The 71886-nt window shown below is 42.2% G+C and overlaps 4 protein-coding genes, 1 long non-coding RNA gene and 1 pseudogene across 11 annotated transcripts in view; 2 read left to right on the top strand and 4 right to left on the bottom strand.

Moving 5' to 3' along the window:
* Positions 1-2408: 2408 nt before the first annotated feature.
* LOC123088659 (uncharacterized) lies at positions 2409-5422 on the bottom strand. 5 transcript variants are annotated; one of them, XR_006442003.1, is made up of 3 exons: positions 5005-5415; positions 3506-4924; positions 2409-3431 (listed from the first exon to the last, which is right to left on the bottom strand). It is a non-coding gene; the product is annotated as an uncharacterized lncRNA (long non-coding RNA). The 5 variants fall into 5 exon arrangements; XR_006442000.1 differs by having other exon boundaries at positions 2611-3939; positions 4078-4924; positions 5005-5414; XR_006442001.1 differs by having other exon boundaries at positions 2611-3994; positions 4078-4924; positions 5005-5414.
* A 5158-nt stretch (positions 5423-10580) lies between these two features.
* On the top strand, positions 10581-15418 carry LOC123084634 (LEAF RUST 10 DISEASE-RESISTANCE LOCUS RECEPTOR-LIKE PROTEIN KINASE-like 2.4; annotated as a pseudogene).
* Positions 15419-40073: 24655 nt separating this feature from the next.
* Positions 40074-42132, bottom strand: LOC123084635 (achilleol B synthase-like). Its single transcript, XM_044506125.1, has 4 exons — positions 42001-42132; positions 40635-40712; positions 40464-40547; positions 40074-40187 (listed from the first exon to the last, which is right to left on the bottom strand). The coding sequence occupies exons 1-4, from the start codon at positions 42130-42132 to the stop codon at positions 40074-40076; spliced, it is 408 nt and encodes a 135-aa protein (XP_044362060.1).
* Positions 42133-43764: 1632 nt separating this feature from the next.
* LOC123088661 (uncharacterized) lies at positions 43765-47470 on the bottom strand. Of its 3 annotated transcripts, XM_044510893.1 has the most exons (4): positions 45184-47470; positions 44809-45070; positions 44347-44680; positions 43765-44222 (listed from the first exon to the last, which is right to left on the bottom strand). In XM_044510893.1, exons 2-4 carry the CDS (start codon positions 45022-45024, stop codon positions 44203-44205), a joined length of 570 nt encoding a protein of 189 aa, XP_044366828.1. In that variant the 5' UTR covers positions 45025-45070; positions 45184-47470; the 3' UTR covers positions 43765-44202. The 3 variants fall into 3 exon arrangements, with proteins under 3 accessions (XP_044366828.1, XP_044366829.1, XP_044366827.1); XM_044510894.1 differs by having other exon boundaries at positions 44347-44677; positions 44809-47470; XM_044510892.1 differs by having other exon boundaries at positions 44809-47470.
* Positions 47471-47758: 288 nt separating this feature from the next.
* On the bottom strand, positions 47759-50112 carry LOC123088660 (U-box domain-containing protein 12). Its single transcript, XM_044510891.1, has 4 exons — positions 49839-50112; positions 49619-49738; positions 49129-49542; positions 47759-49042 (listed from the first exon to the last, which is right to left on the bottom strand). The coding sequence occupies exons 1-4, from the start codon at positions 50049-50051 to the stop codon at positions 47981-47983; spliced, it is 1809 nt and encodes a 602-aa protein (XP_044366826.1). The 5' UTR covers positions 50052-50112; the 3' UTR covers positions 47759-47980.
* Positions 50113-71705: 21593 nt separating this feature from the next.
* Positions 71706-71886, top strand: part of LOC123088663 (uncharacterized) — a 6488-nt gene continuing 6307 nt past the window's right edge. The window contains exon 1 of the mRNA XM_044510895.1: positions 71706-71886. This exon is cut by the window's right edge and continues 1558 nt beyond it. Coding sequence (XP_044366830.1) covers positions 71822-71886 — 65 coding nt within the window. The 5' untranslated portion in view covers positions 71706-71821.

The following is a 71886-nucleotide window of genomic DNA, read 5'->3' on the forward strand; positions in this document are numbered from 1 at the left end:
CAAGTGTTGGTCAATGCCTCAAGACTCTGGATGGCAATGAGTACTCATTACCCACGTACCCGTCGGGTAAAAACCTTATTAGGGCAAGGATATGGGTTAAAAAACACCCACAATACATAAATAGGAAAATTCATATCCATCGGGTATAATGGGTACGGGTATGGTATAGTATAATCCATACCCGTGTACCCATGTACCCGCATATAATCTGACAAATAGGCCTTAAACTGTTGAGCATCTGTTATTTATCAACATATTAAACGTATTATATTTACATAAATCCGGCAGCCCTAAAAAGACTTCACCATGCACATGCATTCATGCTAGGCTGCCGCACCACAATAGCTAGCCCACCAACGAAGCCACCAGCCCACTCCAGAATCCCATACATGATATGTATCCCTATATGAGTAGGCACGGAAAACTCTATTCGCCGCTTACTGCATAAAACTGTCGACTCAATGCACAGGCAACAAGCCCGCAACACTAGAAATGGGCCGGCCCAGTTTACCACTGCTAACCAGCCGGTTTTGCGAACTTTCTAGAAGGTTCCCGGACTGGTTTTTTAATCCTTTACCGGGTTTTCTGTTTTCTGTTTGGTTTTCATGTTTTTTCCGATTTTTTTTCGTTTTTGTGCTTCTTGTTTCTTTTTTTCTTTTCGTTTTTTATTTTTTAAAAGGTTCACCTTTCGAAAAAAATTATAATTTTAGAAAAATGTTCGTGATTTGAAAAAACATTCAAAATGCAAAAACTTTCCATGATTTCAGAAATTGTTCACAATTTCAAAAATGTTTGTATTTAGAAAAATGTTCAGGAATTTAAAAAATGTTCTTGTTTTTCAGCTCGGAATGTTTTATTCAAAATTTCCATAACTTTTAGAAATATATTGGGATTTCAAAATATGTTTCTGTTTCAAAGAATGTTCATAAATTCCAAAAAGTCCCCGTTTTCATTTTTTTAGACGTTTCAAAAAATGTTCTAGTTTCACAAATTATTCATACATTCAAAAAATGTTCACGTTTTCAATTTTTGTTCTAAAACTTAAAAAAATGTTCCCGCTTCAAAAAAGTTGTTCACGATTTTCAACAAATGTGCTGATTTTGAAATTTTCCAGTTTTTTTCAAATGTGTTCGCAAATTTGGACTGTGTTTACATTTAAAAAAATGTTCAGGAGTTTCAAATAATGATCTGACCGTCTCACTAAGTTCACTTTACCAAGCTATTTACCTTTACATTCTTTTTTTGCGAAAAATATTTACCTTTACATTCGTCCCAACTTACCAACCTGCTGCTACTAGCTACCATATGAATTTGCTGCTGCGCATTTCTTTTCTTTTTTTTTGAGCATCAGTACAGACACAAGCGCTCATATACATGCGCATACACTCACCCCTATGAACGCACACACGCACACCGTGCCCCTATGAACAGCTCCGAGAGACTGAGCCGACATATCATCTTGAGATTTACGAAGCCACCGTAGGCGCCTCGTCGTCGATGGGAACGTCTCCTCCCACTGAAAGCGCATCGCCGGAAATCCTGAAATAAATCCAGGAATAATGCGAGCATCAGGATTTGAACCCTGGTGGATTGGGGATACCACTGTCCACCTAACCATCTCAACCACATGTTGGTTCGCGCTGCTGTGCATTTCTGATCTGTAAGCTCATTAGCTGGTGCAGAATCTTCCATATATTATCATGTCCATGGCTCCAAGATCCCCATTACATACTGTTTTTTTCTACCACTCACACTTTGCACACCACGGCATTAACTGCTCTTAGCTACTAAGTACGGCTCTATATTATTGTTACTGCTTAAGTAATACTACTACTATATGACTCTGCATGCACTTGTGCTTCTTTTTTTTTTGAAACGAGGGAAAAGACTTGCTATTTTTATTGATTAAGAAGAAGGGAATTACCCGATTAATTAACGAAAAATCAGGCTAAAATCGATACAATCCAACCCATATGACATGGATACCTCCGGCCAACCTGGCCATCGACATAGAACACGAAGGTGCAAAGAAGAAAGACATCCGCCGTGGAATCGCCAAGAACTAACCACATGCATTGTGCATCTTGACGTCCTCGGGCTCTGGCCGTGTCTCCCACCGGCGCCGGGCCGTCCAGCTGGAAGCAGTGGGCGTGGCTGGAGGTGTGGCGCTCATTCAGATGCGGCGGAGAAGGGGCGGATGTGAGGAAGGGACGCCAGATGGGAGGAGAGGGATATAGATCGGACGATGCTGGGATCGTTGGTGTGCCAGTTACATAAAGCGTTTTCTAGAAAAGAAGTCTGTGTGTAATGTGTTGTTTCTTAAAGAACAATTGGTATAAGAAATTAATTATTACAACTCCGTCTGCATTAGAATGCGTTTTATTCAAGAAATAATTTTGGTAGACTGATGGAGCTCCAATACTTTGGCATGTAACAAATAGATCATCACAACAATCCCTCCTACAATCACCGTAGCAATTCACGGTGCAGCAAACCGCGCATATCCATCTAGTTTAGGGTTGAAGGACAGTTTTACTAGCGGGTAGTGCGCGCACGCCGCGCTCTATGGATTGGTAAGTTATTTGATTTTTTGTAATGTTTGGTGAGTCGTCCCAAGACTTGATTAGTTGCAAAGTACAGTAGTTCATACAATAAAAAGGTACACCTAGTTGGTACGTGCATAAAGTGATCTACAATAGGTTGGTAATGGCTACTGCAGTTGGATATACAGAACCGCAAAGGACCTGAGATGTTGACCGCCTAGTTGGGTTTGTCTCTGTGGCAACTATATATGGACGCCTCGCTAGGTAGGAGAAACTTCCCAACTATTTATTTATAGACTGATTGTCTTGCATAATTTTAGACATTGATGAAACGGTGACCAGATACTATCATTACACTGTAGTCAGATTTTCTTTCTGTGGAGTGCGGCATGGACCTGCCGGCAGGGTTGGCCTCGGCGATGAGGTGGTACAATGCGACAGCTACTCTTGTGCGTCTGTTGCCCGTGTAGATGATCTGTGTGTTGTTCCTAAAAAAGAAATGATGTACAATTAACAGGGAAAGGACATAACTTTCATGGATAAAAAACCTGCTCCCTGAATAGGGCAGCTACCTGTGAAGGAAAGGAAAAGAAAGGCAAAATAATGAAGAGAAGCATCAGTTAAAATTAAGTTCAATATGTCTATTTTCTACTTGGGAGTTCAACATTTGCAATTACATCCTTTGATTTAAAATCAAAAAAATTCAGAAGTACAAAACTGGGATAAAATGCATGCTCCTGAATGTAACACAATGCAGAGATTATGTTTCCTTTTGCAGGCATGCATGTATGTAGACATGGATGACAGAAAAGGTGTTTCTTCTTTCGATGAAGAAGAATCATAGATCTCCGACCGCAGCTTAAGTTTGGAATTTCTGTTGACCCCAGCCTGTTAAAATTTATACATGCATATCAACCAGTGGAACTCCTCACTTGGGGGAGCTGGGGCAGGCCGGTGGGTACCTCATGGGATGTGGGGCAGGCCGTCCCCACGCTCTCTCTCTGCTGTTTATGTAGCAATTCGCCTTGTAGTCTGAAGCATACGAACTTGTATCGCATCTATATGTTTATGTCCCTATCATCTTATATTTGGATAAAATTATTACTGGATAAAATAGCATCAAGAAAAAAACAAGAGGAACATATGATCAAAATGCGGTCTGTTAGTGTGCTAATATGCATCATTGGTGGTACTTTTGCTAAATACTGAGTGCCTAAATGAAACTAAGTGCAAACAGGAGAAAGTTCGACAACCATACACTGCCTAAAAACATAGTACAAACTTCACTGACCCTGCTGAAGACGAAAACAAGAGGCTGGATGAAGAAGCTGCTCCACAGTACTCAAGGATCGTGGCGAGAGACGAAAACTTAGAGCTTCATGGAGAAATTGCATGTCTGAAGGTTGTAGATAGGGCTAGTCAATCAGTTCAGGTACAAAAAGGGCCCCAGACTGCAGCAAAATGAACTGAAAGGATATCTTCTGAACTATAAAAGCTCCACTTCCTCTAGTAAGGGGAAAATTCAGAGTTATACCTATTGAGTAGATTTCCAGGCCCGACAGTATGCAGTGTGCATGCGAACTCGACCTCAAAGAGGTGGCCGCGCGACCAGTCTTGGTGTGCCAATACAAAAGAGTAAAAAACAATATCGCATAGGATATTTTAGAATCATAAATTGTAAATTTAGAAATAGAAGGCAAAACATCATATGCATGTACAGTATAAATCTGTTTTCACAAACAATTAGAAAACAACTACAAATATATTAAAAGAGGGAGGGAGCAACATACCTACAAATAAGCATATGCCCAAAAAGCAGAATGGACACAGCATAGCAATATCAACAAACACACATTTTTTTTATTAATATAGAAAAACATCAACAATCATCATTTACCAAAAACAGATGCATCATTTTGATCTCTGTTCCACTGACTAACAGGGCCATATTACAGTGTACAGGAACATGAAGTATGAGTGTTCCCACGGAAACCGAGGTATGCAATTATGATTGGGAACCAACCTTCTAGCCTTTTCTTTGCTTCCAGGCATCAGGGTCAACCGGTATACAACCCCTCCCCATTATGCAAAACAAACCAAGGCGTAATCGTTGTAATTAGAAAGAGGAAACCTCAACCTCTTATACTGACGATTGCATGCCACCTTGATACTTTTATGCAGAACCAAGGTCACTGCTTGTGAACATTGCATGATCGAACATAAAATGGAGCAGTTGAAAGAGGACCTCATCGGTCAGTTCAAGCAATACAAAACAAGTCTGATCTTTGGATGTACAATACCTCAGCCTTGATCTCATTCTCATTTGTTACCAGATCTTTCTCTATTTGGCTCGTCAATCCTTCACTACCCTGCAGCAAGACCTAGGAGAGCCAGAAGGGAGATTTAGAGTTGGAGGCGAGTCAAATCGAGAGTTCGACCACAAGAGAAAGAATATGGTTACCTGGCCGCTGAGTTGCCTCGCCGTTTCTCATCGATAGTTGCGCTCGCCAAACAAAACTCCGCGTCTATGCACTGCCCCGTGAGAGGAGAAACAGGAGACGTACTCCTCGTCGAGAGGCCCGCGTCCGAAGCTGAAGAACCCCTGCACCACACAGATGCGTTCGCCGTTGCGGGGACACCAGGAAGATGTCTTTGAGGGGCGAGCGTGTCCTTCCCACGACCGGGCCACCGGGGGTAGGACTCGGCGCTGCGAGCGCACGGGGAGCTGATGGAAGGTGGATTGGGGCGCCTCATCTCCGGCGATGGGGTGGGCTGCGATTCTACGATGTGGTGGTTGATGGTCGCCCCGGCGGCAGGGATCCGACGGCACAGTTGATAGTTGTTTGGTGGCCTCTATGGGAATGAGATGAGCCTTTTTATTTATATTTATATATACATATAGGCGGTGGAGCGCTTAGCGAGAAGGATCGAACCGTGCCCTCGATATGTCTGGAGCCTTCTGTAACGGGGCACGCGTAAGAAAGGTAGCAGCCTAGCAGGACAGGTGGAAGAGAGATATAGGAACTAAAGAAATATCTCAAGACTCTGGTCAAAGCGGCAACTTCCTAGGGAAAACACACACGTGATGGAAACCGATCAGATCAAAATTCACGCAAAAGATAACAACCAGTAAATACCTCATCACACGTGTCATTTTTAAAAAAATCAGAAAAATGAAACCCTTACGGGTCTAGTATTCTTAATATTTAGGTAAATACTACCCCACTATGCAGTCGTGTGTTGCTTCATCTTCTTTTCCAGCAAATACTCGGAAGCTCCCACAAGCTGGTCCACAACCTTTCCTTCCTTCATAAACAGGAAGGTCGGCATGGCCTCAACACCGAACTCCTCAGCAATTGACTGTTTGTCACATAGATATATTGTTAACTAGCGCAATAAATAAGACTCATTTGCAAAGACGGTATTCTGTAAACAGTGCCACATTTCTATGTTGACATGTTTCTTCTTGTAACAGGCGGTGATCTACTTCAGTGCAAAATGGAGCGCACCATCCCGCTCCATTTCTCCGGTCTTCGATGACCTTGCCTATTCTGTAAACTATTGTTTTCAAAAACAATAATTATTTAGAAAACAATAGTTATTTTGAATAATTAGTTTGACCATGGTTTGACCACAGTTTGACCACAGTTTGACCAGATTTTACCAAAATTCAAAATAACTGAACAAATTATTTAGTAACACTAATATTCTAGAATAATTAGTTTGACCATGGTTTGACCATTATTTGACCACAGTTTGAAATTTTTTCGATTTTTTCCACTCTAGATATTAAAAACCCCGTAACTTTTTTTCTGTTAGGTTTTTGAGGATTTTGAAAATGTTTAACGGGGTTAAATTTGGATGTAACTTTTCGAGTAGATGATTTTTCATATAAAAAACTTTTTCATCCGAGTTAGTATGCAAAAGTTATGCCCATATTTACAAATTCCAGAGAGATTTTGCAAATAAAGTCAAAATTCACATTTGCAAATTTTCCCAACAACTAGACCACATATCACATGGGAAATTTATTTTCTTTTATTTTTTTGACATTTCCATCATTTTCTTTTATTTTTTTTTTAAATTGATAAGGCGATCCAGTGGGGTAGAGTTTGAAAATGGGACCTTTAGTACCGGTTCGTGGCACGAACCGGGACTAAAGGTCTCAACCCCATTAGTCCCGGTTCGTGCCTCAAACCGGGACTAAAGGTCTAATCTTTAGTCCCGGTTTGAGGCATGAACCGGGACTAATGGGCATCACACCCTTTAGTCCCGGTTTGAGGCACAAACCGGGACTAAAGGGCACAGGTGAACCGGGACTAATGCCTTAGCCGCACGAACCGGGATAAATGCTCACATTAGTCCCGGTTCGTGATTGAACCGGGACTAATGTGAAATTTGACCCGGAACCATAGCCCTGTTTTCTACTAGTGTACCACCGTAGCCTAAACCACAACCCTGAACTACGAAACCGTCTAATTTACAACCCTCAACTTTCAAAACTGGGCAAAAAGCAACCTTGGAGTGGTTCTTGACTGTTTTGACCGGTTTATGGAAAGAGCAGAGCCTACATGCATGCGCGTAAGCGATATACTGCAAGGAAGTAGAGAAGGGAACACAAGAAATGGAGAAGAAAGAAACCAACAGATTCATACCAGGTTCTTGCTGCTGTTGGCCTCCGCCATGTGGGTGGTCCATGCCTCTAGGCTGCCGACCTCGACCAACTCCCCCATGTCTCTCTCTCTCTCTCTTCTTCTTCCTCGCGTCACGTTCCTTGTGTTCTAAGCTCCGTCTCTCGCGTTCCTTCCTTCCCACAGTCAATCGACGCATGCAGTTAAGCATACATAGTCACTCTCGATCGGGGTGGTTGGTGAGGCAGATCCATGGGGAAGACAACAGCTAATATATAATCGTCTGATCTGCAGATGATGCAGGGGGCAAAGTTTTTTTTAAACCTCACTCCGGCCGGAAATGTTGCACGTGTGGTGTGCTGTGGTGCGAGTGATTCGCCTGGTTTTGGAAATAAGTAAACTTAATGCAAGTGGTATATGTGTGCAGGTCCACAGGGAATACAACAACTTGTAATATATAATTGCCAGATCCGCACATGGTGCCGGGGCCAAAGTTTGGATAAAGATTATGGATTTTTCTAAACCTCACTCTGGAAATGTTGCAGGCAGCTTCACATGTGGTCTGATCGTGTGAGTGATTCGCCTGGATTTGGAAATGATAAGTAAATTAACACAAGTGGTATATATGTGGCTACACTGTACCCAGCGCCCACGCTGCAACACTCGATCGTCCATAGTGGGCTGCCCCATATAGTTTCATTTTACCGGTTTTTATGGAACCTTTTGTAGGCTGGTTATTTTCTGATTTTTTTGGGGGGTTTTGTTTTTCTTTTCTCTAATTCACGAACCATTTTTCAAACCCGTGAATTCTTTTTATCTGCAAAGTTTGTAAAAGAAATCAAATCCATGCCCGTTATTCAAATATGTCAACTTTTTTCATATCCATAAATCTTTTTTAAATCCGCAATTTTTTTTTCAAATCCATGAACATTTAAAAAATCCAGGAACTTATGAAAATTCATAAAAATTATTCAAATCCACAATTTAAAAAAACATGTGTATTTTTTTAAATACATGATCTTTTGAAATTTTCCAACTTCCTCCAAATGCATTGGTTTGTTTTCAAAATCAGCCCTATTTTTTGAAATGCACGATAATTTTTTTGTACAAATCCTCAAACTTTTTCGAATCTATGTTTTTCTGGAAAGTCTATGGTCAATGCTCGGATGATCAACTGTCAACCGGTCAACCATCAAAACAATCCAAGGAAGCGGATGGGATGCGAGCGAGTGAGCGAGCGGCTCATGTCTTGATATGGCCCATGCGAGAGACGCGCGTGAACTCCCGTTCGTTTAACTGGTGCACTGAACGTCGATTAGGAGCTCTTTTTGTTCCCCATCCCATGTTATTGCCGTACCAATATCCATATGCACCACGTATGCCATGAAGAGGTGTTAGAGCATATGATCATTACAAATGGAAGAAAATGCAAAGCTTTGGCTGCTTAGCATGCATAATTCATTATCGCATGCTGACCTCATGAAGGGTAATAGTCATCCCATGGGACATCTAGCACGCTCGCGGTAAAGCTATCTATGAGTCAGTCTTTCAATCTCCTCGGGTGTCACACCTGATTGTTAAGCATTTCATCTTGGAACTAGAGGTCATTGCAAAGGCCAAGCCTAGCATTGCAAGGAATATGGAGCAAGGTCCCCGACGCCAACCCTGGATCAACTTCCAGCTAGCATCATCAAACTGAACATTGACGAAACGATGTTCAAACAAGGAATCATAGGAGCTGTTGTGGTTGTTTGCTGTTACTGATGTTGGTACATTAGATGTCCCTATAGTTGAGGCGATGGCTTGCTGGGAAGCTCTTTCGTTAGCCGATGATCTCTTATCCATTCGCATTCTCATGTCTTTGCCCTAAAACGCTAACCAAGGGTCTTGCTTATAATAATCACGGCGCCATGGAGCGATTATTAGAGAATCTTCCTAGACCGGGCGTCATGGAGCGATCATCGGGGAATCTTCCTAGACCGGGTTTGAGAACCACACACACACTGCCTTCATCTGAGCGGTCCAAGCACAATCCATTTCCTGGTATTGGGAAGGTTTCTAGAATCTTCCCAAACCGGGTTTTTTTTAGTTTTTCCTTCCTTTTTTAATTATTTACTATTTTCTTATCCTTTTTTCTTTTTTTCTTTTTTTCTTTTTTACATTTTCCTTAATTTTCCGATTTGCCTTTTCAAATTCAAAAACATTTGTATCAAAAAGTGATCATTTTTGCTCATCAAATTCAATAATTGTCACCGAATGTCAAACGAATTCATTTTTTGTTCATTGAATCCACATATTAGTTAACAAATTCAAAACTTGTTCACCGAATATAAAAAGATGTTTATCAATTTTCAACAATGTCCATCACAATAAAATTTTGTCCATAAAATATTTATTTATTGAATAAAAAATGTTCATCAAGTTTTGAAATATCTTCATCCAATTAAAAATTAGTTCATCAACTTCAAAATTCGTCGAATTCAAAATTTGTTCATCAAACGCAAAAAATCTTCATTTTGAGAATTGCGTGAACATGTTTTGAATCAGCAGACATTTTCGTGAAATCTTTGAACATTTTTTTCATATTCATTAATTTTTTTTATTTATTAACTTTTTGAAAATGTCAAATTTTATTGATGCGAAAAAACAGAAATGAAATACAAAAGGGTGCCCAGGCAATCCACATGGGCTGTCCCAAGGGGGGGGGCGGTTGCTTCCGGTATTTTCTATTTTGATATATTAAAACTGAGCACTTTTCCAGCCCTCTCCGGCATCATCGCTCCCGGCCGTCTGATTGTCAGTTTGAAGCATTTTTGGCTGTTAGATGAGCTGTGAATCGCTCCGAATCCGGCTATGTTCGCTAATAACGATCGCTAACCATCCTGGGCCGCTGCTCCCATCGCTTTTTTGGGCGCTCCATATAAATTGGGCCTAATGGGCCTCTAACAACCTCCTTACAGACCTGCACTAAGCGAATTGACACGATGTGGAGAAAAGGAGTACGAGAGAAGGACGCCTAAAAAAAGAGTACGAGAGAAGGAGGCACGACGATGCAGGTCTCCTCTTCCCCAGGTACGCCGCCGCCGCCTCTGCTTATCTCCTACTCCCTATGGGCCGCTGCTACTCTTGCAGCCGTCGTTTCCACTCATCCCCAAACCCCATCCCTCCCGATCCCTTCCCTCTTATGACCGAGGGTGAATCATTGATGTGCTGCCAGCTTGAGCGAGATGCCGCCGATGCGTAAGGAACATGCGAAGTGGCAGCACTACACTCGCAACCCTATTGAGGCGGCGGCAGCGGCGGACAACCCTTGATGAAGACGTCCTTGAAGGTAACGGGCAGGCGACGACAACGGCGCGGTCAAGACCTCTCCCGTCCTGATTCCAGTTCAATGTCTCGGCTATCGATGCATTTGACAGCTGGCCGCAGGGAGAAGGTCAAGGCTAAGGTATATTGCGAAACTCTGCCCTACACATCTGATTCCATTTCACTTCATGACGATGCCGCTAACGCCCATTCTGAATTTAACAACAACCAGGCAGTAGAATTATCCCTCTGGTTCTATCAATTTTTGCAGTCATTGTCTTCGCCTTGTGTTCGTTGGCCGGTGACCAGTATGGTAAGCATCCATGTTTCCCTTTCCCTTTCATTTCATATGTATGTTTTTTTGGTACAAGGTACTGTGGTTGAACTCCTACTTCACAGTACTAATTTACACGCTAGTCATGTAACTATTTGTATATACTATGCAAATTCAGTTTCGCATATGGGGATTCTAATGTGGATATTTGATCTTCAGTTCAAGTAATTGGGTTCCTGGTTGTATTGCCATCTCTACACATATCCAATTTCTAAGCAGCAGAGGTACACAGTCCAGTCAACCAGAAGGCATAGATTTTCTGCCCGTTTGCATTAGTCTGTACTGTACTCATGTGCCTGTTTTCTCCCTGGCCGCCGTCTCCTCTGTGGTTTTCTGAATCCTGCTGGCATGTATATGCTTATTTGGCCTTCTTGAAGATGTCTCTTGATTCATGTAAGTATTTTTTGATCAAGCTTACCTGTTAAATTTTCAGATGGCCCTCGATTCATTTCAGATTACACACATGCTCTAGATACTCATTAGTCCAAGCTAATGGGTATTTCATATACTGATCCATGTTGAATGCGGCGTATAGATGAAACCAAACAAGAGGCTCAAAACTATATTCAATTTGTTACAAGATTTTTTATGTCTAATATATTCGCCAGCTTATGCAACTTTAGTTTTATGTTTCATAATTTTGAAAAATATTGCAGAAACTCGAGATGGTTGGTGTGGATTATGAGCACACACGCACACCTTGCCGCTGGTTCGTGTGGATTCGTGAGGCAGGTGGGAGAAAGATCCACAAAGTGGTGGTGTCCTGCGGCTGGGAGGACCACGGTGAGCACCCCCTGCCCCCTCCCACAATTTTTTTATGTGCCACAAATTTCTCATGGACGGCTGTGAGATTGTTAATTATGCTTAATTTTGGATTCACACGAATAATGCTCACGGAAAAACTTTGTTATTTCAGTTGATCACATGGCTAAAGAAAATAAATGTGAATATATTATTTTATTAATGTACGTACAAGATATGTTCGATTGTCTGAAGAAAATAACATGTGAAGACCTTTTTTTATTCATGTATAGTATATCTTGACTTTGAGAATTGTGCCTATCAAGTGTTAAGAGTTTATCCATTTTTCTTTTATGAAAGGAAGCTATTTTCTGTACTGTAGCAATATATTCCAAGGTTCTTCTATTCTTGTAATTGTACAGAATATGTCAACTTTGCTGATTTGTGCCTATCAAATGTTACTATTTCATTTATTTTTCTTTTAGGAAAGGACGTTATTTTCGGTACTGTTTACGCATACGGAAAGAATCTAAAATTCAATATCCCATGTAGAATGTATGACCATGCCAACTATGCCTATGCTTTGCATTGAAGGAATCAATATGGACAAATAATGTTGACAAGTGGAAGTTACAAGATTTACAGTTTTGAATATTCTTAGTAGTTGTATACGTAGTTGTATATTTTGCAAAAAATACATGTAGTCTGTATACTTTCATTCGTCATGATAATTGTGTGTGTGTGTGTGTGTGTGGGTGGGTGGGTGGGGGGGGGGGTGTTTGTGTGTCATCATATGCTTTTTCCATGCCAACTTATGATATTGCTATATGTCTTACCACTCGGCCTGTATACTGATATAGAGGTTACAATTATTAGTGGCATTGGGCTTAATTTAAATGTAGTTTGTGCATGCCAGGCCAATTTTTATGTATTTGAAGTATGAGTTTATAACTTGGTTTTCATGAGAAATATGATGTGATTGCAGTGGGGGAGCTGAAGTACTCCGAGGCAACCTTTCACGGGAGTTGATCTGGAGGTAGATGCTAGCCATGGAGGTCAGCGTAACGCTTACTACATAAGTTACTTTTCTTTGACTTGATTTAGCAAATTCCAAAAGTTTGTGCTAATTTCACATCATGATATATTCTTGACATCACCCAATCCTTAAACAATACAAATACCTTTTAGGTTGTTACCCACATTGTTTTAGAAGATTACCCTCACCAACATTGTGATGCCAATACGGCTACATGTAGGTGATGACTTTAGATATGAACTTGTCTCCTTGTACTTCAACAATAAGTTTTATTCTATTGCATTCTATTTTTGCTTCTGCAAGTTTTTCAGAGATGTTGATATATGTCAGTGCATGATATGATAATGCATTTCTTAGTAAGCATGCTTGTGTTTAACTATTTTCTGAAACATACATTAACTCTATGGCATACTTGTGGTTGTGTGGTCAAATTAAATGGTCAACTAAAATATTTCTAAGTGGGTTGCATTGAGCAATTTGTTTGGCATACTTGAACCATTTGGATAATGCAAAGCTTACCTTTATACACATGTAATATATATTTGCACAAAGAACCTATCATAGTATTGAACTTTAGACTCAATAAGCACGGAGGATTATAATTCAAGCCCTTTTTGCGAATGAATTCAGGCTCGATATCTGAATTCAGGCTACGTCCTCCTAGCCCATCACGACTTTCGGGACCCCACTGGAAATTCGGGACCCCACTGAAATTTATTTATTTCTTCCATACATATTTCATTCGCAAAATATTGAAGATTCGTATACTACGCCTATCTCTTTCTTTTGAAAAAAAACAACCAATGTACTCCCTCTGTTCCTAAATACAAGACATTTAGGCAGTTCAATTTCAACTGCCAAAACGTCTTATATTTAAGAACGGAGGGGGTACTATTATTGGACAACAGAGGTTTTACTCATAAATGTCATGTCATATTCCAGGTACCGGGAGGGCCGTCACAAAGATTATGATAATAGGTATGCTAAAACTTTCACCATATTTTCACACACAGAGGATTTAAATACCAGTAGTCCATGAATAGTGTTTTTCATGGTGAAATGGTAAATTCAAAATTTATCATGCCTATAATCATGAAAAAGTGAATCTAAAATTAAATTTAAGACAAGCAGCTCTCAATCTGTGAATAAGGGCTTCTCTAAAGAAAACCCTCAAAGTTCCGGTATATGTCGAGATTATAATGTCCGGGCAACTTTTGCCATCCAATGGGGACCCCTTGGTCCATGGAGCGATCCAAACGTCTATAACCAAAAGGAACTTGTGTGTGTGGTTGGGGGGGGGGGGCTGCTATGCGGTTGTCCGGACATCCATTGTACCAACAAAAAGGCAACCACGTGGGGACCTCCTCTCTTTTCTCTCTCTCCCCTCTCTCCTCCCAACCGAAAACCACACACACATAACCACTAAAAGGAACCACATGATTGGTCCCTCCTCACATCTCTCCTCACAGCCGGACAATTCAAACGGGGTTCTTTTGATTAAGGGTTGGATGGCTCCCTCCCACATCATTCTTCGTGGACTAGTCCCCAACGTTCAGCGGACGGATAGGGTGTACGATTTATGAGTCAGAGTTGGAGATGCCTAATGCAAGAATTTATGAAATTTAGCTTGTTAATACCTTTTTCCACCACACAATGTTGCATAAAGAAAAAATTAAACTACTGATGGTCTTGGAAATCATAATTACTGTACTATGGCCTCTAGTTTACAAAAGGAATTAACATATCCTTTCTTCTCAGTTTTGACATCAATTGTTGCAACCTTCTATTCTCGTGTATTTATGTGCTGGTATGGCATAGAAAAGGAAGAATACTATGGTTTCTCCTTTGCAAGAAGACTAGCGGAAACAATGAAAATAATTATGAGGCCATGATTGCATCGTATAGATCCCTAGCTCCAAAACGATACATGTACTCAGAGGTAATGAAGATAACATCCTCTTGCAGCAATGAGCTTGGGAAAGGTGGTTATGGTGTGGTATTCAAAGGAACGCTACTTGATGGCCGTCTAGTAGCAGTGAAAGTCTTGCATGAGTGCAAAGGAAACGGGGGCGAGTTTGTGAATGAGGTTATGAGCATTGGCAGGACTTCTCATGTCAATGTTGTTAGCTTGTTTGGGTTTTGTTTGGAGGGATCAAAACGAGCTCTTATATATGAGTACATGTCCAACAATTCCTTAGATAAGTTCATTTACTCAGAGGACCCCATGGAAATTTTAGGATGGGATAAGCTCTATGCAATAGCAATCGGGATTGCCCGTGGTCCCAAATACTTGCACCATAGTTGTAATACGCGCATTGTGCATTTCGACATAAAGCCTCAAAATATCCTTCTAGACAAGGATTTTAGCCCCCAAATTGCTGATTTTGGTCTAGCTAAATTGTGTCATACAAAAGAAAGCAAGGTTTCAATGACTGGTGCTAGAGGAACAATTAGATTCATCGCTCCAGAAGTTCACTCTCCAACCTTCGGAGTGGTTTCAACCAAGTCAGATGTTTATAGTTATGGAATGATGCTGTTGGAGATGGTCGGAGGAAGGAGAAACGTAAAATGATTTGTTGCAAAGTCCAACGAAAAGTATTTCACAAATTGGATTTATGACCATTTTACTCAGGATGAAGGTATGCAAGCATGTGATGTAACAAGTGAAACTGCGGAGATAGCAAGAAAAATGACCTTAGTGGGATTGTGGTGCATACAAGCATTACAAATATATCGCCCTACTATAACAAGAGTTCTTGAAATGTTTGAGAGAGGTTTAGATGAGCTGGACATGCCACCAAAGCAAAACTTCGGTGAACTAGTGTGAGATATTTCTCTCGTATTTTTGTTTTGTTGTCTTTATGTGAAATTATTATTAAGCACTAACTGGATCTACTCACTTATCTCTTATTCCAGTGAAATTTCAGCTCACAATATGGATGTACAAAAAGTGCCAGCTCCACCAGTAGAAGATCCAAAAGGACAAGCCCTGTGACGTCAAAAACCCTACAACGGCTGCAAAAAAAATACTACAATGGTTTCCAACTCTTTGAGAAGGTGACCTGTACATACTCCATATATTTAACACATGGTGATCACATACCATAGTGGGGCTAAATTTTCTCTATGGTTAATTACTTTTCCACGATTGGTAGTAGGTAAAACTATGGAAAATCATAGACGATGTATATGGTAATAAATTATTTTTGACTATCTATATGGTAATAGATTGTCCCATTTATCTTCAATATATATCAAAAGTTATGTAATATATCATATTATCTCAGGCTATCGAGCTAAAATCGAGTGAGCCATTGTTGACTCAAGATCAGCTCATTTCTCGATCGAGCTGCATAAAGCGTTCATACTCAGCTCATTTCTTTTCGTGTCGATCTCGAGTCGAGCAAAAATACGAGTCGATCTCGAGCGACTCATGAGCCTCGAGCTTTTCATGCAGCCCTACATGCCACGTGTTAACTAAAGGGGGCTCGACGTACTTGAAGCAGCTAGCCACCACCGGTTTTCTCCTTTTTTTATTTTTGTTTTCCTTTGTTTCTTTTCATTTTATTCCCCGGTTTTTTCAGTTTGTTTCTTCAGTTTTTTTGCATTTTCTTTTTTCTTTTCTTTATTTTGTTTATTTTTCGCTTTCCTTTTTTTGGTTTTATCTTTATTACCTTTTGGTTTTCATTATACATTTTTTATATGTGACCAACATTTTTTATATTACTTCTGCAAAAAAGCATTATTTCTATTATACATTTTTAATATTTTTCAAATGCTTGATAAACATTTTTTTAATACATGGTCAACATTTCTATATATTTTTTAAAATGCTTGATTAACAATTTTTGAAATATAAAGACTAATATTTTTCCAATATATGGTCAACATTTTTCCTATACACATTTAAATTTTTTGAAAGGCTTGATTAACATTTTTTCAAACACTTGTTCAACATTGTCTAAAGGATTGATTAAAAAAATTATATAGATGATTAAAACAATCAATATTTTTTTAATGCATGGTCAACACTTTTTATATACAAATTTTACATTTCTCAAATGCTTCATTAACATTTTTTCAAATACTTGTTCCACATTTTTTTTTCAAATGCCCGATCAACATTTTTTCAAATACTTGTCCAATATTTTGTTTTCAAATGCCCGATCAACATTTTTTCAAATACTTGTCCAATATTTTGTTTTCAAATGCCCGATCAACATTTTTTCAAATACCTGCGGCGACGATATGCCTCGGCTAAGGAGGTTGGGGGCTTGCTGGGACGACGGCCGGTCCCAGGTGCTCCATGGCAGCGCGTGGAGCCACGGCGCGCGGCGCCTGGGATGCAAGGCTCGACGACAGGTTGGGTTGCGGCTGTGCCCATCTCATTAGAGCCTCTGTGTGCTTTGGGGCTGAAACCCGACGGTGCTCCGTGAGAATCTAGTGGTGGTGTGCTTGGTACGTCATCCTTGGCATCCCTGGCATTCGCATCCGTGAGAATCTAGAGCTGCGACATGGAACCATTGTGGCTCGCGACCTCGGGTGGCATCCTTGTCGGCATGGTGCGGTGTTGGTGTTGTGTCTGGTGGCTCTGCTCTCGGTTGGCCTATGCATAATAAGGAAAATGTTTCACATATGCATACTGGCTTAGCTGTGGCATCACAAGCTACGTACTAGCTGTTGGTCCACAGATGCATAAAGAAGGGGATAAAGAAAATGTTTCTTTGCCACTGTTGTATTGGATTGCCCAAACAACTCTAGTTGTTGTTTGGCGCCATACTGTTTGAGGAGAGGATTACGATGTGTGCTTCTTTGGGTCACCCCTTCTATATATGGTAGACTCCGTCCTGTTTCATTATACCATTGTCTCTCTTACTATATATAAATAAACGGTGAGGTTGGGTCTTGGCGAATTTGTAATTGGGGTGCCATATGCCTTCACAATGGGTGGATCATGCAGTGCGTCGCTGGACCATGGTTGTGTTGCTGTTTACGACGTCTTTAAGCTCCATTTGCATCCATGGTCAGCTTGACAGTCACGGTAACTGACTAATAACATCCCTTCTCTCTTGACTAGCTTGCACCAATTATTTTGTCTACGTGGTAAATCTTCCCGTGACAGGAAGAATATTAGCAAGGAAATTCATGCTGCCAAAGGTTTCCTTTTCCTTTTCCTCCGCCGAGGAATAGGTTTGGTGTTATATGACTTTGCTTTTTGCCGACGTGTTTTATAGCTCTATGCATCCTAAATATGCAGAAGCCTAGGGTGACTCGTTGTATTTGCGTCCCCTTGATGCTTTATTTTAAATCAATAAATTCACCCATTATTACTGAAAAAAATGATACCCCACAAGCACGGGGAACAAGATTGAACTTGTTTACTCGGGGACCTTATATGCCATCTTTAGATGGGTTTTGGCAGTTGCCATGAACGGGATTAGTGATGTGAGACAGGAGGAGGTGATTGGGTGCAGCGAGACGACAAAGGGCAAGATTCGGAAAGGGTTTGTTGCTGCTGTGTTTGTAGTTTTCTTAAAGATCAAAACTATGTTTTCCATGAAAAAACCATGTTGTATCACTTTTTCAGGCTTGTCTGGTTGCTTGCAATTGTAGCACGGCAATGATCGTTGTTGACAGGGTCAGAAAATATGCATTTATTAGATCCTAACACCCATTCCATTTTCATATCCATTTGTCAGGTTTCATAAGCATCGACTGTGGATATACCACAGACCCGACTTACACAGATTCCAAGATAGGTATATCATATGTATGGGATGAGGGTTTCACTGATACAGGACTGATCCACAATGTTGACATGGAGAATTTGCAACCCGACCTTGCATACCGGTACCATAATCTTCGCTTCTTTCCAAGCGGAGAACGTAACTGCTATACACTGCGGTCCCTAAAACCGGGTGGCAAGTACCTTGTTAGGGCTGCATTTGGCTATGGTGACTATGACAAGCTAAATAGGCTTCCTACCTTTGATCTTTACTTCGGGGCCAACTACTGGACAACAGTGACCATTGTCAATTCTAGTACAGCGTATGTGTTTGAGATAATTGCTTTGTGCCCTGCCGACTTCCTGCAGATTTGCTTGGTGAATATAGGATCCGGAACACCTTTCATCTCAGGGCTTGATTTGAGGTCACTCAAAGAAAATCTTTATCCGCAGGCCAATGTGGGACAGGCCCTTGTTTTGCTTAGCTTTTTTCATGACACAGTTGGTTTTGGACCCAATCGCTACCACTTCGGAACAAACTATGGGCACATTAGGTGAGCAGATTGAGCAAAGTTATTACTTAGATAGGTTGATAGACTATGTAATTAATGTTTCTTCCTTTCTTCTTCTTATTACGTTAAATTGACCATGCTCAATGTTATTCCTTTTAATAATTACCCAAGGTTCCCAGATGACCCCTACGACCGTATGTGGCAAAGATACCAAGATGTTCCCAGCTGGACAGATGTAACCAACAAATCGGATGAGCCTGTCCAGAATTCTCCAAACAACAACTACGATGCACCATCGGCAGTGATGCGTAGTGCATCCACTCCAGTGAATGGTTCAAGGATGGACATATCCTGGAGTGCAGATGCATCCATGGGTGTTGGCGTTGACACCAAGTACTCTCTTGCACTCTACTTTGCTGAGCTGGAGGCTGTCCAAGGGTTGAGGCAAGTTGATGTATCAGTGGACAACAACCAATTAGTTGCTGGATTCAGTCCAACCTACTTGATTGCTACTGTTCTCCCAGCGATTGTCCAAGGCTCAGGCGAGCACAGCATCTCCCTCCTGGCAACATCAAAATCTGTGCTCCCGCCTTTGATCAACGCAATGGAGATATTCATGGTGTGGCCCCTGAATGAATCTACTACTGCATCTTTAGATGGTATACTATGGCATCCTCTTCTTATGTTGGTAGCTCTAATTTGACTAGATGATACCCCGCGCGCTGCTGCGGAAAATATTGCCTACAGTTGGTGTTTTACTCATCAACTACTCAACTAAAAGGACAAAATGATGAATAAACGATTCTTATTTGAACATACTTTAGAATGATAAATAGGTAAGTAAGATCAAACCTCCAACTTATATCATTCAAAGCTTGGACAATAGACGAACAATCGGAAAGAGAATGGTTAAACCTTTAGGCAATATTTCCACTCTCTCTGCAAGTGGAATAAACTATCAAGCTGCAGCTAAAACTTGAACACCTAGCTACAACCCCAAGTCTTGATTGTGTGCAATCTGCATAACACCGAGGTACATTTACTTTAATTGATCCGACAACAGGAGATAAACAAATGTCATTAGTCCCGATAGATCCTTACGGCTTTGGTCTTCTAAATATAGTGTTTAGTTGTACCTGCATCAGAAAGCTCCCTCTTCTGACTAATTATGTGCATTGGATAACATAACTCTATAGAAAGAAAATAGGAAACTATCATTATGCAACTTGTTCACTCAATTACATATATTAAATGCACCAGAAGGATATAGTCACGCATGCCCACTGAACCCGTTGCTTTCACCCAAAGTCTGAAATTCACAGAATTATGTTGATTCTTCATACAGGATTAACACACACACACACACACACACACACACACACACACGCACAGTTAACACAGAGAGTACATAGATAAACTTATTAAGAGAGAGAAAGACAGGATTAACAGAGAGAAGTTCTCCAGTCCACCCCCGCCTAACTCCACGTCGTGGCCTGACTTTTGTGCACCTACAAACAGAGGAGAAGGATTAGTACAGTGCCTTGGAATCAACTGGGAGAGAGGATTAGCACCAGCACAACCGGCCGGTGCACGCACGCACACCCAAACGGCACACAACACATAAGCACACCAAAAAAAAACTCATTACTGCTGCAAGGATTGTTGAGATGATCCAAACAGGCATACATGTCAATTACAAAAACCACATATTGGAATTTAAGGCGAGCATATCCAAATACTGTTGGAAGGATTGTTGAGATGACAACCCAAACAGGCATACATGTCGTCAATTACAGAAATCAACTACTGGAATGGACATCTGCAGAACTTAAGCTCGGCAAAGACCTCAGGGGCGGTCCTCCTGGACACGCATATCATGAAGACAAATCCAAACTTGTCGCAATATTTCGCATTCCATTCTGACAATTCCTGCAACAAACAGTTTGAAGAAACCAGCGAAATTGAGAACAGTAATCAGATCAGATCAGATTAATCTTATTCTTATCACAGATGCAAAGCACCGTATGACCTGCGTGGTGCAATCAGTGGCTGTGGAAAGTACAGCTGAATGCTCCTCCTTGCTCCATCTGTAGTGATGACTGATGGCCTGATGATGAAGGGACGAACTAACTGAGATCAACAGACAGAAGAAGAACTAATCAGCAGGAAACGGACTTGGAGACGACGCGGGAGGTGGTGCCGATGTGTGGGTCGGCGGCGAAGGCCTCCAGCCATCTAGTCACATCCACCTAGGTCTGATTTGTTCGTTCCCGGTCGCACACATGGCCGGCGCGGAGCACACACACCATCCAGAGGGATCTAGATAGAGAGAGAGCGGGAGATGGACTCACCTCGATCCGGTGCTGCAGCCCTCCATCCGTTGCTAACGTGTGCCCACGCTCCATAGCCGCCGCAAGTCTCGAGAGGGGAGGGAGGAAGAACACGCTCGGTTTTCTGTGAGATGAGGGAACCACCTCGTCGTCCCCAGGTCTCCTCCGCCCAATTCCCTCAAGCCGGCGCCGCATCTTCATATACGGACGCCGCCAAAGAAAAGTCGGGCTCGTGAGGTACATCGGGGCGAGGATGTGAAGGGTGTTACAGTATATGTGGATTGTACTAGCCCTTTCCATCAGTTCGGACTTTTGGTTGCGTTGGCTAGTGCATGAAGCTTAACATGGTATCAAAGCTAAGGTCTTGAGTTCAAGTCCTGGTTTGCGCAATTTATTTAAAAATTGCTGATAGCCCCCCTTTGTGTCCACGTAGAGGCCTCTTGAGTCATACGTGAGTTTCGCGCACCGTCGCTCTCTTCCGGTTGCACGTGTTGACTTGTCTTCCCCGTCACACGTGAGAGGGGGTGTTACAGTATATGTGGATTGTACTAGCCCTTTCCATCAGTTCGGACTTTTGGTTGCGTTGGCTAGTGCATGAAGCTTAACAAAGAGGAACTGTTTTTATTTGAAGACTTCGAAGGCAAATTTTGTGGAGATATGTATATTTAGGGAAGATGAAAGTGAACCATCGTGATAGGCTTCTGAATATGGGCGACATCACTGCTCCGGCCGGCCGCTCAAATGCCTCCTCAATTAATCTTATAGAATCGTGTGGGACAGTGGGAATTAACTGTAAGTACATAGTGGATGGTGGGCTGAGGTAGCGACGCACTGGTAAAAAAACATTAGGGGGAAATATGCCAGCAAGGGATGCTACGTGAGCGTGGAAAAGAAAAAAATATAATGAAGAGATGAAGTGACGTGGATGAAAATTCCTGAGGTGGCTAGATGATGATGTGGACGGGCTGCATGTTGAGAGAATTGTTAGTAGTGGGGATCAACTTCTTAAGAATGTAAGATTACTTGGGTCAGTCAAGTCACCAAAACTAATGTGCTACTTAACTGCTGAGGCAAGGAGTAGTCTTTTCATGAGAATTCAAAACCAAAAAAATTTGGTTCTGATTAGTAGAATTTAAAAGAAATCATGCTAAATTCACACACTATATTTTAACTTACGTAGATCTTAACTTATAAATACACACATAAGTGCATAATTGGACGTATCTACCACATCATCTCAATAATGTTCTGCTGAATGTAGTTTCAGTGTTCTTCTGCTCAGTTTAGTTTTAGTGCATGGGTGTTTCGTTCATCCCGATATGTGCATAACTGAATATGTACATTTTCGCCTACACGTTTATTTGGTATCTTCAGCCAATGCTATGATGACAATCCAGACAAAGTTTGCGGTGAAGAGAAACTGGGTGGGTGATCCGTGCGCCCCTATATCTTTTGCATGGTATGGTTTGGATTGCAGTTACATTCCCGGTGGTCCCCCAAGAATAACTGCCCTGTGAGTTCTAAAGAACATAATTATATGCGATGTAAAATGAGTAGTGTGTGCAGTTCCACGTATGATGATTGTTCCATCTTCCTTGCAGAAACTTGTCATCCAGTGGGTTGGTTGGTGAAATAGATGCTTCCTTTGGCCAGCTAACATTGCTCCAACGCTTGTAAGTTCTTTAGATTACCACCTCAGATTTCCCTAAGACTATACGAAGAGTCTCCCCAAGACCGCTCACTATTGTCTCTGCCAGTAACGTCAGTATTTCTCCTTTTCTTTCCTATTTCTTTTGTCTTTTGTCTTTCAAGTTTATTTTTATTTCTCCCATTTTTCGTAAATACAAAATTTTTGTAATATCATAAAACTTCGAATTTTTAATAATGTTCAGAATTTTCAAATATATTTCATGTTGAAAACTGTTCGGAACAATAAATCTTTCTTCTCATTCCAAAAATAGTCTCAAATTCACACAGGGCACCCAAGCTGGGCAGAACCATTTTCATTTTTTGTTCTGTGTTAGGTTTCTATTTTTATTTTTCCGTTTTTTCCTATTTTTGTTTCCTCTTTTTTTTTTAAGTTTATGTCCCTTTCTCCCTTTCTTTAGTAAATTCAAAATTTTCAAAAAAGTTCATACTATCAGAAAACATTGATTTCTTTCAAAAAAAACAGAATTGTAAATACATTCCATTTTGAAAAATGTTCAGAACATTAAATCTTTTTCTCATTAAAAAAATTGTTCACATTTCTAAAAATGTTACATCTTTTCTTTGTGTTTTCCAAAGTTTCCTGAGATTTGCCAAAAAAATTGCATCTTAAAAATGTTCCAATACGAGAAATATTCTTATTTTAGTGACATGTTCGCAAATTCAGAATGACGTTCAAGTTGAAAGAAACCCATTTAAAAAAATATTCTGAATGTTCAAACTATTTTTCCTTTTTTGAAAAATTATCACGAACTCAAAAAATGTTCATGTAATTATAAAAGGTTCATGTTTTCAAATACAATTAAGAATTTTGAACGTTTAAAATTTTGTTATTATTTTTGAAAATGTAAAGAATTTCTAAAAATGTTTGGGATTTTCAAAATTATTCATGTCTCCAAGATTATTTTGCAACTTATATTTTTTTAAAGTTCAAAAAACCAAAATTTGTTTCCAATCTGACATGATCTTAATGGTTTGAGCTGGCCCTAGGTTGGTAGGACTCATTTCTTCGAGTGACTAGCAGCACGTAGTCAGGTCTTTAAGCATGATTTCGATCCTTCAACTCATCATTTTCTAAACTTTTTAGCGCTTTACAAATAGGGGTCGTCTTGGAGCTTACCAGTGCGTTGGCCCATACACGAACTGACGTGCATCTTACGCTCTATTTTATGCAACAAGCGTCATATAGTAGCTCCCACGCAATTAGCCCAAGAAAAAATTGCTCCGTCACACAGGCAGTATTGGGCCTCAACCGCACTCCCCTACTGGTCATCCGAGGGAGCAATTTTTTTCTTGGGCCAATAAAATAGAATATGTTGGTTTTGCTCAAATAAAAAAATTGTGGGCACTTGAGCACTAAAATAATCAAAGAAAATAAACCCCAAAAAGAAGGGATATTGATGTCTGGTTATGCGCTAAATATGCTAATGAAATGGGATTTATGCGGTACAATTAGTAATCCATCCGGTTACGCCATCGTAAGAGAGAGTGGTCGAAGCAACCGTGCCCCGAAGGTCGCCGCATAGCTACCAAATGAGGAGGTAGACACAATTCCGAGACCGAGGAGGACCCAAAGGAAAAAAAAAGGCACGAGTTGGATGGTTGCCGCCCGCCGACTATCCCCATCACTATCAAGATCACGCAGAACAAACATGACCCACGATAAGACTGTAACTCCTCTCTCCATCGCATCACTATGTAGATCGTTTTTGGTGGATACATCAATTATCTCTCAGATTGCTTCTGGCAAAGAAATATCTCTTCCGTTGCAACACATGGGCATATGTGCTATTATTATATTATATTATATTACATTACATTATATTATATTATATTATATTATATTATAATAAAGCAAGGTGCGTTTCTCCAATTTTTTCATCCGTTCACCGTCGAAAATATTTTTTTCTATCCGAGGTGGTACTAAACTTTTCTGCATCTATCCACTAGAAAAAAAAGGTTACCCAGAATTTCATCATTGGGCCACGCGCGCTCCAGCCCAACTAAGCTAGCCCACCTATTATTACCCACACAGTTGGGAAGACCTTATTTGTCGCGTCAAGCGGTAAATAGTTGAACCTGCCCACAGGGCGCCTAAGACTGGGCCGGCCCGTTTTCCTTTTGCGATGTTCTATTGTTATTTCTATTTTTCTGCTCCTTTCACTTTCTCTTTTATATTTCCTTCTCCTTTCTTTCCTCTTTATTTTTATTTTTTTCTATCAATTAAAAATTAATGAAAATATGGATAATTTCAATTTCTTTTCAGTCAGAATTCGATATTTTGTTCTTGCTTTGAAAAATGTTCGAAACTTCTAAAAAATACCTGTTTCGAAATTTTCTCAATTTTAAATTTTTGATGTTTTTCCGAAATCTTCGAGGTTTATTAATAAGAATCATATTTTATGAAAAGTTCCATATTTTAAAATATTCCTGGTTTAGTCACATGTTTACAAATCAAAAAAAATATTTTCGTCTAAGAAAACATTTTCTAAGTTTGTTTTGAATGTTCCCCTTTTAGAGAATAAAAATTCCAAAATAATTGTATTTTTATAAAATTTTCATGTTTTAAAAATATTGGCTGTGAATTTAAGAAACTATTAATGTTTCTAATTTTGGTAATGTTTTTCCAAAAAATTTGAATATTCAGAAAACCATTGTTCACATTTTTTGAAAATTATTCACAGTTTAAAATTTAATTCACGTTTACAAGAGTATTCGCCAATTCATATTTTTTTCAAATGTTCAAAAAAAATAAAATAAAAACAATTGTTCTGCGTTCATCTGCTAAAAAAAACTGTTTTGTCCAGAACTCCGTACATGGGCGTGCGTGCTACGGCCCAGCGACGCCAGGCCATTTAGTTCCTGGCCATGAAGCTGCAAAGCCTTATTTGCCGCACGGTGCACCAAATAGTGAAAGCTTTGTATAGAGCGCCCAAGATTGGGCCGGCCTGTTCTCGTTCTTTTTTTGTGTTCTATTTCTTTTTTCCTATTTATTTTTCCTTCTCTTTCCATTTTATTTTTTTCATTCCAAGTTTATTTTGCTTTTTTCAAAATTTCAGTTTGTTCAGAAATTTTATTTTTCTTCTAAGTTTCAGAAATCTTAAGAATTTCAAAATTTTGGTCCCATGTTGAAAAAGGTTCACAAAATATTCGCAAAAATTTGGCCAAAATTCACAAAATGTTCGCATTTTGTCAAAAAATATTTTAATTTCCCAAAATTATTCAATACTTAAAAATGCATTTTAAAAGATAATACAAATTAGAAAAATATTCCTGTTTTCTTAAAATATTCGAAAATTCAAAATATTGTTCGTGTTAAAAGCAACATATTTTCAAAAAAATGAATGTTCAAAACATGTTTCTGTTTAAAAAAATTGTTCACAAATTCAAAAAATGTTCCTTTTTTATAAAATGTGCATGTTATCAAAGGAAATTCTGAATTTCAAACAATCTTTCCATTTCAAGTTTTGTGTGTCTTTTTCAAAAATTAATGAAATTATCAAAAAGTGCCTGCGTTTAAAAAATGGGATTTCAAAAATTGCTCATGTTTCAAAGAATATTCGGCAATTCATAATAATTACTTTATTTTTCAAAGTTCAAAAAAGATCAAAAAATCAAAAAATATTTTGAATGTGATGTTGTAGTATGTTCTTAAACATTCACGCTGGCCATTGGTTAGCAGGAGTTGTTTGCTCGAATGGCTAGCAACACGTGGTCAAGTTTTTGAGATCATGAGTTTGATCCTTCAACTCATTATTTTTTTATTCGCGCCTTACAAACGTAGGTCGTTTTAGTGCCTGCCAGTGGCCTAGCCCAGACGTGAACTGTTGTGCATTACATGTGCTATTTGACGATAAGAGAGAATGTGTTGGTTGGCTATAATTAAAAATAATTATGGGCATATACCAATAAAAGAGAATATGATGTTTTGGCTCATATAAAAAATGTGGGCAAGTGTGCGCTAAAATAATTGAAGAGAATACACCATGGTAAATTAAGGACTACCTGGTTATGTGATGATTATGCCAATGAAACGTGTTTCGCTGCTATTAGTAATCTATCCGGTTATGCCATCGTAGGAGAGAGTGGTTGAAGCAACTATGCCCTGAAGATCGTCACAGCGGCCAAAAAGTGAGCAGGCAACCAGAACCTTGACATGGAGGCGGACCTGGAGAAAAAAAAAGGTACGAGCTGGGTTGTGGCCGCGAGTCCGACCAACCCCACCACTATCTAGATCTCGCGGGCCAAACATGACCTGCGAGAACACCGCAGCTCCCCGCTCTGTCGCCCCACCGCTATGGAGACCGTTTTGATGGACACATCAATTATCTTTCTTGATGCTTCCGCAAAAAAAGTATCTCCTGTTGCAACGCACGGGCATATGTGCTAGTAATGTAGAAGCAAAAACAGAGATAATAAGTGATGCTAGGAAGCGGACACCCGATGAAGTTGTTTTACTCGCTAGGAAGCGGAATTGATAGTACTATCAAATCCAGTGCATTAAAAATAGATTAACCCAGTTGTTTATAGAAAAACGATTGAACTTGAAGTCAAGCCTCGTCGTGCCAAAGCAGAGAGAAACAACCGAGGACGACCAGGGACGTAGCTCCCTTGTAAGCATTGGGGTCAATTGACCCCAATGAAATTAAGAAATCCTTCACTAACTTAGTACTAATCACTATCTATTTGCAGAAGATGACCCCACTGTCATAGACACGATCTCATCAAACATTTTTTCTAGCTTTGTCCCTGAAGACAACGGGTGTGAGGGATTGGGGAGTGGGACTAGCGGAGAGCTAAAGGCGGGACTAGCGGCGAGCTAAAGGCGGTGAGGGAGGCTGGAGGAACACCATTACCGGCTGAGGGATAGCGGCGGCGCCGCCAATCTACAACAGCAAGGACTTGATACAGCTTTGGGGCAGTCAGTTCAGGAGGATTTGGGACTGCGCTGTAACAAAACTAGGGACGCTGCTAACAATAGCGACCACACCTGGACGTGGTTAGTAACAACGGCCAGCTTTGGATGCCATTAAAGACCGCGTCCTTCCTATTTCCACAATTTCCACCAGTCGTTTACCAGTTCAGTAATTACGGAATTATCGTTTATTATTAATAAAAAAGCAGGGATTCGATTGATCGACTAGCAACACAAGAGCATAAATGAAAGCTGATTGGATAGCCAATGGCATTTAATATGCATGTTGTTTATATTTGAGGTAATATTAACGGAAGTCATAAAACTTGCGCTTGATGTTCAGTTTGGTGCTAGAACTTTGAAAATACATATTTCCAGTCACTTAACTTGTCTCAAGTGTGCACATATGGTCACAAGGTGCGTATGTGGACGTATTCATGTGTACGATCCCACCCGTCAGTGAGTAATGGCGCGTGGCCGATGTTATTTTTGGAAAAACACCCTTGTATTTTTTTTTACTCTTGGGAAAAGACAACCACCATGATGCATTTTTACACAAAACCTCCTCGCAATTTTTTTATCCGTAAAAAAGTCAACAACTGTAGTACGAAAAATAACACAAAAAATGGTGGTGTCATGTATTGAACCAGCAACCAAGATTACCAGGAAAACAGAGTATAGCCATTGCGCCATTAACTTTCAGATGTTTGGCTCCTGAAAAGAACACACGCTAGCCACAGTAACATACCAATGTATAGGTTTAATCTGAATAAGGTTCTTAATGTACAGAATAAATGCGCTCCTGGAGCTGAAATGGGCTATGGACAGTGCAGCCCATTTTGCGCTAGTTCTTTTTTACGAAATTTGTAGATAATGTGTAAATTATAATTTCAGTAAAAAAATAATCTTTAGATATTCTTTTTGTACAAATTTTGTACATACAAATAAAATGACCTACTGGTGTGCAAAAAATATATAAAATAACCAAGCTATTAAATTGTTTATGTATTAATTTAAAAATATTCATATATTAAAAATAATATTTATGAATTATAACAAAAGTTTGTATAATTAAAAAGGTAATAATTTAAAGTTTTTAGTCATCATTTTATATAATTTCAATATAAGCCGTGAGTGTATATTTTTTATCATTAAACATATTTATTTAATAAAGAATTTCAATGTCTGTATCAACTAAATATTACTTATATATATTACACAAGTTTATATTTAAATGTTTTTATTTACGAATGACTGTTTGTATGTATAATAGTTTTAACACACAGATATTTGAACATAATTTTATTACTTATATTCTGCAAACTCTCCAATGTTTATTACTTGTGTTTTACTAAATATTTTTTTATAGAATACACAAGTTTATCTTTACATATTTTTATTTAGTAACCATCTTCTGTATGTATAATATTTTAACACACAAATATTTGAACAAAATAATTTTTACTTACGTTTTGCAAATATATTAGAAAAATAGCACGATCTGCAGCCTTTTTAGCTCCACATGCCTTCGCATTCAATACACACAAGGAAGTTTATTATCTACACATGACATGTTAATTTGATTGGTGGAGTGGTTCGTCTTTCTTGTAAGCTTCGGTCGTGGGTTGAGTGCTGGCACACCCCCTTTTTGTTGTTAATTTCATCTGTACATTGGTGGTTTGTTTTTTCGCGAATAAAAAGTACAAGGTGTTTTCTGGAAAATAACATAGGCTGGGCACCATTACTCGCTAACAGGTGGGGTCATACACATTAATACGTCCACGCACGCTTTTTGTGACGGTATATGCACGTTTGAGTTAAGTTAAGTGACTGAAAATCCGTATTTTCAAAGTTTTAGCACCAAACTAAATATCGAGCGCAAGTTCTATGACTCCCAGTGATATTACCTCTTTATATTTCTTCAACTCATGGTGATTACAACCTAGGATCTACTCCCTCCGTTCCAAAATAGATGACCCAACTTTGTACTAACTTAGTACAAAGTTGGGTCATCTATTTTGGAACGGAGGGAGTACATGCATTTATATAAGCTGATAGCAGCTGACTAGGTGGAATTAGGATTTCTGTACTACTTAAACAAGCAACCAATGTTGTATACAGTCCATGTTTTGCTTTTCCATTATTTACGAATGGAATGGACTCTGAAATCTCCTATTCCTGTTACTGTTTGGTTGGTCAGCTTGAGTAGTAATTCTTTTTGTTCTTCCCGTGTGTATTTCATATTTTCTAGCTTGCAATGCTTTATAAGATACTCCCTCCGTAAAGAAGTATAGGAGTGTTTAGATAACTACATTAGTGATCTAAATAATCTTATATTTCTTTATATAGAGAGTATTTCATATGAGGGCAAGGTTCAAGAAAGTAGAAAAGTCGGACTTGTGGAGAACAATGTTAATCAAGCTCTCATGATACTTCCTCTGCTTCAAGATGCTTCCTGAGATGAGTTCACAATTAGTTTGATCCTGACCATGCATAGTTTTTTGTATAAAATGGTGTCGATTTTTTGTACAGAAAAAGAAGCGAGAGCACACGGTACGATTTTTTGCACAATGGGGATTTTAGACCAACACCCTTCTTCAAAAAGTTAAAAAGCAACCAAACCCTCCTCCTCGTCTCTTCTCTCCGGTCACGTGCCCTTAGCGCTGCCCCCTTCCACCCCGGAGCAGCAGCTGCCGCAGGCGCCGAAGCACCAGCAGTAGCAGCTTTTGCGGGAGGGAAGCTGCTGGGGGAGCCGGACACCAGAGCAGAAGCTGCTTTCGCTGGCGCTGGTGCCGGGCGGGGGTGGTGGAGGGCACGACGTGAGGCAGCGGCGGAGCTATGCAGTGAGCCTCCCTGCCGACCCGCCATATGCTGCACGGGCGCGAGCCGCAGCCGCGGTGACTGTGCATGGGCGCGAGCAGCGGCAGAGCTCTGTGGCGCACCTTGCCAACCCGCCATATGCTGCACGGGCGCACAGGCGCGGGCAGCAGCCGTGCCGGTCGCACACGGGCACGAGCAGCGGCGAGGCTGCCATGCTGCAGAGAGGAGGGGGTGGAGTCTGACAGTGCGCTCCCTCGCCGGCGACGAGAATCATGGTCGGCCGGCGTAATGCTGCTCTACCCGCCTTCTCGGGTAGACAAATCAAGGAGTTGATTGCTTTTTTTTATTTTTGACTAAGGGGGTCTTTGTAAAATTATAGGCTCTATTTTGTAAATCTAGAAAAACCCTCACCTAGCAGCGTCTAACTTGAACCATTACACCATGTCATCATTTGTGGGACTAACCTGTCATAATCATGCTCAAAACGATCTAAACCATCAACTAGTGTTTTTTGCCAAAATTTAGACAAAAAAATTAGTAGTTTTAGGCACAATTACGTAGACTTGTGGTTTTTGCAAACCTAGCCTTCAATATCAATGTTTTTTTGCAATTCACTCGTCTGTTGTTCTCGTAAAACAGTAGAGGTTGCCAAATTAAATGTTCTGCTCCTCTGCTGCTTATAATCTATATATTCTAAATAGTTCATCCCCACTACATGGTTTCTCTTGACATGCAGCCTATCCACCTCATCAATATGCCACATGTGCACCAGATGACAGCCAAATGCTTTGCGCTCACCTTCTTTATGAGCTACTAATAAATACTTCATCATACTATCTATTAAGTCGGTCGTAATGGGAGTATCATAGATAGTATTATGCATGCCAACTAAGCAATTTTGATGACGTGGTAGAGGCTTGAGTATAATATCATGATACCGTATCATATTAAATGATGTGCTACTTTATGTCATACATAGCAATAAATATAGTTCTATATGATACTAACATATAATATTATGCATTACGAATGTAGTATCATATACTAGTATCATGTATATACTCCCCAATACAACCAACTTTACACTCCATTTCCCCTCCCAAGAGAAGTATATCAACAGGCGCCACTCCGGAGCACCGAGCAGTCAACAGATGAAGCCAGATCTGTATCAGGTACGAGGCCAGATCTGCATCTCAATTACTGAACCACAATCGGGAGATTACTGTGTGTGCATATGTTACTTCAGGAAGAGATCTTTTTTTTAAGGAGGAAAGGCCCCGGCCTCTGCATCAGAATGATGCAATTGCAGGAAGAGATAATGGCTTCTTGGCTTATTCTGGTCAATCGGGAGTAATTTCACCTCCTTTTAATAAAATATCAGGGGATTGTCATTGCAATGACATCCATCTTCAATCCACTCAATTTCTTCTTCTTCTTCTTCTTTAGAAACATTCAAGCAAAATATTTGCACAATAAAATCTATGTTTTTTTGTGCAAAGACTAACTCAAATATCACAAAAACTGGAAAAAGAATAATCTTTAGCTCTTCTTCAAGCTTATTTCTTTAACATCTTTTTAACACAACCTTCGCATCCTTGTTTGGAGCATAAAGGTTGCTTCTTCAACTCAGCTGAGAATAAGCTAATAAATAAATAAAAAAGAGAATATGGAATGAGCATTCAGAACTTCCCAAACCATAAAGGCAAATATGCTAATAACAGGAATCAGGGGCGGAATTGGGCCTGGGGCAACTAGGGCTATAGCCCCAGGCTTGGCCCAACTAATAGGTAGACATTTAGTAGATTTTTGTTAATATTTGTAGACTTACATGGGCGCGACTATGTCCCCCCTTCAGCGAGAGGGTAGGAACCCTCCGAAATCACTAATTGAGGAGTACTCGTTGTAAAGATCACTCCCACTTTCCCAGGTTGTGACAAGTGGCGTCCTGCATGTGCGCCACTTATCGCACCTGTGAGTTTTCCCTTTTTCGTAGATTCATTTATTCACAACCTTTTATCTCTTAAACCGTGCGTCCAAATCTCGAACCATTTTCACCGTTGGATTCCTCGCGTCGAGATCTTTAAAATTAGATCCCATGTTGATAGGTTTTGATGAACCTTTTTTTCACAAAAAAACCGGACGAAAAAACCGAACCGGGGGTACGGGTTTTTTCCCTTTCTGAAAGAGGCACGCCCATGCCTCTCGCGAAATCAGAACCTTGCCTCTAGCGGAAGCGAAACCGTGCCTGTAGCGGAAGAAAAAAAGAAGAGAAAACGCCTTTTTTTTCGTTTCTGAGAGGCACGGCCGTGACTCTCGCGAACGCACAACCGTGTCTCTCGCGGAAGAAAAACTATGACTCTCGCGAAAGGAAAAAAAACAAAAAATGCGATTTTTCGTTTCCGAGAGGCACGGCCATGACTCTCACGAAAGCACAACCATGCCTCTCGCGAAAACAAAACCATGACTCTCGCGGAAAAAAAAACAGAAAACACCTTTTTTTTTGTTTCCGAGAGGCACGGCCTTGACTCCCGCGGAAGAAAAACCGTGACTCTCGCGCAAATTTTTTTTTCGAAAACTTTTTTTTGGTCCAAATGTTAAGGAAGACCGACGAATAACTGAAACGTCGAAAAAACCGTTTAAAAAGTCAAAAACGCGTGCAAAAAGATATAAAAATTTCCAAAGGGAGCACCCAAAGCTGCTCGTTAGCTTTTTTTAGACAAAGCTGCTCGTTAACTAGTTGCTCCCCGGAACCCTCTCGTTGAAGGGGAGACCAACATGAGCCGGCCTAGGAGCGTGGGTGGCACAACCTTCATTTTTCTGTTTTTCATTTTTTTTTTGATTTTGTGTATACTAAATATACAAATTACGAAAAAAAATCTGTGAAATCATTTAAAAAAATGTTGACCAAAGATTTCAAAAATCTCGAATGTGTATAGAGAAAATGTTTATCATGTATTAGAAAAATGTATAGAAAATGTGTATAAATTTTTTGATCATGTATTTTAGAAAATGTTAATCAAGCATTTGTATTTTTTAGAAAGAAGTATTTAATTGTTATGAAAAGAATTTGAAAATTGTTAAATGTGTATATAAAAATGTTGACCATGTATTAAAATAGTGATAAATTTCTCTCTCTCTCTCTCTATGTATATAGAAATTTTGACCATATATAATCAACCATTTGAAAAATGTTAAATGTGTATAGAAATTTTTTTGACCACGTATTAAAATATGATGAAACTTTTTGATCATATATATAGATTTTTTTAGAATTTCTTTCAAAAAATTCATCAAGTATTTGAAAATTATTAAATTCCTATCAAAAAAATGTTGACCATCTATTATAAATGCTGATTTTTTTAATAATGCATATAAAAAATTTAACCAATCATGTTGAAATGTTGAACCAGTATTTGAAACATTTTAATCAAGCATTTAGAAAATGTTAAATTTGTATAGAAAACATGTTGACCATGTGTTAAAAATAGTTAAATATTGCATAGCCAAAATATTAGTCAAGCATTTGAAAAAATGTTAAATGTGCATAGAAAAATGTTAAGCTTGTATTTTAAAATCTTAATCAATCATTTAAAATTGTTAATAATGTGTATAATAAAAATGTTGACCATGTATGAAATATGATGAAATCTTTTGATCATATATTTAGATTTTTGAAAACTTCTATCAAAATGTTCATCAAGTATTTGAAAAATGTTAAATTCGTATAGAAAAAATGTTGACCATCTATTAAAAATGCTGTTTTCTTAATAATGAACATAAAAAATTTAATCAATCATTTTAAAATGTTGAACCAGTATTGGAAACATGTTAATCAAGCATTTAGAAAATGTTAAATATGTATATAAAACATGTTGACCATGTGTTAAAAATAGTTAAATGTTGCATTTACAAAATATTAGTCAAGCATTTGAAAAAATGTTAAATGTGCATAGATAAATGTTAATCTTGTATTTGAAAAACTTAATCAATCATTTAAGAGTTGTTAATAATGTGTATAGTAAAAATGTTGACCATGTATTAAATATTGTTAAACTTATATTGAGAAAATATGAAACATGTATTAGAAAAAAGCTTGTGACATATGCACAAAATGTATATGACGGATACGAGAAAACGAAAGTTGAAAAGAAACAAAATAAACCAAAAATGAAAAATAGAATGGAATAAACAAATGTAGAAAATAGCATGGAATAAAAAAGGAAAGAAGAGGAATAAAAGAAAACAGAAAGAGAAGAATTAAAGAATGGAGAAGAAGAAAAAAAGAGCAGAAAATCGAAAAAATCCGAAGAAAGCCAAACGACAAGGAAGAAAATGAAAAAAAAACAGAGAAGGAAACAAATAAAAGAAACAAAATGAAACAAATGAAAAGAAAAAAAAATAAGTAAACCAAAGAAAAAGAAAAAAAGTAAAGAAAAAACCAAATGAATACAGAAAAAAATGGTGAAACCAAAAGAAAACAAAGCGAAAAAACCCAGGAAAATATGAAGAAGAAACAGTGCAAAACCCGGCTTGTTTCGACTCATTTGGTTGCGAACGGGCTTTACGTGATCTGGCGCGCGCTATGTGGTCAGATTCATTTGAATTTCAAACTGACCGTACCTGGGCGGACATTTAGGGAACAAATTTGGATGGCCAGCTCTGTCATCAGTGCCTATGGACTGCTCCCCACCGTGTTCGCGGACGGATACGGTGTCTGGTTTGGGGTCAACGTTGGAGATGCCCTAATACCCATTAAGGTCAAAGGGGAGGGCCGGAGTCGTGCACCCAAGCACTCCTCCTTGACTACGACCACGTCCTCCACTTCCCCCTATGAGCCGCAGTGCCCAGCCGGCCACTTCCCCTTCTGAGCCAACCTGACTAAGTGAGGCCTCAGCACGTGGTGGTCAAGGCCGCCCAACTCCGCCCACTCCTCGAGAGCCGTTTCTTGGCGGATGGGGAGAGGTAGCCAACGCGGATGCCAATAGAGTGAAATAGCTCCATGCCGGAGCTCATGGTGGGGGCATCGGCGCCATTGCGGCCATGGCGTGAGGCGAACTCGAAGTCAGTAGTAGCGGGAAAGCATTCATCCTCCGAGGGTGGAGCATAGTGCAATGACGCGGATGAAGCTGGAGGAGGGCGAAGGATGTAGTGCACGACACTGGCTGGCACTGAAAAAGAAATGGAGTTGTAAAGGAGGTGCTATCGGTGGCATTGTGGCTCTGCATCGGCGCGAGACGAGGGGAAGGTGACGGTGGAGTTCCGTGAGGGGATGGGGAAGGGCATGATACGAGCGTAACTCTAGTTCTTCTCTTTTTCCAATCCCTCTTTTTTCATGTCAATTGTACGATTGTCGGCAGAGAAGAGAAGTGGATGAAAAGTTGTGGAGGACAGAGTATCACATGTGGACCTAGTGCCAAGTGAACAGTATGAACATCCAAGAAGATTTAGAATTGGTGTCAATGTCAATGTCTAATTAAGTATCAAATATGTCAACATCCAAACAACAAAATTTGTCTTAAATGTCAATATCAGTGTCCAAGTTCAATTGATATTGGCCCCAATATCAATGCCGAGGTCTGAATATGAACATCCAAACGAAGCATTACGGTTTCACACGATACGTAAATATCTCGGGAGTGATATTTTTTCAATGGTGATAAATTTTATTCAATCAGGCAGAATTGGATCCAGGAAAAAGCAGTGACATATAAACTACAATTTCGGAATGCATATCTCAAGGATGACTATTCTTATCAATAGATGCACTGAGTTTCTTGGGAGCGCAACAACATCGGTGGTGAAACTCGCCTATCATTTGGCAAGAGGCAGATAAACCGTTGCAGTCACGCCTGCACAAGTCCAGATCGCAACTCATGAAAGGCATGAAACATCCTCCTTCTACATGTTCACAAACAAAAAAAATACATTGTTAGAAGAATAGCCAGACAACATGGCAAGGTACGCTTCAGCATGGACCAGATGCCATAAGATCCATACAACTCAATATTGTGAACTATATAGAAAATTAGCATCACATGGCAAAACCACAGTGACTTATAGTTAGGTCAGAGATGCACGTACCTGGGCCAAACGCATCGCAAGATGAAATGACAGTAGCGATGAGCACAAGAGCCAACAAGCACTGGGCACTTGTGTTCTTCTTGAATATTGTCTTGACGGCCTTTTTTCCTTCTCTATGTTATGTCGTTCTTCTGAAATTTTGTGGGTTGCAATGCTCTCTTTTGGAATGTTGAAGTGTAACTTGGTCTCATTGTCAATGTTGAAGTGTCAAATATATCAACATCCAAACAGCAAAATTTGTCTTAAATGTCAATATCAATGTCCAAGTTCAATTGATATTGGCCCCAATATCAATGTTGAGGTCTGAATATGAACATCCAAACGAAGCATTACGGCTTCACACAATACATAAATATCTCGGGAGCAACATTTTTTCAATGGTGATAAATTTTATTCAATCGGGCAGAATTGGATCCAGGAAAAAGCAGTGACCTATAAACTATAATATCGGAATGCATATCTCAAGGACGACTATTCTTATCAGTAGATGCATTGAGTTTCTTGGGAGCGCAACAACATCGGTGGTGAAACTCGCCTATCATTTGGCAAGAGGCAAGTAAACCGTTGCAGTCACGCCTGCACAAGTCCAGATTGCAACTCAGGAAAGGCATGAAACATCCTCCTTCTACATTTCACAAAAAAAACACACTGTTAGAAGAATACCCAGACAATATGGCAAGTTACGCTTCAGCATGGATCAGTTGCCATAAGATCCATACAACTCAACATTGTGAAATACATAGAAAATTAGCATCACGTGGCAAAACCACAGAGATGCACGTACCTGGACCAAACGCATAACAAGACGAAATGACAGTAGCAATGAGCACAAGAGCTAACAAGCACTGGGCACTTGTGTTCTTGTTGAATATTGCCATGACGGCCTTTTTTCCTTCTCTATGTTATGTCGTTCTTCTGAATTTTTGTGGGTTGCAATGCTCTCTTTTGGCAGTACTTTTATAGAAGCAAATTAATGTTTTGGAGCACCATAAATTTGAATCATTTAATATTTGAATTAATGCAATATTTGAGAAGCAAATGAATATTGTAAATTATTGTCGGGGAGAAGATACAATCATCTATATCTATATCTATACCAATATAAAAAGACCCAAAGGGGCAGATGCAACAAATCTCAGCCATCAAACAGTGTCGATCTAATGACCTATATTTCTCCAATGGCGAGCGCTCAACATATTTAGTGTGCAATTAACAACATATCAAATATGGACTATCTACATAATTAGCACCTAAGTAATACAATATCCTACCTATTATCAAACGCGAAATGAATTTTCTGCCTGATATCAATGTGCAATTAATTTTCTGCCTACTATCAATGTGCATTGCACGCATGCATGTACTCCCTCCGTAAACTAATATAAGAGCGTTTTGATCACTACTTTAGTAATCTTAACGCTCTTATATTAGTTTAAGAGGGAGTGCTAGTTTTACAAGGAAGCAATATTTATTTGCAGATCATTACTGCCACCGGACCATGGGTTGAAGTGGCGACATGCAGCAACACGGCAGGAATATATTTTTGGAAGGCCAATATACAAAATAAAGAAGCGTCACTTATGACCTGCCTATAAGACAACAATGCGAAAAAATAATGCAGAAGCAAAAAAAGAGCAAAGTTGGGTTAGGTCATAATATCTGATGTATCCAATCAAGAGATATACCTTCCTAAATATATTTCTACAAAACCCCAAAAATACAAATAAATGCATGCCACCACATTTTTGTGCTGAAGTGATATAATGATCGATTGACAAAAGAAACTACTCCCTCCGTCACAGTTTGCACGGCGCGCTTCAATTGTCATGCACTTCCACCACCGAAGGGATTTTAAGCGTCATTGGTTTAATGCCCAATTAATTAGGGTGTGATAACCGCAATCAAGCCCACAATTTTCTCTTCATGTAGGTGTGTACGTGGAGTGGAATAACTGCATGCATGTGTGTATGCATTAATTACTCTAGTAATAGGCGCCGTGCTATAACTACCGATACTATTTTTCAGTCCATATCACTAATTGCCTTGGTTCCAGAGATTGTTGTAGCGCGCTTTGTAAACTGTGATGGAGGGAGTACCACTATAGGAGTTTGCATCCCATTGAACTACCACATTTTAAAAAATGACTGATAACTATCAATTTTTTAAAAATATTTGTGACTAAAAACTACCATGGCTAGTTTAGACCGTTTTTTGTCAGGGCTGACATGGCAACAAAGTCAACCCTGCTTATTTTGACCATTCAGTTGACCATTATTACAGGTGGGGCCCACAATCTTCTTCTTGCTCCTCCCTCTCTCTCTTTGGCATTTGGTTGAACGCACCTCCTGTGCACCCGCGCTTGAGCTCCGAAGTCCTCATGGCGCGGCACCTCCCCGGTGTTGGTCAGGTGCTCGTGCTCGCGTTCCATGCGGGCTCTGGTGCCGGCGATGGAGACGGCCGGGAGCTCATGCTGCGCGGAGATGAGCTGCACCTCCCCTGACTGACAGCAAAGTCATCGTTGTAAGGAAGCTTCACTCCCAGGTATGAACTACTAGCTGCCGGTGGTGTTGGGACCTCAAGAGCCAACATGCGAAGAAGCCCATTAGTCGGTTGTGTTCAGCTTAGACACCACACTGATCAGTTGTCTCATCAATTGCCAGTGAGTCATCTATTTTGAAACGGAAGGAGTACTTTCTTATTTGAACAGTTGGAACCTACTGGTACATCCGTTCATTGGTACTGCAATCAGTTGTACGAAACTGCTCTGTTATTGGCGATCCATCCATGATCAAGTACAAAACAGTCACTAGTTAAACTTGTTACCCTGTTAACTGCTCTTTGCAACTGCAGCTCCGAAACAGAACAGAGCAGCTCCTCTATTTTTTTGCTGGATGCTCTGTTTCGTCCACCGACTCTAGAGTGCCAAAAGACGCACTCCTAGCAGCTTGAAAGAAGCGTAGCTCTGCAAGACTCAATATATTTTGGTAAGAAGAAGATTCAGTCAATGAATTCTTGAACAAAATCACTGAATTCTTTCATACAGTAACAGTGACTACTTGAAGATTTATTGAGTGATATGAATCGACCATCTTATATAGGCAACAGCTATACATTCGACAGACCATTGGATATTCCAAATGGAATATAAGATATTATTTGAATGAATACACTTCCTGCATACATTGTTTTCCATAGTATTATTACATACCACAGCCCCATCACATAAAAATTCCTAGACTTTTCTCCACAGTTATTAGGCTATAGCATTCAGTACTCAAATATTATTTCAGCAATCAGCGTACTGCATAACTCTGGAAGTGCAATGATTCATAGATGTAGGCAGATGTTGGATTTACACAATCTCATCTTCTGTTGGACCATGTTCAGCGGATTCAGTTCTTCTCACGCAGTCGACGACGAAGCTCCCCAAGAGCCCAGATGGGGAATAAATTGCTGTAGTTGCCGTGATTGTAGTAAAAGGAGCAGTTGAAGCATCCAACGTGTTCCTGTGACCAAAGGAAGAAGTTCAGATTGCTTTAGGAAGACATTTCCAAAGAAATTACTTTGGTATAATAGTGTCAAAAAACGTATTACATTATGGGACGGAGGTAGTGTGTATTAGTATAACAAGGTTATCAGAGGATTCAACATTATCATGGTAGGGTGTTGTGCCTTGAAAATATTTCTTTTGATAGTATGTACTAGTTATGATCCTAAGCTGGAACAATACAACTATTAATATTAGTGTGCTACTTCTGTAGACTCAAAAGTTCAATTCTTACTTGCTGGGGAAACTCGCCTGTGTCTAGTTGCATATTGACCAATTCTTTTGCAGCATGATATAGTGGTGTGGGATCTCGCTCAACCTGAATAGAATGACCGTGATATGAAAATAACATGTGGATGCCAGAATAGTTTAAAGTCAATTCAAATGAACCATGAAGAAAACATACCTGCCCAGCATAAATTAAAGCTAACATTGCCCAAGCAGTGTTGACTGCATGAGGACTCCCCGCATCCACATAAGACTGTAAAATATTAGAGTGGAAACCATCATTAAATTCATTAAGAAATGCCCTAATCAGTACTCACAATATCTCAATGGTTCAAAGGGAACAGGATCTAGACATTTTCAATTATACCAATTTTAAATGGCTTATCATTATGCACATAATTAATTATTCAATCAAAGGACTCAAGTTGGTAGCTTGCACAACAAGGGCTCTACGGTAAAACATTCAGCTGGGTAAGGTAAGAGCAGCTAGCATCGACTAACAAATAAGGACAAACATATTTTGTCACAATTTCACTTCCAAGATGCTTCCATCACATCAATTGACATGACTAATTTCTAAGTTCATGTGACAGCATAATAAGGGACAACTGTTTCATTGATTATAGACGGAGAATGAGTAAGATTATTATACGTGGAAATTGGAATTTGTCTGAGAGATAGGTGTTGTGGGAGGATTGATTTGGCCGTATACAACTAGTAGTTACAAGCAAATAAAACTATACGAGTTAACCATGATGAAATAAGTCGGCTTGAAAACGCAGCTAGTTAATCCCTAGGTGACCCCCTAGCCGGTCCCATTTTATCGGGGTTCCAGAATGGATGATGGTTTCAGTATAGACTGAATGTGCATTTTCAGCACTGTTGGAGGTGATCAAAAGATGGACTACTAGCAGCGTCTACTCAGCTCGATTGTGCCATGAGGCTCTTTTTCATGGTGCGACCGTACCACTTGGTTCTTTTTGTTTCCCTCGGTTGTTGCCTGCTTGGGCATGTACGAATGTTCTCGGATCTATCAATAAAACGGGGTGCATACTTATTGCGTTTTTTCAGATAAAATCTAGCTAGTTGCAATGAAAACAGGCTCATTCAACAAACGTTTGGCCAGAAACTGAAACTTAGCAAATATCGAGATGCTATGAACAAACACGGCAGTGGAGGGAAGTAGAGCACAAATTATATGGACCAAAGACCTCTTATAAGGTTGTGTTGCTCAATAGTTTGCCTTGCAAGTATAACATACCTAGGACGCTAGTTTAGTGCCTCCAGGGTTGCGCAACACAGCCTATTCCTAATGAATTTCCAACGGATGGTTCGAGTTTCTGAACTCTTTCGGGCTATTGAGTTTGTGCTAATGATCTGCCAGATACAACTGCTAGCGGATAACATCTCGAAAGCTTGCTCAGGGATAGGCGGATAGCATCTCAAAATCTTGCTCAAGCTAAAAAAATACAAACCAAGCATGACCTTATCAAACCCTAATAACAGCATGTGGTTAAATACAGAAAAGAAGAACAGTTACCTCAATTTTCACTAGAAAGATAAGTCTCTCCCCATCCACCTGTATTTAGCTGCTTTGACAACAGAAAGTTGCATGCATTGCGTATGAAGTAATTATTTTCGTAAGTTCTATCTCTCTCATGGTATCTATCCTCCATGGGCAACTTTGGTCAAGACCATCTCTCAACCAAGGGCTAACAAAAGATATCACTTTGCCCAAAGACAAAAATCTGCTAAAAACGATGTCGACAGGGCATTTGGAGTGCTTCAAAGACGGTTTGCAGTTGTTCACGGACATGCTAAACTATAGGATCCGGAGACATCCTGGGAGATGATGACAACTTGTGTGATCATGCACAACATGAATGTGGAGGATGGGGATGCTGGAGTTCGGCATGGTTTAGAGTTTCAAAACGTGGGTGATCCTATCAAGCTTTCACGGCAGAATCTAGCGACATTTGAGGATTTTATCCAAATGCATCATAAAATTCGACATCGAGGAACGCATGAGCAACTTCAGAATGATCTGGTTGAGCTTCTTTGGGCGTTTCAAATGGAGAACTAGAACATGTGCCTGCTAAGATGAATTCAAAATTGAACTATTGAACAATTTTATTTAAAAACTTCATGTTTGGATTGCAATATTTTTATTTGAATTATTGTTGCATTGAGAATTGTGCTAGTTGTTTTGAGTAATCCGTGTATAAAAAAACCAAAAGTGAATATTTGGTGTCTGCGGTTGGATGACGCCCATCCTTATCCCTCTCCGGGGACACGTCCGTGAATATTTGGTGATGTCCATTCGATGATCCGCATTGGAGTTACTAGCAAGAGAGCGAGAGACACACGTGGCCACATTGGAGTAGCTCCCTCCCCCTCTTAGTTTGTTGGAGAGCAGCTTTGATAACATTGCTAATCTGATGATGCACCTGCCACATGCTGCCTCCATTTACCCACTGGAGAAATACTAGCTCATCTATTAATTAAGAAGAATTGTTACATTAATTAATCTATATCTATACCTAATAATAATAATAAAGGGTTATTTCTTTTGGCGGTACGTCATGGAAATTGTCCCTAAAATTACAAAATATTACCCACCAATGCCACCTATAAGTGATATAGAAAATGTTTCACATAAGGAAATCCTCCGCCTTGGCTGGCCCATGTAGTAGGGATCTCCTATACTGCGCTCTGCATGCCGGAAGAAGACTCAGCGCGCCTTTTTGGGCCGGCCCATGTCCGTGCTGCATGTTTTTTTAAATTTCGTTTTTATTTTTATTTTTATATTTTTCGTACTTCAAATAATTTGAGACTTCAAAAAAATCCAGCAAAATAGAAAAAAATAAGAATTTTTAAATAAAATGTTTGCAGTTTTGTAAAAAAATGTTTGCTTATTCAAAAAATGTTCAATTTTTTGTGCAAATACTATAAAATGTTCATGAATTCAAAAAATGTTGTTGATTTTAGAAAATTGTTCATGAATTTGAAAATTGTTCAAAATTTCTAATATCTGCACGAGTTTAAAAAACTGTTCATGATTTCATGAAATTGATTTTGATAATATATCTCGGTGATGCAGCAAAATGTGATCATGGCCGTTGCAGATTATGATTATTTTTTCCTCTGTTGCAACACACGGCCCTTTTGCTAGTAGAAGAAAAACGGACGAAAACCGGTGCAACAGGGCCAGCAAAAAAAATTGCTAGACCGTTGTTACCAGTCATTATGCCTGTTGTAACAAACCATGTAACCATCTCTTTATCTCAAAAAGGAACAAAAACAAAAAATCAACCATGTAACCATCTCTTTATCTCAAAAAGGAGCAAAAACAAAAAAACGCGTAACGCATGTACACCTTATTTATGAATCAAAAAAGACACGCATATACACTAGCTAATGTATATACACTCCGACTTAATTTGATAACTCCATCATTGCTTGCTTTGCTTTGCTGCTCCATCATGCATCAGCTGTACCTCCTTCCTTGTGATTAATTGTTTCTCTGTCAGGCTCATCAGTCTGCTTAAGCTCCCGCCCTAACTAAACTAGAGTAATTAACAACACTAGCTAATTAACTACCCAGCTAGCTTGATGAGGCTGCTGAGTCATCGCCCCCCTGCTGCTGCTCTTGTTGCTGAGTCATCGCCAGTTTCTCAAATGTTGTCTCCTCTCAACATCCCCCTGCTGCTGCTTCACCATCTTCAGCAATGCGTATCATTTTTCACTTACAGCTCCAGCACCACAACTGCAACAAAATTAACCAACCAAACACGCCGTGTCAATAATTACCACGCTAATGCACGGATTAGTGTCTCTAATCACGCACGGATCCTGTTAACATATCATACACAGAGGTTGTAGCTACTCACAGTCTGAATCGGTGGTGATCCACTGCGCCATCCGGCACGCCTCCGACGACGTGCTCTTCTGGCTCACCGACGACAGCCGCGACGCGTACGCGTTGTAGCTGTAGTTGTAGCTCCCGTTGCCCCTCGACGGTGTCTGCTGCTCCGTCCTCCCGGCCGGCGCCGACGCGAAAGACAGCGGCGAGTACAGCACCGACGACGCCGACGAGCAGCTGCCCGCCTCCCACTTGAAGCTCAGCTTGCCGCCGGACCCGGACCCCGAGCTCGCGTCGTCGTCGCACTTTGATACCGGTGCTGCAGGACCACCACCGTCCCTTCCCTGGAAGCTCAGGAACTGCTGCTCGCACAAAGAAGATCCATCAGATTATAACAAGTCTCCCATCTGGATCGACACAACTTCGAAACAAGATGTGCTCTTGCGACGATCAACATTAACTAAAGAAACCAAGTACTAGTGACTAATACCTTCCATTTCTTCCCACTGACGCCGTTGCTGCTGCCGTACGGCCTGGCCTGGGCAGCCCACTTGAGGAGCTCCTTCACCCGGGCGACCGCCTTCTTCCCGTCGATCCTGTGCACGATCTTCTTCACCGCGCCGTCCACGATGCCATTCTCGTTGAAGATGGGCAGCACTTTGCAGCCCACGACTACGGCGCCCGTAGGATCAGCAATGTGCCCCATTACTTCTCCTTCCTCCTCAGAAAGAAAGAAAGATGATATATGTCACCTGGTGAGATGTCTGAAGCTAATCAGCTAGCAAGTACAGCTCCAAATAGCTTACTCCCCTGTATCTCTATGCATGGCCTTTATAGATAGGGACCAAGGGGTTCCCTACCGTACCAAGTGGAAAGAATTGGCCGTCCTGTCAGGCAACCGACGGCCAGGATCGAACATCATAAATGAAGCGACGCTCAGGGATCAGACACGTGCCGCTTCCCACCACAGATCCCTCACCAAGCTGAAGTGGATCTTGGTCGTCGATTTCCGCACCAGACGATCAGCTCGGACGCATATTCTACTCCCAGTTGCAACCTATCCAGATCCCTTGTGACAGCAAAAAATAGACAGACAAGAGATTAACTAGTAACATGAGCATATAATTGTGGCAACATGATGCCCAGGGCCAATGGGAAGTGTCTGGCCAAGCTGGAATCAGCACTGGTTACTAGTTAACACCACATGTGGGAGATAGAATAATATCACAGTGCATGTTCTGGTTAGTGGCCATAACCAAGCGCGAGAATCTTGATTAGGTGCGTGCGGTTGGGGTCAAAGCGAAAAAGTTGAACGCCGCTGCAAGTACCAGGCCAGAAGTTTAGATCTCTTCAGCCCAACTTGCTTGCTTGATTGGTTGTTTAAGCGTGAGGATTAGACCTTAGCTGTGTCATCACGCAGGAAGCGGTGTTGATTAGTGAGCTAAAATGAGAAAGATTAAGCAGCAAAGCAAATGATTGATTAGCCTGGAAGTGTGTTCCCTGCATACATTGGCTTAGGGTGGCCATGTGATAGACAGCCCCCCTGGGCTACTACTGCATGTTGCATGTTGGGGTTGTATACTGACAGGACACACTGTAGGGTAGTGTAGTCTGTAGTGTAGGAGACTGGCTGGGCTTTTTTATTGTTATGCTTCTGCACCTCTTGTCTCACTAACTAGATGATGTGGAGGTTACATTTGCTAGATACCATCCACAATGTGCAGCTAGATGGATGAAACAGAATGAATCTAAAAATTTCATTACAGATGTTTAAGGGTGGACACTGGAGAAAGTTGCATAGAAATTTACTACAGTGATGTGAACAAGAGCTGCAAAAAGTTACTTACCGGGATCTAACGATGCTTCAGGGATTTCTGTTGAAGAGAAATGGTGTTAACAAGAGCTGCAAACAGATCCACCCTGTTTTCCTCAAGAGGAACATGGTGCCTCGTGGCGAACAGATCCAGTGACTCCAATCATCTGTTATACATTTTCAGGCAGGGGAAATGGCTTTCTGCTGGAATTTGCCATAATTGCCGGGTGACTGATGGAGGGACACTTGTCCCCACATGGGCAGCACGACGCCCAACACACTATTATAACCTCATTGTCATGCTAAGAGAGCAGATCCTCTCTGGTTCTCCGAAAGAGTGCCACGACATGACTGACGTAGACCGAAAAGACTACATTCTGCGAACAAGATTTTCTAGACATCTAGTTATGGTCGCAACATGTTGTGTGTTTCAAATATCCTAATAATGCAGCGATGATATGTATATATCCTGCTGGTGCAGTGGCCACATCTTGGCATCTTGCCTCTACTCTCTCTGATGTGTTTCCCCCTTGAACATTTTCTCCCTCGGTTTTCTTCAGAAAGCGCTGGTAGCTTGCAAGTAGCTGCCACCGAATTATGTGACATGATCGACATGCTGCACCGTCTTGTCTACTTGGTTCTCTGTATGTTCTCCATCCCACGTCTACTTTTGTTTTGAGCCCAGAACTGACAGTTTGATTTCATGGATTCTTCACTCCTCTCTCGGCGTTCCAGCATATAGCTGGCGCAGTGTTCAAGAGCTGATGTGAATCTTCTGTTTGCAAACAGTTTTTTACTCTTTGAGAAATTGAGATTGCTAACCACCCTATCCCACATGGTCAAAACATTGCATATGCAATGACACCATTCGTTTTGTCTGGTTCCATTGGAGAATAGTGAGTCAGCAACTGCTCATTGATGATTCTATGCTATTCCCATGGATGCAAGCACACTAACTAGGGCTCTAAAAGTAAAAGGAGCCCAGTGATAACATTAGCAAAAAGCTTACAGGCAAAAAAGGGGAAATGATGGGAAAAAAATTCAGAACTTCCGATTTTTTATTCTTAATCCTAACACATCTCACCTAAACGAGTACTGTACCCATGACCCTTAATGCACTGAATACGCCTCCCAACGTAAGGTTCCTTGCATGTGGACTCAGAAAATGGTTATACATAGCTCACCTCAAAATGGATCATGTATCCATACCAATATTCTGTCCCATCATGTTTTACTTATCAAGAGAAAATATTGTACCCCTCAAAAAAAAAAGAGAGAAAATAGTGTTCAATGTTTTTTCCTATGAAATAGATGGTACTGTAATATATAGCTGCATGATGTGGGTATTTAACTCTAAAGAAGCTAAGCCACATTAACCTAGTAATCCATACTTGAGATTTAGACACAAACAATGGAAATAGAAATTAAAATGCAGTAATAATTTTCTGAGAAGGAACTTACTTCAGAATGAAGCCACCAGACACATCACCAAAAAAGCAGAGCTACCCAAGGGGAAAAAACTTCTGAATTCCTCGTCGCTTCCTTTAATAATAAAAAATCCTGTTCTACAACCAAAATGGGAATGTGTTTAAAACCATGAGACCAGAACTGATAAAAATCAGCAAAGTAAACCACACAGAAAATTATTTATTATCTTCTTATCAAGAAATACAACTTTTTTTGAGTTACAATAGTATACGACCATTTATGTGTTTACAGAAAATTCTGAGCAGACCTCCCTAGATACAAACATATCAAAAGTCAACACTATTCAGAAGCAATTAAGTATCCGTGTCGTGTGTACAATTGGCTATAGCCAGGCCAAAAGCCTCGCATTTCAAGAAAATCTTCATGCCTCCTCTGATTGGCGCATGAGTTCAAGTAAGCTAGAAGCTTTCCTTTTTGCGCGGTCTGTGCCGGTTTCTGACAGCTCCTTGAGCGCATCTTCCCCTCCAGCCGCCTTTGCAGCCATGGTTTGTTCAGCATCAGCAGAACAGAGAGACCATAGAATGGCTGCCGCGTTCTCTCTGTTGCGAGGAGAGCCAGTTTTGATCACCTCGACTAGTGGAGGCATTGGCTCTGATTGTGTGATTACAGACTTGCCTTCTTGATTGCCGGCAAGAATCGACAAAAGAGTGAGTGCCTCGTCAATCATTCCCCCAGTGGGATCCACCAAGAAGTTCATCAGATGGGTGACGATTCCAGCTTTCACCGCCCGGACCTTGTTGCCCTGATATATGCACAGGTTGAAAATTGCCGTTGCCGCATCTTTCTTGCCTCTTGGGCTCCCGTCGCACAGAAGATTGATGAGTGGAGGTATCGCACCAGCAGCTCCAATAGTTACTTTGTTTTCATCCACAACTGACAGGCTAAACAACGTGGCTGCTGCGTTCTCTCTGGCTTCCATACTCCCTGTTTTCAGCACTTCCACTATCTTAGGAATGGCGTTGGAGTCCACGATGCTTGCCTTGTTGTTCTCGTGGATGGAGAGGTTAAGGAGCGCCGTGACGGCGTGTTCCTGCGTTCTTGGATCGGAAGAGGAGAGCAGATTGACCAGCAATGGGATGGCCCCTGCTTCAGCGATGCATATCCGGTTGTTGACATTTCTCTTGGCAAGCAACCGGATCTCCCCCGCAGCTGCCCGTTGCTCGTCCTGGTTCCCGCCCCGCAGCCTATTCATCAGCGAGACCAGACCAGCATTGTCATAGTCGGAACTTTTCACCGCTTTCTTGTCATGGGAGTTGGCCTTGTTCTTGGGAAGCTCAATGCCATTGGCTTCGCACCACTGCGCTATCAGGCTTTTGAGGACAAAGTTTGGTGTGAGGGAAGTATGCGTTAGGGCCAGCTGCATCTTGGGGCAGGTCTTGTGCCCAGAATCAAGCCACTTCTGGATGCAGGACCGCTCGTACGTCTGAAAATAAGATAATGATCGTTAGGATAAATGTGCTTGAAGAGGAATGACTAGCATCATCGCGTAGAATTCAACAACCCTACTACCTGACCGCTGGAGACGATGACAGGGTCCTGCATCAGCTCGAGCGAAATGGGGCATCTGAACTCGTCGGGGATGATAGGGGACTTCACAGAGGGAGACCTGCCCACGCCGGGAGCCTCGGCGGCGGGGGCCTGGGCGATGACGCAGTCCTTGAGCTTCTTGAGCAGGGAGGACATCTCGTCGACGCAGCCCTCGGGCTCGCCGCCGCTGGAGATGACCATCTCGTGCAGCGCCACCGACTCGCGCTTCATGTCGGCCATGGTCTCGAGCTGCAGCTTCTCCGAGACCCTCATGAGGAGGGCCGGCACGGTTGGCTTGTCGTCGCTGAGCGCCCATGCCAGGTCCCTCGCGAGCTGCGCGTCCGCCGGCTCCGCTCTCGTCGCCGCCCGCTTGAACTGCGAGTGCACCAGCGCCACCTGTGGGGATCAACGGCAGTCAGAACAGAATTGGATTGAGGTGTGAAATCTGATGGAAATTGGATTGGTGTGGCACCTGCTCCTGCACCTCCTCGGGCATGTCGAAGTCGTGGTAGGGCAGCTGGTCGAGCGCGGCCTGGATCCGCTCGTTGACGGCGGCGAATTCGCGGAGGAGGCTGTCCCGGCCTCGCATGGCCTGTGCGGTCGTGGGCGGGCGGGGGAAAAAATCAATCTTTGGGGTGTAGCGGTGGCGGTGGCGGTGGTAGAGGAAGAGGGGGGGAGGGGGTGGGGCATACCTGGTAGATCTTGCTGCCGTGGTGGACGGAGTGGAGGAGGTCGCGGGCGGCGCGGAGGGCGTCGGCGAGCGGGGGCGAGGCGGAGGCGGAGGGGTCGTCGAGGAGCGGGGCGAGGAGGCGGACGCGGCGGGAGAGGTCGCCGCAGAGGCGGCGCAGCGGGCCGCGCGGCTCCGGCAGCGCGGCGATCTCGGCGGCGGCCGTCGCGGCGGCCATGGCGGGGGCGAGGTTTGGGGGGAGAGGAGAGGAGGTCAATGGCGGGCGGACTGGTCCACGCGACGCGGTTCCTCCCTCCCTGGAGATGGAGATGGAGAGTGGGTTTGAATCAGTCGTCCGATCCGGATCCAAGGGCCCACGCTCCTTCGAACTTCACACCACCAATGGAATGGAAGGAATCTTCCTCCCACTCCCTCGCCATGCTCTCCCCCTCTTCCTTCCTTGAAAGTGCTTTTTTGGCATGTTTGGTTGCCTGCATCGAGCCCAACCAGGCCCGCGCGGGAAGGAAGAGGCATGTTTTGTTGCCTGGTTTTTCTGTTGGGCCTGCATCGCACGCTTCTTAAAGCAGCCCAGAGCCTTGCTCGCTGGAAACGCTCTGATCGGCAATTTCTCGTGAGCTACGCTGAGTGCGGCGCGAGGTCGCACGGGCGGGAGCGAGGCGAGGGCGGGGGGGGGGGGGGGGGGTGGCAGGAGATGGAAATCGGGCGCGCCGTCCCGGCACCAAATTAGCCTCACCCCCCTTTCACTCGCTCACCCATAGCCACTGCCCCCTTTCTTTCCTACTGCCTCACCACCGGCGGCGGCTGCGATTTCAAATCTGCGCTATAGACAGCGGCTGCGGCGGCCTTTGCGGCGGATCTGGTGCTCCCCTTGTTGTTGGCCACCGTCTGGTCGACCTTGTCTGTGCCATGGCTCCCCCTAAGCCGTCCTCATCTCCGGTGCCGGTAAGCAGCACCACCCCCCCCCCTTGTTAGCTCAGTGGTTAGGCCGTTAAGTTGGGTGTAGATCGATTTCCCACTGAACGAACCGTCGATGTCGACTAGGTTATGGACACACGGATGAGGCTGAATAATCCAGGCAGCAGCACTGATTAGTGTGGTTCAGGCATGGGTCATGTTCATGCACCAGAGAGCTCTTCGTCGTGTTGGGAGACCTTTGATCCGCTATGGTTCATTGTTTCCCCGGGAACAGGAGAGGATCCAAAATCTGAACTACATCTACAACTGCAATGACGTCGAGGCTCTATGGATGCTTAGGATAAAAATAGCACCATTTGCCAGGCTTGTCGAGACCTTCAGGAGCAGGGGGCTGCTACAAGATAGCATCAACACCAGTGTCGAAGAGCAAGTGGCCATGTTCCTCCATGTTGTTGGCCATAACCAGAGGTTCAGTGTCATTCACAACACATTCAGGAGATCAATGGAGATCATCTCTTGGTACTTCAAGCAAGTGCTTTATGCTATTGGGGAGCTTAGAGGAGAGATCAGGAGACCATCTGGTCAGACTCCACCCAAGATTCGCGAAGGCCCAAGATGATATCCATACTTCAAGGTTGAAAGGATCGATATAGTTGACTAGAGGGGGGTGAATAGGCAACTAACAATTTTTAGCTTTTCTTTACCAAATTAAACTTTGCATCAAAGTAGGTTGTCTAGATATGCAACTAGGTGAGCAACCTATATGATGCAACAACAACAAGCACACAAGCAAGCAAAGGATATAACACAAATAAGCTTGCAAGAGTAAAGGCACGAGATAACCAAGAGTGGAGCCGGTGAAGACGAGGATATGTTACCAAAATTCCTTCCTTTTGAGGGAAGTACGTCTCCGTTAGAGCGGTGTGGAGGCACAATGCTCCCCAAGAAGCCACTAGGGACACTTTATTCTCCTCACGCCCTCGCACAATGCGAGATGTCGTGATTCCACTATTGGTGCCCTTGAAGGCGGCGACCGAACCTTTACAAACAAGGTTGAGGCAATCTCCATAACTTAATTGGAGGCTCCCAACGACACCACGGAGCTTCACCACAATGGACTATGGCTCCGAGGTGACCTCAACCGTCTAGGGTTCTCAAACACCCAAGAGTAATAAGATCCGCTAGGGATTAGTGGGGGGAATCAAATTTCTCTTGGTGAAAGTGTAGATCGGGGCCTTCTCAATCAATCCCGAGCAAATCAACAAGTTTGATTGGCTAGGGAGAGAGATCGGGCGAAAATGGAGCTTGGAGCAACAATGGAGCTTTAGGGTGGAAGAGGTAGTCAACTAGAGGAAAAAGACACCACTTATATAGTGGAGAGACAAATCCAACCGTTATCCACTTACTCAGCCCGCGACCTGCGGTACTACCGCAGGGGCTCACGGTACTACCGCGACGGACCGCGGTACTACCGCTGCTACGGCATGAGCTAGTCCAGGCCTGAGCCGCAAAGGCTGAGGGCGGTACTGCCACTGACGCGGTACTATCGCAAGGCTAGAGTGAACTAGCCTGGGAAGGGCACGGATGAATAAAATACATCCGTGCCTACTTCCGCTGAAAATCAAACAGTGCAAAAATCCGACACGGTACTACCTCACTTGGCGTGCGGTACTACCGCGCAGGGAGCAGATGTAAAAAAATTACATCCGCCCCTACTTCCACTTGTGTTGCTGTGCTGAACCAGGACTCACGGTACTACCGCGTGCATAGGGCGGTACTACCGCGTAGGGCGTGGATGTAAAAAATTACATCCGCCCCTATGATACGTCCATTTTGCATCATGCTTTTATATCAATATTTATTGCATTATGGGCTGTTATTACACATTATGTCTCAATACTTATGGCTATTCTCTCTTATTTTACAAGGTTTACCATGAAGAGGGGGAATGCCGGCAGCTGGAATTCTGGCTGGAAAAGGAGCAAATATTGGAAACCTATTCTGCACAGCTCCAAAAATCCTGAAACTCCACGGAAGTCACTTTTGGAATTAATAAGAATAATTGAGCGAAGAAAATACCAGAGGGGGCCCACACCCTGGCCAGGAGGGTGGGGGGCGCGCCCACCCCTATTGGGCGCGCCCCTGTCTCCTGGGCCCCCTGGTGGCCCTCCGGTACCCATCTTCTGCTATATGAAGGCTTTTACCCTGGAAAAAATTATAAGCAAACTTACGGGACGAAACTCTGCCGCCACGAGGCGGAACCTTGGCGGAACCAATCTAGGGCTCCGGTGGAGCTGTTCTGCCGGGGAAACTTCCCTCCGTGAGGGGGAAATCATCACCATTGTCATCACCAACGATCGTCTCATCGGGAGGGTGTCAATCTCCATCAACATCTTCACCAGCACCATCTCCTCTCAAAACCCTAGTTCATCTCTTGTACCCAATCTTGTATTCAAACAACAAATTAGTACCTGTGGTTTGCTAGTAGTGTTGATTACTCCTTGTAGTTGATGCTAATTGGTTTACTTGGTGGAAGATCATATGTTCAGATCTTTAATGCATATTAATACTCCTTTGATTATGAAGATGAATATGTTTTGTGAGTAGTTACGTTTGTTCCTGACGACATGGGTGAAGTTTTGCTATTAGTAGTCATGTGAATTTGGTATTCGTTCGATATTTTGATGAGATGTATGTTGTCTCTGTTGGGGAACGTAGTAATTTCAAAAAAATTCCTACGCACACGCAAGATCATGGTGATGCATAGCAACGAGAGGGAAGAGTGTGTCCACGTACCCTCGTAGACCGAAAGCGGAAGCGTTAGAACAACGTGGCTGATGTAGTCGTACGTCTTCACGGCCCGACCGATCAAGCACCGAAACTATGGCACCTCCTCTAGCACACGTTCAGCTCGATGACGTCCCTCGAACTCCGATCCAGCCGAGTGTCGAGGGAGAGTTCCGTCAGCACGACGGTGTGGTGACGATCTTGATGTTCTACCGCCGCAGGGCTTCGCCTAAGCACCGCTACAATATTATCGCGGGGGACTATAGTGGAGGGGGCACCGCACACGGCTAAGAGATCAAGAGATCAATTGTTGTTCTGCCTAGAGGTGCCCCCCTGCCCTCGTATATAAAGGAGCAAGGGGGGAGGAGGCGGACGGCCTAGGAGGGGGCGCGCCAAGGAGGAGTCCTACTCCCACCGGGAGTAGGATTCCCCTCCTTCCAAGTAGTAGGAGTAGGAGTCAAGGAAAGGGGGAAGAGAAGAGAAGGAAGGAGGGGGCGCAGCCCCCCCCCCCCTAGTCCAATTCCAACTAGGCCTTGGGGGGCGCCCAGCCTCTCCTCTCTCTTTCCCCTAAAGCCCAATAAGGCCCATATACTCCCCGGCGAATTCCCGTAACTCTCCGGTACTCCGAAAAATACCCGAATCACTCGGAACCTTTCCGAACTCCGAATATAGTCGTCCAATATATCAATCTTTACGTCTCGACCATTTCGAGACTCCTCGTCATGTCCCAATCTCATCCGGGACTCCGAACTCCTTCGGTACATCAAAACTCATAAACTCATAATATAACTGTCATCGAAACCTTAAACGTGCGGACCCTACCGGTTCGAGAACTATGTAGACATGACCGAGACACGCCTCCGGTCAATAACCAATAGCGGAACCTGGATGCTCATATTGGCTCCCACATATTCTACGAAGATCTTTATCAGTCAGACCGCATAACAACATACGTTGTTCCCTTTGTCATCGGTATGTTACTTGCCCGAGATTCGATCGTCGGTATCCAATACCTAGTTCAATCTCGTTACCGGCAAGTCTCTTTACTCGTTACGTAATGCATCATTCCGTAACTAACTCATTAGCTATATTGCTTGCAAGCCTTATAGTGATGTGCATTACCGAGAGGGCCCAGAGATACCTCTCCGACAAATCGGAGTGACAAATCCTAATCTCGAAATACGCCAACCCAACATGTACCTTCGGAGACACCTGTAGAGCTCCTTTATAATCACCCAGTTACGTTGTGACGTTTGGTAGCACACAAAGTGTTCCTCCGGTAAACGGGAGTTGCATAATCTCATAGTCATAGGAACATGTATAAGTCATGAAGAAAGCAATAGCAATACACTAAATGATCGGGTGCTATGCTAACGGAATGGGTCAAGTCAATCACATCATTCTCCTAATGATGTGACCCATTAATCAAATGACAACTCATGTCTATGGTTAGGAAACTTAACCATCTTTGATTCACGAGCTAGTCAAGTAGAGGCATACTAGTGACACTCTGTTTGTCTGTGTATTCACACATGTATTATGTTTTCGGTTAATACAATTCTAGCATGAATAATAAACATTTATCATGATATAAGGAAATAAATAATAACTTTATTATTGCCTCTAGGGCATATTTCCTTCAGTCTCCCACTTGCACTAGAGTCAATAATCTAGTTCACATCACCATGTGATTTATACCCATAGTTCACATCGTCATGTGATCAACACCCAAAGGGTTTACTAGAGTATGATCATGTTTTGCTCGTGAGAGAAGTTTAGTCAATTGGTCTGTCACATTCAGATCTGTATGTATTTTTGCAAATATTCTATGTCTACAATGCTCTGCACGGAGCTACTCTAGCTAATTGCTCCCACTTTCAATATGTATCTAGATTGATACTTAGATTCATCTGGATCGGTGTAAAAGCTTGCATCGATGTAACTCTTTACGACGAACTCTTTTATCACCTCCATAATCGAGAAACATCTCCTTAGTCCTCACTAAGGATATTCTCTTAGATCAAAATTGTATTCCTTTGCTAAACTCAGAGCAAGGTATACAATAGGTCTGGTACACAACATAGCATACTTTATAGAACCTATGACTGAGGCATAGGATATGACTTTTCATTCTCTTTCTATTTTCTGCCATGGTCGGGTTTTGAGTCTTACTCAACTTCACACCTTTGCATCACAGGCAAGAACTCTTTCTTTGACTGTTCCATTTTGAACTACTTCAAAATCTTGTCAAGGTATGTACTCATTGAAAAATCTTGTCAAACGTCTTGATCTATCTCTATAGATCTTGATGCTCAATGTGTAAGTAGCTTTACTGAGGTCTTTCTTTGAAAAACTCCTTTCAAACACTCCTTTATGCTTTTCAGAAAATTCTACATCATTTCTGATCAATAATATGTCATTCACATATACTTATCAGAAAGGTTGTAGTGCTCCCACTCACTTTCTTGTAAATACAGGCCTTTCCAAAAGTCTGTATAAAACCATATGCTTTGATCAACTCATCAAAGCGTATGTTCCAACTCCGAGATGCTTCCACCAGTCCATTGATGGATCGCTGGAGCTTGCACATTTTGTTAGCACCTTTCGGATCGACAAAACCTTTTGGTTGTATCATATACAACTTTTCTTCCAGAAATCCATTCAGGAACACAGTTTTGATATCCATTTGCCAGATTTCATAAAATGTGGCAATTGCTAACATGATTCGGACAGACTTAAGCATCGTTACGAGTGAGAAAATATCATCATATTCAACACCTTGAACTTGTCGAAAACCTTTCGCAACAAGTCGAGCTTTGTAGATAGTAACACTACTATCAGTGTCCGTCTTCCTCTTGAAGATCCATTAATTTACCATGGCTTGTTGATCATCGAGCAAGTCAACCAAAGTCCATACTTTGTTCTCATACATGGATCCCATCTCAGATTTCATGGCCTCAAGCCATTTTGCGGAATCTGGGCTCACCATCGCTTCCTCATAGTTCGTAGGTTTATCATGGTCTAGTAACATGACTTCCAAAACAGGATTACCGTACCACTCTAGTGTGGACCGTACTCTGGAAGACCTACGAGGTTCTGTAGTAACTTGTTCTGAAGTTTCATGATCATCATCATTAGCTTCCTCACTAATTGGTATAGGAATCACTGGAACTGTTTTCAGTGATGAACTATTTTCCAATTCAGGAGAAGGTACAGTTACCTTATCAAGTTCTACTTTCCTCCCACTCACTTCTTTCGAGAGAAACTCCTTCTCTAGAAAGGATCCATCTTAGTAACGAATATCTTGCCTTCGGATCTGTGATAGAAGTTGTACCCAACAGTTTCCTTTGGGTATTCTATGAAGACGCACTTCTCTGATTTGGGTTCGAGCTTATCAGGTTGAAACTTTTTTCACATAAGCATCACAGCCCCAAACTTTCAGAAATGACAACTTTGGTTTCTTGCCAAACCACAGTTCATAAGGTGTCGTCTCAACGGATTTTGATGGTGCCCTGTTTAACGTGAATGCAGCTGTCTCTAATGCATAACCCCAAAACAATAGTGGTAAACCGATAAGAGACATCATAGATCGCACCACATCTAGTAAAGTACGATTACGACGTTCGGACACACCATTACATTGTGGTGTTCCAAGTGGCGTGAGTTGCGAAACTATTTCACATTGTTACAAATGAAGACCAAACTCGTAACTCAAATATTCGTCTCCGCGATCAAATTGCAGAAACTTTATTTTCTTGTTACGATGATTCTCCACTTCACTCTGAAATTCTTTGAACTTTTCAAATGTTTTAGACTTTTGCTTCATTAAGTAGATATACTCATATCTGCTCAATTCATCTTGTGAAGGTTAGAAAATAACGATACCCACCACGAGCATCAACACTCATTGGACCGCATGCACCGGTATGTATTATTTCCAATAAGTCACTAGCTCGTTCCATTGTTCCGGAGAATGGAGTTTTAGTCATCTTGCCCAAAAGGCACGGTTCGCAAGCATCAAATGATTCATAACCAAGAGATTCCAAAAATCCATCTTTATGGAGTTTCTTCATGTGCTTTACACCGATATGACCCAAACGGCAGTGCCACAAATAAGTTGCACTATCATTATCAACTTTGCATCTTTTGGCATCAATATTATGAATATGTGTATCACTACGATCGAGATCCAACAAACTATTTTCATTGGGTGTATGGCCATCAAAGGTTTTATTCATTTAAACAGAACAACAATTATTCTCTGATTTTAAATGAATAACTGTATTGCAATAAACATGATCAAATCATATTCATGCTCAACGCAAATGCCAAATAACATTTATTTAGGTTCAACACTAATCCCGAAAGTATAGGGAGTGTGCGATGATGATCATATCAATCTTGGAACCACTTCCAACACAGATCGTCACTTCACCCTCAACTAGTTTCTGTTTATTCTGTAACTCCTGTTTCGAGTTACTAATCTTAGCAACCGAACAAGTATCAAATACTCAGGGGTTACTATAAACACTAGTAAGGTACACATCAATAACCTGTATATCAAATATACCCTTGTTCAGTTTTGCCATCCTTCTTATCCACCAAATATTCGGGGTATTTCCGTTTTCAGTGACCATTTCCTTTGCAGTGTAAGCACTCAGTTTCAGGTTTTGGTTCAGCTATGGGCTTCTTCGTGGGAGTGACAACTTGCTTGTCATTCTAGTTGAAGTTCCCTTTCTTTCCCTTTGCCCTTTTCTTGAAACTAGTGATCTTGTCAACCATCAACACTTGATGCTCTTTCTTGATTTCTACCTTCGTCGATTTCAACATCACGAAGAGCTTGGGAATCGTTTTCGTCATCCCTTGCATACTATAGTTCATCACAAAGTTCTACTAACTTGGTGATGGTGACTAGAGAATTCTGTCAATCACTATCTTATCTGGAAGATTAACTCCCACTTGATTCAAGCGATTGTAGTACGCAGACAATCTGAGCACATGCTTACTAGTTGAGCGATTCTCCTCCATCTTTTAGCCATAGAACTTGTTGGAGACTTCATATCTCTCAACTCGGGTATTTGCTTGAAATATTAACTTCAACTCCTGGAACATCTCATATGGTCCATGACGTTCAAAACGTCTTTGAAGTCCCGATTCTAAGCCGTTAAGCATGATGCACTAAACTATCAAGTAGTCATCATATTGAGCTAGCCAAACGTTCATAACGTCTGCATCTGCTCCTGCAATAGGTCTGTCACCTAGCGGTGCATTAAGGACATAATTCTTCTGTACAGCAATGAGGATAAACCTCAGATCACGGATCCAATCCGCATCATTGCTACTAACATCTTTCAACACAATTTTCTCTAGGAACATATCAAAATAAACATATGAAAGCAACAACACAAGCTATTGATCTAGAACATAATTTGCAAAATACTACCAGGACTAAGTTCATGATAAATTTAAGTTCAATTAATCATATTACTAAAGAACTCCCACTTAGATAGACATCCCTCTAATCCTCTAAGTGATTACGTGATCCATATCAAGTACACCATGTCCGATCATCACGTGAGATGGAGTAGTTTCAACGGTGAACATCAGTATGTTGATCATATCTACTATATGATTCACGCTCGACCTTTCGGTCTCCGTGTTCCGAGGCCATATCTGTTATATGCTAGGCTCGTCAAGTTTAACCTGAGTATTCCGCGTGTGCAACTGTTTTGCACCCGTTGTATTTGAACGTAGAGCCTATCACACCCGATCATCACGTGGTGTCTCAGCACGAAGAACTTTTGCAATGGTGCATACTCAGGGAGAACACTTTTACTATGATAATTTAGTGACGGATCATCTTATAATGCTACTGTCAATCAAAGCAAGATAAGATGCATAAAAGATAAACATCACATGCAATCAATATAAGTGATATGATATGGCCATCATCATCTTGTGCTTGTGATCTCCATCTTCGAAGCACCGTCATGATCACCATTGTCACTGGCGCGACACATTGATCTCCATCGTAGCATCATTGTCGTCTCGCCAATCTTATGCTTCTACGACTATCACTAGTGCTTAGTGATAAAGTAAAGCATTACAGGGCGATTGCATTGCATACAATAAAGCGACAACCATATGGCTCCTGCAAGTTGCCGATAACTCTGTTACAAAACATGATCATCTCATACAATGAAATTTAGCATCATGTCTTGACCATATCACATCACAACATGCCCTGCAAAAACAAGTTAGACATCTTCTACTTTGTTGTTGCAAGTTTTACGTGGCTGCTACGGGCTTAGCAAGAACCGTTCTTACCTACGCATCAAAACCACAACGATAGTTTGTCAAGTTGGTGTTTTTTTAACCTTCGCAAGGACTGGGCGTAGCCACACTCGGTTCAACTAAAGTTGGAGAAACTGACACCCGCCAGTCACCTGTGTGCAAAGCACGTCGGTAGAACCAGTCTCGCGTAAGCATACGCATAATGTCGGTCCGGGCCGCTTCATCCAACAATACCGCCGAACCAAAGTATGACATGCTGGTAAGCAGTATGACTTATATCGCCCACAACTCACTTGTGTTCTACTCGTGCATATGACATCTACGCATAAAACCACGCTCGTATGCCACTGTTGGGGAACGTAGTAATTTCAAAAAAATTCCTACGCACACGCAAGATCATGGTGATGCATAGCAACGAGAGGGAAGAGTGTGTCCACGTACCCTCGTAGACCGAAAGCGGAAGCGTTAGAACAACGCGGTTGATGTAGTCGTACGTCTTCACGGCCCGACCGGTCAAGCACCGTAACTACGGCACCTCCGAGTTCTAGCACACGTTCAGTTCAATGACGTCCCTCGAACTCCGATCTAGCCGAGTGTCGAGGGAGAGTTCCGTCAGCACGATGGCGTGGTGACGATCTTGATGTTCTACCGTCGCAGGGCTTCGCCTAAGCACCGCTATAATATTATCAAGGGGGACTATGGTGGAGGGGGGCACCGCACACGGCTAAGAGATCAAGAGATCAATTGTTGTTCTGCCTAGAGGTGCCCCCCTGCCCCCGTATATAAAGGAGCAAGGGGGAAGGAGGCCCCCTAGTCCAATTCGGACTAGGCCTTGGGGGGGCGCCCATCCTCTCCTCTCTCTTTCCCCTAAAGCCCAATAAGGCCCATATACTCCCCGGCGAATTCCCGTAACTCTCCGGTACTCCGAAAAATATCCGAATCACTCAGAACCTTTCCGAACTCCGAATATAGTCGTCCAATATATCAATCTTTATGCCTCGACCATTGCGTGACTCCTCGTCATGTCCCCGATCTCATTTGGGACTCCGAACTCCTTCGGTACATCAAAACTCATAAATTCATAATATAACTGTCATCGAAACCTTAAGCGTGCGGACCCTACGGGTTCGAGAACTATGTAGACATGACCGAGAAACGTCTCCGGTCAATAACCAATAGTGGAACCTGGATGCTCATATTGGCTCCCACATATTCTACGAAGATCTTTATCAGTCAGACCGCATAATAACATACGTTGTTCCCTTTGTCATCGGTATGTTACTTGCCCGAGATTCGATCGTCGGTATCCAATACCTAGTTCAATCTTGTTACCGGCAAGTCTCTTTACTCGTTACTTAATGCATCATTCCGTAACTAACTCATTAGCTACATTGCTTGCAAGGCTTATAGTGATGTGCATTACCGAGAGGGCCCAGAGATACCTCTCCGACAAATCGGAGTGACAAATCCTAATCTCGAAATACGCCAACCCAACATGTACCTTCGGAGACACCTGTAGAGCTCCTTTATAATCACCCAGTTACGTTGTGACGTTTGGTAGCACACAAAGTGTTCCTCCGATAAACGGGAGTTGCATAATCTCATAGTCATAGGAACATGTATAAGTCATGAAGAAAGCAATAGCAATACACTAAACGATCGGGTGCTATGCTAACGGAATGGGTCAAGTCAATCACATCATTCTCCTAATGATGTGATCCCGTTAATCAAATGACAACTCATGTCTATGGTTAGGAAACTTAACCATCTTTGATTCACGAGCTAGTCAAGTAGAGGCATACTAGTGACACTCTGTTTGTCTATGTATTCACACATGTATTATGTTTTCGGTTAATACAATTCTAGCATGAATAATAAACATTTATCATGATATAAGGAAATAAATAATAACTTTATTATTGCCTCTAGGGCATATTTCCTTCAGTCTCTCCTCTAGTGGTGTTATGTGAACGTCGACTACATGACACTTCACCATTATTTGGGCCTAGAGGAAGGCATTGGGAAGTAATAAGTAGATGATTGGTTGCTAGAGTGACAGAAGCTTAAACCCTAGTTTATGCGTTGCTTCGTAAGGGGCTGATTTGGATCCACTAGTTTCATGCTATGGTTAGGTTTACATTAATACTTCTTTTGTAGTTGCAGATACTTACAATAGGGGTTAATCATAAGTGGGATGCTTGTCCAAATAAGGGCAGTACCCAAGCACCAGTCCACCCACATATCAAATTATCAAAGCACCGAACGCGAATCATATGAGCGTGATGAAAACTAGCTTGACGATAATTCCCATGTGTCCTCGGGAGCGCTTTTCTCATTATAAGAAATTGTCCAGGCTTGTCCTTTGCTACAAAAAGGATTGGGCCACCTTGCTGCACTTTATTACTTTCATTGCTTGTTACCCGTTACAAATTATCTTATCACAAAACTATTTGTTACCTACAATTTCAGTGCTTGCAGAGAATACCTTACTGAAAACCGCTTGTCATTTCCTTCTGCTCCTCGTTGGGTTCGACACTCTTACTTATCGAAAGGACTATGATAGATCCCCTATACTTGTGGGTCATCACCCTACAGCCGCATGAGCGGCTGAGTCTAGTCCGAGGCCACGGTACTACACCTCCTAAGGAGCGGTACTACCGTGTCCACCTACGGTACTACCGCAAAGGCTTGCGGTACTACCGCGGCGGACTGTGGTACTACCGCTCCTAAGAGAAGTACTACCGCATGCCTCAGAACAGCAACACTAGGAATCATTCTCTTTGCAAAATATGAACAAAACGGAGGATGCTCCAAAGCACAAAGGGAAAGGTGGTCCAAAGGGAGTAAACGTGTACGTGATGATTCCACCCAAACCTTTCCAACGCGGACCCCCTCTTAATAGTACGGCTATCATACGATTCAAATCCACCAAAAGAGACGTAGAACACCGCCGTCTTCAATAGTCTTCGAGGGGTACCAAACCGTCTTGTGCCTAGTGACGAAGCGACTGAAATACTCAAGGCACACGATTAGTCCGCAAAAGCATTGTCATCAATCACCAAAACACCTTAGGGCTAAATATGCCCTTACAATCTCCCCCTTTTTGGTGGACTGATGACAGTACGGGATTTGCACAAAGGGAAATAATATAGAACATAAGCAAACCCCACATCTCTAAAATATATACGAGCTCCCCCTAGATGCGTGCTATCTAGATAAGTGCTTTGGACTGCACGGCACATATACTAGGATCAACACACCCCTATATTTTATAAACAATGCATATCTTGCAACAATAAGGCTAACACTAAACAAGATAGTAAATGTGAGCATAACATAACTAGCACAATATATCATAAGCTCAATAAAGTATGATAGAGTGCATATGTCTTACACCATATGATAGACCAAGTCTCGCCATATGGTTGAATTGATAACTCAACTGCTAATACTTGAGAATAGTCTTTGGCTCCCCTTGTGTCGAATCAATAAATTTTGGTTGAATACTCTACCCTCGAAAACTGTTGCGATCCCCTATACTTGTGGGTTATCATGCATCATCCCGCGACTAACTCATTTAGTCACATTGCTTGCAAGGCTTATAGTGATGTGCATCACCGAGAGGGCCCAGAGATACCTCTCCGACAATCGGAGTGACAAATCCTAATCTTGATCTATGCCAACTCAACGAGTACCATCGGAGACACCTATAGAGCACCTTTATAATCACCCAGTTACATTGTGACGTTTGGTAGCACACAGAGTGTTCCTCCGGTTTTCGGGAGTTGCATAATCTCATAGTCATAGGAACATGTATAAGTCATGAAGAAAGCAATAGCAACATACTAAAAGATCAAATGCTAAGCTAACGAAATGGGTCAAGTCAATCACATCATCTCCAATGATGTGATGACGTTAATCAAATGACAACTCATGTCTATGGCTAGGAAACATAACCATCTTTGATTCAACGAGCTAGTCAAGTAGAGGCATACTAGTGACACTCTGTTTGTCTATGTATTCACACATGTACTAAGTTTCCGGTTAATACAATTGTAGCATGAATAATAAACATTTATCATGATATAAGGAAGTATAAATAACAACTTTATTATTGCCTCTAGGGCATATTTCCTTCAGAGCTAACTTAGCATATTAGACTTAGGTCATTATGGTAAGCATATTGGAGGAAGTAAAGCTAAGTCTAGGTCATTATGCATTTCTTAAGCAAAACACTAGAGAAAACTTACCGTCATCACGGAGGTGAAGCACCGGGGTTGCTCGTGCCGGTACCACCTGGAGAAGGATCGTGCGATGCTTGTCTGGAGTTACGCTGCACCAAAGATCATTTGCAATGTCTCGTTAGCATGATGACACTCAAATGTTACGACTAGTAACTAATGACCATTCAAATGAAACTCACCATGGTGCATTGCAGTTGTCAATTGTGTCAATATGTGGTGCCACTACAACCATTGTGCATTCTTCTAAGCTCATTGTGCCACTCATTACCAATCGGGAGTCATGTTGGCCTCCCTGGCCATGTCATTGCCAAGGCTAGTCACACATATTTTCCTAGTTTTCTTTCTTCTTCCTCCTCCATGATCGATCCCATTGTCCCTCCTCATAGTCTCTGATGTGAGTTCAATATAAGTAGTTACGCTTCATGCATGCTACATTAAATACGAAGAAGTAACATGGAAAATGTCTACTTTGGTAATCATCTAGGTGTTTACTTTGGTAATCATCTATCGTTTCATCACTTTATTCATAAATGTAACAAGCATCCATCTTTTACTTTCAAAAATGAAGTAACATGCATGCTACATTAAAGACGAAGAAGCATACACCATCCCATAATAACTAGTACAATATTCTTATTTTTGACAAAATGACAACAAAAAGGTAAGATGTCTAAGAAGATACAAATTTTATATGTGGTTGTTGTTTTAGAGCCATGCCTAACACATAATATGATAAAGCGTCAACGGATGGGGAAAGATAAATGTTTATTTTGCCATGTGGATGAGTTTCCATCTCATTTGTTTCCTGGGTGATACATTGATAGTGCGGCTTAGGGGGGGGGGGGGGGTTTACCTATTTGATCCCGCGTCTATTTGACAATATTTTTGATTCGGATGCATAATTCTTTGAAAAAGGATGTGGTTGATTTTTACTTATGACAGTTTGGGGCGCGTTTTGAAGTGTCATGACAGTGAGCACTTTCATTCGTAAGGTGATTAAACCCCTTTTGGATACGGTGTTTCATGTGTGACCCCCCTTGCACTATCGGGTCTTTCGGTATGCAAGGCATTTGTGATACCATAAAAGGTTGGTGCATACGACGGAAAACAGGTTGTCGGTTTTGTCCATTGATTTTTAGGGACATCGATTTCGCGTACCAGCAGCATTGCTCGTCTGAAGACCGAAGACACACGAGCTCACCCCGGTGCTGGCTTCTCCTGGCGCGGATGCCTGGTGTTGTCGAGCCCGATAGAACCCACCAAATCAAACCCAAAACACATGGTATAATGCAAAGAAGTAAAAAAAAGATCTTGAACGGGTGTGATACTATGTGATGAGTTCCTTTGGCAATAAATAATGCAAGAGACTTTCCGACTGTCTACTACAACAAATTTTGCCCGGCTCCAGAGAGGGAGGGGCGATGACGGCGGCGCACCTTCGGCTCGCTTCAGTCCTCATAGTCATCGCTAGGTGGTCTACGGATCTGGATGTTATTTTTATTATTTGTGGTGCTAATTTACTGTCATGATTGAAGATAAATAGAACGGGAGTTTTCACGCAAAAAAAAAACAAATAAAATGCGAGAGACGAGAACAAGAAGGAGAAGCGGTTAAGACTGCTGGTTGGCAACTTGTGTGCGTGCGCACATGGCTACCGGCGATTTGGCTACCTTTTGAATCGAGCATCATGCACGTAGGCACCGTTTGAATCGAGCACGTTGTGGCCAAATCTCACACTAAATCCTCACTCGCTCATGCATGCAACTCGTACGTTCCGACCGGGAGTACGTAGCGCAGAGTGGAGTGGGAGCTCACCTACGTAAGTAAGTACTGGTACGTGCGTGCATGCATGTCATGTGGATATATGCGCGCGCGTGGGAAGATTGAGAGACCGTTATGTGCATGCATGTTATGGAGGTAGTCCAGGAGCGAATGCAGATTGTGGTCTGCATTGACGATATCGGGAAGACGGAGCGTGTATTGGGTTCGTGGTTGATGGATGGCAGGCATGGTTTCCTCCTTCGACGTCTTAGTCATGGTGGGGTGTCGGATCTGGAGTTCGATGACATGTCCGAGGTGTTGCCCCGGTCTGATTCGTTCAACCGCAGTGGCTTCACTTTTGGCGAGCCACCTTGGAGGTCCACAAAGCTGCATATCAGCGATGGAGCCGCGTCGAGCTCGGGTGAGGAGGTGATCCATCATTCTATTCTTCTGTGGCTAGGCAGGTGATGACCTTTGGTGTCAAACTCAGAGATGTTTTGCTATCTTTTCAGTTTTGTCATGTCGGTCCTTACGTGATTTGTACTTTGATTTTTATCATATGAATGAGACACGTATTACTATGCAAAAAAAAAGTAAACCATGTTCCTTCCTTCCTCCCCTCTGATGAACAACAATGATTTATGCCCCATTTGGAAACTGGTTTGACTAGTGTGGCCACGGGATATTTTTTTATTAAAAGAGGGGGGGCCCCTCCGATTTCATTAACGAAACCAAACGAGGCATGACAAAGTCGTTTCAGCACTGCTAGTTAGGTTATCAACTAAAATATTAAAACTCAAAATAAGAGGCAAATGACTACCAGGCCCTATTACATCAAGGTTTACCCAGCAAATCAAGACCACATGTTCAAAATAGGAAAGCAACAAGCGATATGAGACGCCATTGGTGAAGTAGGAATAGAGAAGTCCCATCGATCAGCAACCCAGTCTTCTCACCCCCGGTCTCCATCCTTGCGACACTTGATAAATCTCATTTGCCACCCGCTTTATTAGTCTTGCTCCCAACATCAACAACTTTTGCTCTGGGTTTTTTCTTTGCAAAACAACCCAATCAATAATCCGGTTGCATAAAGTTCCGACAATGATCATGGGATCATGAAAATTCTTGGATCTAAACACAATATCATTTCTGCATTTTGAAATGGACCAAAACAGAGCAGAAATCCCAACCAACATTAATTACTTTTGTGCTTTCTGAAAGGTTTAGTGTCATGATAGTGAGCACTTTGAGTCGGAAGGTGATTAAACCCCCTTTGGATACCGTGTTTAATGCGTGACCCACCTTGAACCACTGTCGGGTCTTTCGGTATGCGAGACGTTTGTGATGCCATAAAAGGTTGGCACAATGAATTATGTGGTGACTTATAGCTCTCTTGAGGGTGATGGCGGCGATAGTTGCTTAGAGCCTCTCACATACGTGAGAGCCACTAGAGTCGGGCAATGTTATGTTTGTTGATTTGGTTTTCTACCAAGGTTGTGGCTTGCCAGCCTCTAGGGGTTTGGACATGGGTTTATCCATATGCAGTGAGTTGAACCCCGTTCCCAACTTTTCACTCGCTGTTTCGTACCATGTTGTTCCCCTTGGGAGGCAGTCATCGAAAAATCCTACATGGGGCAATCCAGTCTGTGAAGAAAAAGGGAAATAAACAAAGACGATGGAAAACAGGTTGCCGGTTTTGACCATTGATTTTTACGGACATCGATTTCGCGTACCGGCAGCATTGCTCATCCAAAGATGGAAGACACACGAGCTCACTCCAGTGCCAGCTTCTCTAGGCGCGGATGCCCGGTTTCGTCGAGCGAGCCTGGTGAAACCCATAACCAAAACAAAAACACGTGATATAATGCAAGGGAGTAGCTAGGAACCTATTGACCGGATGTAACACCATGTGGCTAGCTCATTTGACAACAATGCCGGAGAGGAGGAGGAGGAGGTACTAACCATGCTCCTTCGTCCCCTCTAGCTAATTAACACCACTTGTGTCCCATTTGGATTATTAGTTTTTTCAACACATTTCGAAATTAGTTTTAGTAGCGTGGCCACCGGTGTTCAGCTCCCCCTCCCAATCGAGCCAAATCTTTAAACACCCCACCCCGAGGTCCAGAGTCATCGTTTCGTTTCGCATCGGACGACCTCAACCCGTCCACGCGGCTGCTTTCAATCAACGGTTCAACCTAAGTCCTCGCCCCCTTCACGTGGGAGCTAATCCGACCAAGAACGCCCTAGTGCAGGTGGCGTATCCAGCATTTTTGGGCCAGGTCCGAGACATGAGCATAGCTTATGTGTATGTGTGAGTTTCACTAGTGCAGAATCATGCTTTAGTCCCGATTTGTAAGGACCTTTAGTGCCGGGTCTGCAACCGGCACTAAAGGATGGGGACTAAAGCCCCTCCCCCCCCCTAGTGTCGGTTCGTCGAAAATTTCCTTTTTATATGATATACGGGCGTTGGAAAATCCAACCGCGATCGACTTGCCATTCCGTTTCGCACCAGGTGTGGCCTGGCTAAGAGTGTCGACACATCGCTATTTTGGGTAGATGTTCGACGGGGATTGTTGCCCCATTAATGCGCCGAACACGACCAAGGATGACCTACTGGCAGTGGCGCTTCCTTTTAGTTGGTTGCATTCACGGTTCACCAACAAATTGCCATAATGGAAATATTGAAAAACTATACGCATGTCTTCACCCTAGTGTTGGCTTCTCCTGGCGCGGTTGCCCGGTGTCTTCGAGCCTGATAAAAGCAAAGAAGTAAAAAACAAAACTCTTGATCGGGTGTAATACTATGTGATGAGTTTCTTTGGCAAGCATGCTAGGGAGAAGGAGAAACGGTTTGATCCCATGTCTATTTGGCAATATTTTTGCTTCGGATGCATAATTGTTTGAAAAAGGTGTGGACGATTTTATTCAGCGAGCCTTACGACCGTTTGGGGGCATTTGGAAGTGTCATGATAGAGAGTACTTTCAGTCGAAAGGTGATTAAACCCCCTTTGGAAACTATGTTCCGTGTGTGACCCCCTTGAACCACTGTCAGGTCTTTCGATATGCGAGGCATTTGTGATGCCATAAAAGGTTGGCGCGATGAATTATGGGGTGACTTATAGCCCTCTTGAGGGCAATGGCGGTGATAGTTGCTTAGAGCCTCTCACGTACGCGAGAGCCACTAGAGTCAGGCAATGTTGTGTTTGTTGATTTGGTTTTGAACTAATGTTTCGGCTTGCCGACCTCTAGGGATTTGGACATGGGTTAATCCATAGATATGTAGTGAGTTGAACCCCGTTCCCAACTTTTCACTCACTGATCTGTACCCCGTCCTTCCCCCTACGGGGGCGGTCATCGAAAACTCCTACATGGGCAACCCAGTTTGTGAAAGGAAAAAAGGAATAAACAAAGACGATGGAAAACGGGTTGTCGCGGTTTTGTCCATTTGTTTTCATGGACATCGATTTCGCGTACCGGCAGCATTGCTCGTCTAGAAGATCGAAGACACACGAGTTCGCACTGGTGCCGGATTCTACAGGCGTGGATAAAACCCACCAAATCAAAACTGAAACACATGGTATGGTGCAAAGAAGAAACTCTTGATCGGGTGTAATACCATGTGATGAGTTCCTTTGGCAATAAAAAATACTCCCTCCGTTCCTAAATGTAAGTCTTTGTAGAGATTCCACTAGGTGGACTACATACGAAGTAAAATGAATGAATCCACACTTAAAATGCATCTATATACATCCGTATCTAGTTCATAGTGAAATCTCTACAAAGACTTATATTTAGGAACGGAGGGAGTAGTTTAGAGCGTAGATTCACTCATTTTGCTCTATATGTGGTCCATATTAATTGGAATCTTTAAAAGGACTTATATTCAGGAACGGAGGGAGTATAGCAGAGACGAGAAGAAGAAGGAGAAGACTGCTCGTACGTTGGCAACTTGTGTAGGTGCATCGGTGCATGGTTCCCCGCGATTTGGCACCGTTCGAATCGAGCAGCATGCATGTGGCGTGCGGCCAAATCTTGCACTAAATCCTCACTCACTCGCTCATGCATGCAATGCAACACGTATGTGGAGTGGCCTACGTACGTGCTGTACGTGTGTGCATGCATGGCATGTGCGCGCGCGGGAAGCGAAGCGAGAGACCGTTAGTAGTGGAAGGGAGGAAGTTATACGAGCGTGGTGACGTGCACCTTTGTTGCCTATTTTGAACCCCCTCCTGCAAGGCTGCAACACAAACATCACCCCACTCTCCCCATATTGCCCCTCCCTCCCTCCACCCCATCCATATAAAACTACGCTCCCCCCTCATGTCAACTCCCCGAGCCCCGTAAACAAAACAATACTTCCTCTTCCTCTGTAAACAAATATAAGAGCTTCGCGGAGCAGACTATCCTCGCATTGCAAAAATGAGAAGCAGGTCGGACCGCGCTTCCAAAATTATAGGAGGCCGAGTTGGACATAATTACCCGATATGCCACCGCCAAGTGACCTCGGGGCAACGTACCGGTTCACTCGGTTCTCCTCGGGGTCTACAGACATCATTTCGTTTGGACATCAATGGTCTTTCTTTTACAGTCTTAGGTGGACCTCTCAAAGTTACATTTCCTCGAACCAATGCAAAAGAAAGAAACACCATAAACACGATACCAACGATATTTTTGAGCTGGCCGCATTTATGACCCCCGAGCCCCACCAATGCCGAAACCATAAGAGACCACACACACGTTTTCACCACGACTGTGTGTTTGGCTGTATACAAAGAGTCCAAACCCCGCATCTATTGTCGCCTTAGTTGGTTTCGTCTGACATGCCTACTCTAGAACCATTGAAAAAGAAAGAAACAAGGGATACATTGCATCGTCGATCTCTCTGAGCTTGTTGCATTTGCAAGACATCAATATTACCCAAATGAAAAGATAAAAAACCACAAACACGTTTTCACCATGATTGTGTTCTTGACCAAAGAGACCCTAGACCAACCCATTGGTCTTTCCTTTTCGCCAAGACGAAGAAACACCACCCCCCAAGGTTCTTTTCACCTAACAAAATTTCAAGATTTTCCCGTGGTTACCGAGTATTTCGACACCCCTGGTAAATCCCCATACCGAGCAAAAATACCTTCTTTTGAAAATTTTGAATTCAAACGCCCGATCGGTGGCTGGATCGGGCGCCCGGGGCCCATACCGAGCAAAAATACTCCCCGACTGCCCGATCCAGCCGCCGATCGGCCCCGGACCGAGTAAAGTAGGTAGGGTCTTAAGTATTTTTACAGGAGTTGGTTCTAGTGTGTTGGTAGCAACCTAGTCCCCTTCTCGATATTTCGAGAGAGGTCTCCGGTTCGAGTGTCCGTTCATTCAGCTCTGTATTTTTTTTTCAGAATACAAAAATGCAAAACATGAAAATAAAAAGATCCAGAAGTCGAACCCGAGACGTCACATACCGCGCAGGGACAAAGTTCTACTGAGCTGGATGACACGACACGGACCGCGTGGAGACAGAAGCAAGATAGGCATGACAGCAGCGACGACACCTCTGAGCTGGCGCATTTACGAGCCACGCTCCCCCCGGATGCCGAAAAGGACCGCACACGCGTTTTCTCCCTCTGGCCGTGTTCTCGGCCAGATATAGATACAGACCGAAAAAACACAATGCCATACCAACCATATAACATAGCACAAAAATTAGGTCATATATATCCTTTTGAAAAGCAATTTGTGGCAGGAAACACTAGAAAATTGCATGGCATTAAATGGAAGATTAGGATAAAGATGGGAGGCCTTGGGCATGAAGGAAGGAGGCGAGGGGAGGGGTATTTTGGTCTTTTGGACGGAGCAGAGGAAGGAAAAAGAATAAACAAACGAGACGGGCGCTCCTCTCCTTCCTCGCTCCGTCTCCGACTCCACCCCGATCCATCCAAACCCTAGCGGATCCATCCGTCCCCGGCCGCCCGATCCCGCCGCCGGTCGGCCCCCCATGACCGCCGCCTCCACGGGCGGCGGCGACGGCGGAGGAGGCGGCGGGGGCGCGTCGTCCCCGGC

The sequence above is a fragment of the Triticum aestivum genome, chromosome 4A (assembly GCF_018294505.1).
Source record: "Triticum aestivum cultivar Chinese Spring chromosome 4A, IWGSC CS RefSeq v2.1, whole genome shotgun sequence".
Classification (NCBI taxonomy): Eukaryota; Viridiplantae; Streptophyta; class Magnoliopsida; order Poales; family Poaceae; genus Triticum; species Triticum aestivum.

What these genes read in the sequence shown, in the direction of transcription:
- LOC123084635 (XM_044506125.1), bottom strand. Translation starts at nt 42,132, where the DNA reads ATGGAGGATAGATACCATGAGAGAGATAGAACTTACGAAAATAATTAC. An exon ending in CTTATCTTTCTAGTGAAAAT is followed by an intron (nt 40,713 to 42,000) that starts TGAGGTAACTGT and finishes TCTAATATTTTA; the next exon opens with CAGTCTTATGTGGATGCGGG. An exon ending in CTTTAATTTATGCTGGGCAG is followed by an intron (nt 40,548 to 40,634) that starts GTATGTTTTCTT and finishes CATTCTATTCAG; the next exon opens with GTTGAGCGAGATCCCACACC.
- LOC123088661 (XM_044510893.1), bottom strand. Translation starts at nt 45,024, where the DNA reads ATGGGGCACATTGCTGATCCTACGGGCGCCGTAGTCGTGGGCTGCAAA. An exon ending in TCAGTGGGAAGAAATGGAAG is followed by an intron (nt 44,681 to 44,808) that starts GTATTAGTCACT and finishes TTGTGCGAGCAG; the next exon opens with CAGTTCCTGAGCTTCCAGGG. An exon ending in GATCACCACCGATTCAGACT is followed by an intron (nt 44,223 to 44,346) that starts GTGAGTAGCTAC and finishes ATTTTGTTGCAG; the next exon opens with TTGTGGTGCTGGAGCTGTAA.
- LOC123088660 (XM_044510891.1), bottom strand. Translation starts at nt 50,051, where the DNA reads ATGGCCGCCGCGACGGCCGCCGCCGAGATCGCCGCGCTGCCGGAGCCG. An exon ending in CCGAGGAGGTGCAGGAGCAG is followed by an intron (nt 49,543 to 49,618) that starts GTGCCACACCAA and finishes TGATCCCCACAG; the next exon opens with GTGGCGCTGGTGCACTCGCA. An exon ending in TCATCGTCTCCAGCGGTCAG is followed by an intron (nt 49,043 to 49,128) that starts GTAGTAGGGTTG and finishes TCTTATTTTCAG; the next exon opens with ACGTACGAGCGGTCCTGCAT.